At 39.9% G+C, this 69,392-nt stretch overlaps 3 protein-coding genes and 9 non-coding genes across 13 annotated transcripts in view; 6 read left to right on the top strand and 6 right to left on the bottom strand.

Annotated features, from left to right (window-relative positions):
• Positions 1 to 5,691, top strand: part of LOC143025402 (peroxisomal sarcosine oxidase-like) — a 31,010-nt gene extending 25,319 nt beyond the window's left edge. The window contains exons 7-11 of one of the 2 annotated variants that reach the window (XR_012966388.1): positions 2,460 to 2,592; positions 3,050 to 3,199; positions 4,872 to 4,947; positions 5,191 to 5,498; positions 5,557 to 5,687. Coding sequence is in view for 1 of the 2 variants with exons in the window: in XM_076185027.1 (XP_076041142.1) it covers positions 2,460 to 2,592; positions 3,050 to 3,199; positions 4,872 to 4,947; positions 5,191 to 5,315 (484 nt within the window). In the remaining variant the exon portion in view is untranslated. Of the gene's footprint in view, positions 1 to 2,459; positions 2,593 to 3,049; positions 3,200 to 4,871; positions 4,948 to 5,190 lie in introns of both variants that reach the window. The other variant, XM_076185027.1, reaches the window with a different exon arrangement.
• A 3,147-nt stretch (positions 5,692 to 8,838) lies between these two features.
• LOC143025403 (uncharacterized) lies at positions 8,839 to 44,455 on the top strand. The gene is made up of 4 exons (XM_076185028.1): positions 8,839 to 9,105; positions 39,223 to 39,375; positions 40,129 to 40,295; positions 43,448 to 44,455. Exons 1-4 carry the CDS (start codon positions 8,976 to 8,978, stop codon positions 43,667 to 43,669), a joined length of 672 nt encoding a protein of 223 aa, XP_076041143.1. The 5' UTR covers positions 8,839 to 8,975; the 3' UTR covers positions 43,670 to 44,455.
• On the top strand, positions 30,357 to 30,471 carry LOC143025877 (U5 spliceosomal RNA). Its single transcript, XR_012966437.1, has one exon. It is a non-coding gene; the product is annotated as a U5 spliceosomal RNA (small nuclear RNA).
• On the top strand, positions 32,322 to 32,510 carry LOC143025873 (small nucleolar RNA U3). Its single transcript, XR_012966433.1, has one exon. It is a non-coding gene; the product is annotated as a small nucleolar RNA U3 (small nucleolar RNA).
• LOC143025871 (U1 spliceosomal RNA) lies at positions 33,609 to 33,767 on the bottom strand. The gene has a single exon (XR_012966431.1). It is a non-coding gene; the product is annotated as a U1 spliceosomal RNA (small nuclear RNA).
• Positions 34,357 to 34,519, top strand: LOC143025868 (U1 spliceosomal RNA). The gene has a single exon (XR_012966428.1). It is a non-coding gene; the product is annotated as a U1 spliceosomal RNA (small nuclear RNA).
• LOC143025864 (U1 spliceosomal RNA) lies at positions 36,388 to 36,550 on the top strand. The gene has a single exon (XR_012966424.1). It is a non-coding gene; the product is annotated as a U1 spliceosomal RNA (small nuclear RNA).
• A 4,998-nt stretch (positions 44,456 to 49,453) lies between the features above and the next one.
• LOC143025689 (uncharacterized) lies at positions 49,454 to 52,103 on the bottom strand. Its single transcript, XM_076185689.1, has 4 exons — positions 51,935 to 52,103; positions 50,530 to 50,682; positions 49,608 to 49,776; positions 49,454 to 49,508 (listed from the first exon to the last, which is right to left on the bottom strand). Exons 1-4 carry the CDS (start codon positions 51,966 to 51,968, stop codon positions 49,454 to 49,456), a joined length of 411 nt encoding a protein of 136 aa, XP_076041804.1. The 5' UTR covers positions 51,969 to 52,103.
• A 1,217-nt stretch (positions 52,104 to 53,320) lies between these two features.
• Positions 53,321 to 53,483, bottom strand: LOC143025863 (U1 spliceosomal RNA). Its single transcript, XR_012966423.1, has one exon. It is a non-coding gene; the product is annotated as a U1 spliceosomal RNA (small nuclear RNA).
• Positions 53,484 to 55,352: 1,869 nt separating this feature from the next.
• LOC143025867 (U1 spliceosomal RNA) lies at positions 55,353 to 55,515 on the bottom strand. Its single transcript, XR_012966427.1, has one exon. It is a non-coding gene; the product is annotated as a U1 spliceosomal RNA (small nuclear RNA).
• Positions 55,516 to 57,351: 1,836 nt separating this feature from the next.
• LOC143025874 (small nucleolar RNA U3) lies at positions 57,352 to 57,540 on the bottom strand. Its single transcript, XR_012966434.1, has one exon. It is a non-coding gene; the product is annotated as a small nucleolar RNA U3 (small nucleolar RNA).
• Positions 57,541 to 59,390: 1,850 nt separating this feature from the next.
• On the bottom strand, positions 59,391 to 59,505 carry LOC143025876 (U5 spliceosomal RNA). The gene has a single exon (XR_012966436.1). It is a non-coding gene; the product is annotated as a U5 spliceosomal RNA (small nuclear RNA).
• Positions 59,506 to 69,392: the final 9,887 nt, after the last annotated feature.

Raw genomic sequence — 69,392 nt, 5'->3', positions numbered from 1 at the left:
CTGGATCTTCGCATTAATGTGAAGCAGGTTCATATGTTTGAAGTATAAAGATTGCATTTGCTAGTTCTGATACCGATGGTATTGTGTGAATTATGTGTTATGGGGTTCCATTTGGAATTATTTTCGGGTTCTACCATGTCTAATCTTTGCGATATGTACAGTCGGTGATTGAGTGTTCTACTTTTGTTTGTTTCTGAAATGTAACGGTTACCGGGGTTACCTGTCCCAGTACACGAGGGAGACCCCCTTTATATATATTTCCTATTGGTACCACTGTATCACTCTGAAGACGAACCCCGAACAGGGTTCGAAACGTCGGAATAAATGGCAAACGACAAGTCCAGCGTATACTTTCTTCCAAAAATGGTTCCTGGAATCCAGCTATTTACGAATACATACATCATACATACATATATATATATACAGTATATATATATATATATATATATATATATATATATATATATATATATATACAGTATATACATAGGAGCTTCTGAAGAACAGGGGTTCAGTTTGATTTGGGGTCCCTATTCTTCAAAAGGGCAAAACTGGGACCCCTATTGTTCAAAAGATCTACCTAACCAAACCTAACCAAACTTAGCCTAACCAAACCTAACCTAACCATTTCATTTATGTATGTGTGTGTTTATATATATACATATATTTTCTTACATGGGACCATTATTCTTCAAAAGGGCAAAACTAGGACTGTTATTGTTCAAAATGGGCAATTGGGGTCCATGCTTTTCAAAAGTTTATATATGTGTATAGTTAGTTTAGTTTTCCTAGTGGTTACTTACGCACTGGTGAACACACGTACCTAGTGTTTTTATTGCATATATATATATATATATATATATATATATATATATATATATACATATATGTATACATATGTATATATACATATATATATACATACATATCTTTATATATATATATATTTATATATATATATATATATTGCAAAAATAATCACAATAACGCGTGGCGAAAAAATATTGCAGAAACCACAGGGAAATTAAAGTCGGAATACTGAACGTTTTCGTCTATTACATCCTCAGATGTCGTAATAGACGAAAACGTTCAGTATTCCGACTTCAATTTCCTTGTGGTTTCTGCAATATATATATATATATATATATATATATATATATATATATACAGACGCTCCTCAACTTACGTTTTAGTTACGTTCCGAACGGCTGAACGTAAGTTGAAAATGAACGTAAGTTGTTACTGTACGTTCTAGTAATGTATGACCGTTCATACTGCACTATACATCCGTAAATTCTATTACCGTATCTTATAAAACACCCCTAAATCATTAATTATACACATAACATTGTAAAATACAGTAAACTTCCACTTATACGAACTCCAAGGAGGATTAGAAATGTCCGATTAACCGAAATGTTCGGTTAATCCTATTTTGTATGTTTCATTCCCGTAGAGTTTTATTATGTAATGTCCTCTGCAATATTCCTACCTGTAAACTTAACATACGCATGGAAATACTTATAACGTTTGTGCCATGTAAACAATGGACGCAGCGTCATGCGTAAGTATCGTTTGAACTACGGAGAGCGCGCTAAACTAAGAAATTTACTAAAAAAAAAAAAATTACAGTCGGTTCAAACGTAAAATCGAAAAAACGTAAAACGAATGAACGTAAGTAGAGGAGCGTCTGTATATATATATATATATATATATATATATATATATATATATATATATATATATATATATATATACATGTATATTTCAGGTGGAGGGGTGAATAGGAACTGAGGGCATTTGAATTTTCCTGAGTTTTAGTAGTTAGGTTACCATCATAGTACATAAACAAACACATATTCCGATAACTAAAAAAAAAACGCTCTCACCACTCAAATGCGGACAAATGAACCCGATTCATGATGCATAAAAATTCTCCAAACATATCTTTCGCTGTTGAAGACTTGATATGTCTACGCAAAGCATCACTCGTATAAGAAACGTAATTTCTGTAAACATAGCTGTATCGACAAGAAGAGTGGTATATTCGTATAATCTTTGCGTCAAGAATCGAGTTCGAAATGTCCGCAATGAAACCCTCGTTCGATGTTGTACTTCGCACTCCTGAAGACGCGAGGAGATGAGTGTACGGGGGCAGGGCCCCGACATAGGTAAGTGCCGCCCCCCCCCCTCTCCACACACCACCACTACCACCACCTTCCACATCTGATGGTCACTAGCACGATTCACATGTAACATTCATCCACAAAACAACGTTTATACACACATCATTCATACACACAACTCATGATAAATAAATCATGCATTAAAAGTACATTAGGAGGAATTTGTTTGACCTTCTTTCCACCAAAAGTCCCACAGCCCCGGGGCATCCTTGTCGGAGCCCTGTACGGAGGCGGTGTTTCGTTGTGGGTTTCTGACTGGGCCGGTTCTTCCAGGGCCGGGAAAACGGCTGCCCTATTCTGGAAGATCAAAGACCCGAAGTTACCTTCCTTCTCATTCGTTGACATCAGCGTCCAGAACGCTTACTACTATATGCTGCCTTCCATCGAATATCCAGGCTACCTGAAGGTGAGTGTGGGTCTGTGCTGTCTACGATGTTCTTGAAATCTTTCAATGGACTTATATTTTATTTCGTATTGTTTCATTTATTTGTTATTATTGGTGTATTTGACTTTGTCATTTATTTGTTTATCTATATCTTTATCTATTCATCTTGGTTTATCTACCTAAATATTCAAAATTTAGTTATCTGTGTACCTATTTACTTACTCTTTTATTCATTCATTCATTCATCCATCCATGCACTCATTCATTAATTTATCTATTTACCAATATATTTATTCCCTAACTTGCTCGTTCATTTTTTGGTGAATTTCTGTTTCTAAGATTTCTCAGTGGAGCCCCACATGTGTAGAAGAGCTAAGGCTGAGACCTCCCAAAGAATTTGAATTCCTACATTTCAGGTCAAACCTGAAGGTCAGAGAATATTTGTGAACGCAACTGGTCTTACCATTCTCTCTTCCAGATCGGTCTCCACGCCTCCAAGGAAGTAGATCCCGATAACAGGGAGTTCGTAGACGTGTCCTTCCTGAGGGAAAAGGTGACCAAGTATATTAAAAAGGTCTTTCCGGGAGTGGATCCCAAATGCGCCATCGAGGAATGGTGCATCTATCAGGTGGGAGGCAATTCTATGGAAAGTGTGTGTGTGTGTGTGTGTGTGTGTGTGTGTGTGTGTGTGTGTGTGTGTGTGTGTGTGTGTGTGTGTGTGTGTGTGTGTGTGTGTGTGTGTGTGTATTTACCTAGTTGTATTTTACGGGACGAGAGCTATCCTCGTAGTGACCCGTTTTCGTATCTCTCCGCATCCAGTTTATTCTTAAAATCGTGTATAGTTTTAGCATTCACTGTTTCTCCGTTCAGTTTGTTACACACATCAATCACTCTATGTGGGAAACTATTCTTTTTTAGGTCTCTTCTGTAGCTGTCTTTCTTTAGTTTCTTTTCGTGTCCTCTTGTTTGTCCTCAGTCCCACTTTAATAAGTCGTCTCTGTCGAAAATTTCCATCCCTTTCATAATTCTGAAAATGGTCAACAAATCGCTTCTTTCTCTTCTCTGTTCCAATGGTGACAGATGTAATTTTTCCAATATTTGTTCGTATGTCAGGTTTGTCAGTATAGGCACCATCTTTGTCGCTGCTCTTTGTGTGTGTGTGTGTGTGTGTGTGTATTCACCTTGGTCTTTGGATCACGTGTTGGACTCGTGATCGACAGCTATTTCCCTCTCGGAGGAGAGCTCAGAGCTCGTATGACCGATCTATGGGTAATGCTATGACCTTTCACACACACACCCCAAACTCCGCCCGCCCCGCCCCGCCCGCCCCGCCCACGAGAGTCAGAGTAACGACCCGAAGCATAGCGATACCGAAATAATTTCGGCCCTGGGCAGGATTCGAACTGGGTACTGCGAGCACGCACCGTACTTCCCAGTCCAGTGCTCTACCACCGCGCCACCGAGTGTGTGTGTGTGTGTGTGTGTGTGTGTGTGTGTGTGTGTGTGTGTGTGTGTGTGTGTGTGTGTGTGTGTGTGTATTTATTTACCTAGTTGTATTTACCTATTATACGGGAAGGGAGCTATGCTCGTGTGACCCGTCTTTGTATTTCTCAACATCAATTTTTTTCTTAAAATCTTGAAGAGTGTTTGCACACACTGTTTCTTTCTCCAATTTGTTCCAAGTATCTATCACTCTGTGTGGGAAGCTGTTTTTTTCAAATCTTTTCTGTAATTATCCCATTTCAATAAGTCATTTTTATCTAAGATTTCCATTCCTTTCATTATTCTATAGATAGTTAGTAAGTCTCCTCTTTCCCTTCTTTGTTCCAGAGTTGGTAATGAAATGGAGGGGTGCTCTGAGTAAAATGGGAGGGGCCTCTGTGCAAAGTGGGAGAGGCCTCTGTGAAAAGTGGGAGGGACCTCTGTGTAAAATGGGAGGCACCTCTGTGTCAAGTGGAAGGGGCCTCTGCCAAGCGGGAGGGTCCTCTGTGCAGAGTGGGAGGGGCTTCTGTGCAAAGTGGGAGGGGCTTTTGTGCCAAGTGGGATGGGTTTCTGTGCAAAGTGGGAGGGCCTCTATGTAAATCGGGAGGAGCTTAAGAATGCAAAGTGGAAAAATTAAAAATGTATGATGTAATGAAAGTGCAATCCAGTAAAAGACAATTGAATCCATACCTAGGCAGGAAAAAAAGGGTTTGGAACAACACTGTTTGCATGATCCCGAACGCCAATCGGTGGATATGAGGACTGTACATTGGATAAGCGTACAAACACTTTTGGTCTATGTTTTTATTTGATTTCAGAGGACACCAGACGAGGAGATGGTCGTTGATCACCTTCCCAATCATAGGAATATTGTCTATGCTTCCGGATTTTCAGGTGAATTATTTTCTTAACAGGTAATTTTACAAAACTCTCTTCAAAACTCATCAAAACTTTCATCTGCATTTGGTCTGACACGGGTCCCTGGATCGTGTCTATGATAGAAATCAACTTGTATAGCCTTGTTAGGATTAGCCTTGAAAGTAACTTTGACGGTTATTATTGGATTTTCATCAAGTTCATTACTCTGGAAACCCCATATTTTTCTTTTCTGTGGAGTAATAGACTTCTTCTTGGCAGGCATGGGTTTTAAAGTGGCACCTACTGTTGGAGAGGCACTCTACCGGATGGCACTGAACCTTCCTCCCAAGTTCGACCTCTCCTTCTTCTCGCCCAAGAGGTTTCAGGCTCGTTCCAAGATGTAGAGCCCCTGTGGACTCTACATCTACCTCCTTCCTTCTGTGAACCTTCCTGGATTCTTCTTTCTGTGGTCCTAATTTTGTCTTTCCAGAGTCCTTCCAGGAAATAAGACACTCTTAAGGTCCCCGATTAAAGATATGGTTGAGGTACAGCAGCTTTCTTAGATAATGGTCTTCCATTCTTCTGAGGTCCTTCCAGAAAACAGAATACTTCTGAGGTCCTTCCAGATAACAGAATACTTCTGAGGTCCTTCCAGATAACAGAATACTGGGTATAAAACGTGTATTTCCCCCTGAGATTTGGACTCCTTAGGCACAAAAGAAGTGGTGAGGTTGAAACCATGTCTGCCAAAAACTTAAATCTTAAGAGGCACCTTGCAGAATTGGATATGGATTACGTTAATCAATTTCATTCAGCTGACTTGCGGCACAGGACTTGAGGGTGATAAAAGAAAATGTTTACAATAAAAAGTGCACTGAACAATGGGTGTCATTCGTATCCTTTGTCAATGTTTTCCCCTTCTTGAAACTACCAAGGGTAAAAAGAGACAACCGCACAAATGGCACTTAGAAATAGAGGATGGAAGTAATGGGAGCATTCGAGTGTGCCCCCCCCTCCCCCAAACACACACTAAGACTGTGATTCTCAACCAGGGGTACATTTACTCCATTGGTATAATGGATTATATAGGAAGAGGTAAATAATTTATAATATCTGATAGTTGAAAATTCAATTAAATTTCATTTTGTAAATTGTGTGTGTATGAGAGAGAGAATGCTATGCATGTGTGTATGTATGTGCGTACACCGAGGGAGAGAGGGAGGAGAGGGAAGGAGAATTTAGTTGCAATGTAGCCAGAAACCGAATGAAAGCCATTGATGACATGAGAGTAGCATTGTCATCAACAGCTCCTCAAATAAACAGATTGACTCAATTAATCAGCAGTGTTATAACTGATAGTTTCTCGTGTTTCTCTTCACCCTAGTCACTAGCTCTGTTTGAGGTGCCAAACCATACTAATTTCATCGAAAGTACTGCTACCCGAGCTAATTCCCCCTTCTCGTGGAATCTCGCCCTGTACGATTGGCATAGCCCGTGCGGTTTTTTAAAATTGCCTTTACGACGGGAGAAGGGGAAACCCTTCATCAAGATAAGCCCGGTCTCGCGCGTCCAGGCGCACTCGGGCCTCGTATTCGATAATTGTTGCGAGATAGACAGGTTTCGTGCGTTAAGCGACATAGTGCCAACGCGCTCGTAAGCGCCCGCCCCCCTCCCCCTTAGATATTTACTTTTTTTTTCTCGCTCATAACCGTAACGAGACAGCACTTAGTGTTATCAGTACCGCCATGGCGGATACTGATACCATGACTGGCGTAACGAAAAGAAGGCGCTGCACTACCTGGCTATCTCAGGCGGCTGGGCTCCTGGACTCCTTCAGGCTCACCAGTGCTCTCCTTGAGAAGGGTAGGGACTCTCCTCACCTAGAGTTAAAGTCCCCACCACCATGGCTGTCGATACCTGCAACCTTCGTTGTCACAAAGCTTCCCAGTAAGAAGTTATGTGATCAGGAAAGAGTACGAGCGCAGGCCCTACAAGGAATCCGCGCACTGTCGGAACCTGGAATGGCGGTCTATTATATGGATGGCTCCGTAGACCCCAACAGGCCCCGTAGTGCGGGGGCTGCTATTGTGACGGATGGTTTGACCTTCGGCAGGACAGTATCTGATCATGCGTCCACTCTCCAAGCTGAGGCCATAGCGGTCCAAGGAGCGTTAGAGCATGCTCTAATATCTCGAGCTGGTCCTGTAGTGATCCACACGGATTCACAGTCTCTGCTAGGCAGCTTAAAATCGACACAGCCCAGCGACAATGCCTTCTGACCTCCATCCTAGCACTCCTGCTGAAGCTACATCAGCAAGGCAGGAGTGTTACGCTCAACTGGGTGCCGAGCCATGCGGGCGTCCTAGGTAACGAGCTAGCCGACGCCGCAGCAGAAGCGGTGCGCCAAAGACCCGATGTCGATGTTGTCGTCCCTCTCAGCAGAAATCAGTTGCGCACACGCACCAGGGCTCTTAACCAGGTACAACGGTTCCTTCAGCACAGACTGGAGGCTGAGGTATCAGAAAGGGCAAGGTGGTACAGGGCAGTCACAGACTACGAGCCCCTTGTACTTCCTCGCCCCACACCTAGAAAAGTGGAAACTCTGCTCTTCCGTCTGCGGCTGGAGGACCGTTGTTTCTGGCAAATAAACAGAAACTCCACCCCAGAAGAAAGAAGATACAAGAACTGAAGCCACCCTCAAACATTACCTCCAGCATTGCCCCGCAACTGCTTTTCTGAGGAGAGGGTCCCCGACAACATCTGAGGGTCTTGTGCGCCGCCCATGCAACCACCTTAGTAATTACAAATTGCGTCGGCTGGTGGAGTGTCAGCCCCCCCCCCTTTAATTATATATCTTATACATGTTCATGTCACATTTTAGTATTCACTGTTTATGTTAGGAAGGGTGTATTCACCGTGATGTGTATACATATAACACATATGTATTCACATCTAGTGGATGTATGAGTGGATGTGGTCAAAACCACCCACACTCATACATTGAATCACCCTACATACGGGCTCACCAGCCCGTGGGAATCTTTTTTCCCGAATTTTATTACTACTACTACCGAGACGAACAGTTCACTCCCGGGCACGACATCATTCTCTAAGCAGCATTCCTCTGTAAGCAGCACTCCTCTCTAAGTTTCAAGATGCCCTTCGCTCTCAGACTACGACCTTCCCTCTAAGAGCTTAGTGTTCATAAAACCCGATTGCCTTAGTGTTATTGTGACTTGTATTTCCCTTGCTTGTCCGAACCTAATCACTACACCTGCTCTAAGGGGTTGTGGTGACGTGATGCATCCTACGATCCGTCACACACTGATCAAAGAAATCTTCGGAACTAGCCTTTCCAAGTTCCTGTAGTTGGCAAGCGTAGTTCGCAAGGGTGTCCCTGCCAGCCAACGGTCAGCCAATCAGGAACTTGGGAAGCTCCTCACGTTCCCGCCAGCCTCCCTTAAAAGGTTGGCGTTTCGCCGAGATGGGCAGAACAGTACCGACCCGCACACACAACAACATCTCCTCGTCCAATCTTCTAGCCGTCCCATCGAGCCTCGCCGTCATCATCTGCTACCGCCTCGCTGACGTTAGGCTCCACGTCCAGCTACAACCATAAGCTCCACTAAGCTGTGGCCTTAGTCCGAGCCTCACCTATATTTCTCATGTGACACTTCTAGTGTCGCACCTTGTGGCTAATTACCAAAAGAAAGAGATTAGATATTTTGTGTTGATTTTCATTTGTCCTGCCGTTGTTCCGAACTAAAACTACTACAGGATATCCTTTAATATTATTGTTTTCATTAGTGTTATTATCATTATTATCATCATAGTCAATAGTAATCATAATTATCATTGTAATTACAATTTACATCTGTAATTAAAATGACAAATAATGTAGTAAATTCTTAGTCATTCTAATTATATAATCTAACATGGATAAATGATCAACTACTTGAAACTGCGCTTTTCACAATACACTGGCTTCAGAACTTATTTATATTTAGAAAATCTAAATTGAAAATATAATTCATGCATCTCGTTATATATCTTTATTCATTTAAATGTTAATCATGGAAACCGAACGCTCTAAACGCGTAGAGGTAGTTTACGTTCGTAGACTGTGGGTTGTGAAAAGCGTGAAGATTTTACTTATTTTCATGTTTGGAATAACTGCAACTGAAAATTGGAAATGTAAGTGTGTTTGTATACCTCCTTCTTTGATGTTTGCCCCAGATGGTATTATGACTCAAACTATGAAAATTAATTCAGGTACTGAGGTAGTTCGAATTCTGGCCAAATGGCGTAACTGCGTAGATTCATAAGATTGTATGGATACAATGATTTAACGTTCTTTAACGTCATCAGTTTCACGGATTCAGAAGTCGTACACTATAAAAATTACCGATAGATTCTAGTAGTCTATAAGTACATGGATGCGTGCAGGGCAGGAGCCAAGGATAGAAGCCAGAGCACTAGACCAACCCAGCCATGTGGATTATACTTTGGGCCACCTGCCAGGCAAATGTGGCTCCAATGAGGAGCCCAGTATGGAACAAGGCACGCCAGCCAGATGAATAAAAATTTGGTAAATAAAAACTGACAAGGAGACTGGTTCGTATGCCAAACATGCATTCTGGTATATTAGAGCTCAATGAAAATGCACCACGTAAAAGTTATAATGTTTAAAATGGAGCAATAAGGGTGATTCCAAATGGCAGGGAGTTCCCGGTAGATACAATATTCGACAATACAGAAAGGCTTTCAGGCTTTTGTTGAAGTGTGAGGTACAGCTAGTTTATACTTGCAACTCCTGGTAACATGAGATGCCAGTGTTAATAATTCAGATTGGAATATGGGAGACGGATTTTGAAATATTTTGTAGCACTAAACTCACCAGTATATTCACCAATTAGTGAGACTGATGTGCACCTTTTGGTGTTTTATTGGTTCCCTCTTGTGCTTGTCTATAGAAAATTTATTTTAAGTTATTGATTTGAAAATTTATCACAGTTGTATTTTAAATTATTGTGATCAAGTGGACTACTTGATCTGGCAAATGTTCCAGTAATCTACCACTCTGTGATTTTTTTTTAATATTTGGTCTTGAAAATGAAATATCTTATGGGTGTATCCTCTTAATTTGTTTGTGTATAATAACTAGAAAAAACTTCGAACTATTAATGTCTTTGTTTCCATTGATGATTTTGAAGATTTCAATCATATCTCCACTTCTTTCCCACAGTTACAGAGTAGATAATAATTTTATTTAAGCCTCTCCTTATGTAGTAAGTTTCTTAGTTCAGGCACCAGTTTTGTTGCTCTTCTCTGCAATTTTTTAATGTGTTCAATGTATTTTCTTGAGTATAGAGACCAGGCCTGAACAGTATACTCCAGATGTGGTCTAATATAATATAGGTCTTGTACAAGATGATAAAAGTTTCTGTACACAGATACTCAAATGAATGTTTAATCAAGCGAGCCATTTGATTTGCCTTATCTTCTACTACATCTATGTGGTGTTCAGGTTTCAAGTTGTTTGAAATGATAATACCAAGACCTTTTTATGTATGATCCACCATTTCTGTAGTACCCAGTACAAAAACATTGTGATCATGGGAGATTTTAATTATAGAAACATTGGGAAAATTTAGTAGATCAGGAAGTGGAAAATTTGTCAGATGCGATACAGGATAATTTCCTGAAACAAATAATTACTGATCTTATGAGGGGAGAGAACATTCTGGACTTACTTTTAACTAATTATGAGCACCTAGCAAGAAATGTAAAAGTAGGAGATAGTCAAGGCTCTAGTGATCATCAAGAAATAAGACTTAATATTATATGAGAGGAATTAGATAGTACAAATAACATTCTAATATCGAATTTTAGGAGACCCGATTTTGACAAGATGAGAAAGTATTTAAGACAATTGGTCACTTACGAGACTGACCCAGGGAGCTGTGATGGGGTAAGGTACATGGTCAGTATGGGTGTCATTAGCGACCTCAGATGTTGGGTCATGGAGAGTAATGGGCATACCTTGGGTCATTTACAAGTGCGAGGTCAACAGCCCAGTCAGTAATTTGGTTGAGATGTACAGTAACCTAACAGCTTTAATTCTAAATGCACCATATGAATTTATTCTCCTGAAGTCAGTATGGAAGCTTAGTAATACTCCCAAATGGATGATGGACAGGTAGAAATATGAGAGCAGAATGAAAAGAGGAATTTATGCCAGAATAAAAAAAATAGGGAAACACACCTTAGATCCAAATATAATGATATGTGGCAAGACTGGTTAAAAAGAACATGTAATTATGAAATTAAGGTTTTTAGACAAGCGAGATTTAACCCAAAGGGCTTCTTTCATCTCTACAGAACAAAAAATAAGGAAAGGATAGGCCCAATTAAAAATGACAAAGATTTCATAATAGAATTGGAGGAAAAAATGAGCAAGGTGTTTAAGAAATATTTTCTCTCAGTGTTTACTAAGGAGAAGTTAGATAAGCCATTAGGTATCTGGCTGTGCTCCGATTTTCAATGGGGATGAAGAAAGTAGACTGATATCAGCATTATTAAGGTAGAAGTAGTCAAACAGATTGAAAGACTTTAAACTACAAAATCTCCAGGTCCAGACAAAAATTTTCCGACAGTGCTTAAAGAGTGTATATTTGAAATCTGCGACCAGTTAACAGAAATATTTAATAAGTCAGTAGACACTGGTTTTGTGCCTATTGCTTGGGGGCAGGCAAATGTTGTTCCTGCTTTCAAAAAGGAAGATGAATTGTTTATATGCAACTACAGGCAAATCAGTTTGACATCAGTTGTTTGTAAAATGCTTGAATCAATAATATTTAACAGAATCAGACATCACATCAAGAGACATAATTTGATTCATGACTCACAGCATGGTATCTCCAAAGGTAAGTCATGTGTAATCTTTTATCTTTTTACACTAAAGTATATAAGGTTTCAGATAATGATATTTATGATGTTATTTACCTGGACTTTAATAAAGCATTCAACAAGGTGCCTCACCAGAGACTACTAAATAAAATCAAAGCCCATGACATAGGGGGAAAAGTGTTAGAATGGATTAAAGCTTGGATCAGTGACAAAACAGTGGGTCACCATCAATCAATCAATCACTCTTTCTATTTCGAGTAGAAGGGTCACCATAAATGGTGTAAAATCCATATAGGGGAGTGTTTCTAGTGGAGTTCCCCAGGGCTTAGTTTTGGGTCCTTTATTGTTCATTATGTACATACTCAACTTGGACATTTGGAATTAATAGTGATTTTAGTAAGTTTGCAGGTGACACTAAAATAGGATAACTTAGGTCAGGAGATGATGCTGAGCAGGATGATCTTAACAAATTGTTCACATGGTCAGTGAAATGGCAAATGGACTTAAGTGCAATGTGTTAAGCTTAGGGCTACACAACCCCAAAAGCAGATATAGCTTAAATAACATGTTTTTAGAGAAAACTGAGTGAGACTTAGGAGTTCTAGTATGTTCTGACCTTAAATCCAGGAAATTGCATTACCACCAGGAATAAAGCCAATAGAGCATTAGGTTTGATTGCTAGGATGGTTACAAATAAAAGTGCAGAGGTAATTATCAAACTTTATCTAGCATTAGACCCATCCCTGACTATGCAGTACAGATTTGGTCTCTGTCTTATAGAATGGACATCAATTCACTAGAATCAGTACAGAGGAGAATGACCAAAATGATACATGAAATTTACTTTATGAATAGAGGCTTAGGCACCTTAACTTACACTCTCTGGAAAAACGCAGAGTGCGGGGTGATCTAATAGAGGTGTTCAAGTGGATCAAAGGCATTAACAAGAATGATGCAAACAATGTCATCATATTAAGACAACATGGCAGGACTCACAGTAATGGATTTGGTAAATTTTTAGAAATGCACGCCTACACAATATAATAATAAAAACTAAATAAAATTTTGTAACTTTTAATACATAAATGAAATATACATTATTGTTGGCAGAAACCAATAATTGAAAGTGATAATTTTTTAGAAGTGTACACCTACACAATATGATAGAAATTTAATGATTAATTTTGACAATTATAGTACATCAACATGATATGCAATTTTCTTGGTGGAAATCAATAACAAAAAAGTTGCTGAAACCGATTTACAAACGAGCGAAGTCGAGGTGGTTGAATGATACGCCATGTTTGTTTTGATAGATACTGAGGTCGAAGAAATGAAAGAATGATAAATTCATCTTTTGTAACCCAACCTATGTAACCTAACCTATAGTTAGTAACTCGGTACCTCAAATTCTAAAGATCATCCAGGTCTTCGTCATCGTCTTGGATGCTGATGGCCTGATTATTATTATACCTCGGGCAATTAACAGGCGACGGCATAACCCCGTGTTCTTTCATAAAGTCCGAGGAGGCCCTATTCACCTATTGTCTTTTTAACAGTTCTTATTAACGTCACCTGGAGTTGAAGAAGATCCGGTCCACATCGTGAAAACCATCATCTAACTGACAGTCTGTACTGTATCCTAGCGGCTTCATTCGTTAGTAGTTTTGCTTGTAGCAAGGTCTTTTGTTATTTCTGCCAATAAAACAGTGTATTATGTTCATGTATTATAAGTCACAAAATTAATATTTAATTTTCGAATGCTATATCATGTAGGTGTGCACCGTTGCTAAAAGCTATTAACAAACAAATGTAGCCGCTTGGACTACTTGAGACGCCATGTTTGTTTTGGTAGAGGCGGAGGTCGAAGAAATTAAAGTATACTAAATTCGTATAGTCTAACCCAAAGTATACTAAATTCGTATAGTCTAACCCAACCTAACTTAACCTACCTAACTAACCTAACCAAACCTGTCTATGTAACCTAACCTGCATTTAGTAATGCGGTGCCTATAATTTTAGAGACCATCAGGTTGTCGTCGTCATCTCTGACCTACAAATTTATCAAAACAAAGATGACATCTAAAGGAGTCTATGGAACTTTGTTTTAGTTTATAGCTTTTAGCAACTGTTTCTATTATTGATTTCTGTCAAGAATAATGTATATTACATTAATGTAATAATTGACAAAATTAGTATTTTCTATTACTATATTGCGTAGGTGTGCAATTTTAGAGCCCCAGTATCTGAATCAAAGTTCCCATTGGCTTTTCCAGGGTTGATTACACCAACTGCTTCCTCCTCTGGTATCTCTCCATGAAATTATTTCAAAATATTTTTATGTACCTGGTGCACATCTGACCTCCGCCTTGGATTTTCTACAACATAATTATCACTGCCTCTTTTCTCAAGGACCTTGAATGGTCTTTCATATTTTGGGTGCAGTGAGGTAGGCTTAGGAGATAAAACTGAAACCTAATCTCCTATATTGAATTTTGTCCTAACAGTCTTCCTATCATAACCTTTATAAACTTCTTGTGACTTTTCTAAGTTCCTCCAAGCTAGTTCTTCAACCTAAAAAAGTTGGTACCTACAAGCTTTGAGTAAGGGGTATCACCTTCAGAACCTTTTGATAACATTTTCTCATACAAGGAGGCAAGGGGTTCTTGTGGGGCCCCACTGAACATTAAATAAAAAGGAGAAAACCTAGAACTTCATGCATTGTTTTTCTAGTGGCATGCAAAAAATCTATACCTTCATCCCACTCCTTCTCAAACTTGTAAGATAAATGCTCTGATCATGCTTTCTAGAGTTCTGTGGAACCTCTTGAGTCTCCCTTAACTTTGTGGGCGGTATACTGATGTGACCATGTTTTATGTTGAAGCCTTCCAGGACATCCTTGAATGACCAACTTTAGTACCTCTATCCCTCTGTGACATGGAACATGAGAGAGGAAGAGTTTAAATGTGTTTAAGATGAAATGCCTGAGAAGTATGGAAGGGGCTACTAGATTGGATAGAGTGAGAAACGAGGTGAGGAGAGAGTGGAGGTGGAAAAGGAGTTAGGAGATAGGGTTGATGAAAGAGTATTGGAATTGTTTGGACACATGGAAAGAATGAGTGAAGAAAGATTAGTAAAAGAGGTGTGGAAGGCAGAGGTGGATGGAGTGAACATGATGGAACAACCAAGGATGAGATGGATGGAGGGGGTAAAAGGGGTGTTGGGAGAGAGGGGGGTGTCTGTTGAGGAAGGATGGGAGAAGACAGAAGATAGGGGTGAGTGGAGAATGGTTGTGTATGGATGATGATGTGATGCATGGAAGGGAGTGGGTGGGGGATAGGGGGTTAGGGGGTACAAGTATGTTTGAATGATATCTTGATGCAGCCCAAAGGGATTTCTCCCCTTCTCTTTTTCTGCATGAAGAGACTGAGGGGGGGTTGCTGAATGAGATGGCCTTGCCATGGGTGTTCTGTGTCTTGCTGCATTGCTTCTGACCTAAGGCAGTGGGTGAGATGCAGGGGGCCTGTCATCCAGGAGGAGCCAAGAAAAGAGGGAAGGAGGAGTGGTGAGTGGGAGTGGAGTACGTGGGGATGAAATGGGTGGGAATGGATTTTTGCCTTGGACTTTGGCTACCTCCCTTGGAAATGGGGAACAAGCCCTTGGTATATGTATGTACCTGTGAAGATCCCCCGAAGTTGTATCTACTATCAACATTGTTTATATTGTCTGATTGGTACATCTTTTGTATGTATGTAAACAAAACAAATGCTATAGCAGCAAATATGACTTACTTTTTTTTTTTTTTTTTTTTTTTTTTTAAATCAATCGCAATTCTACTTCACTCAGTGTATTATTCTTTGTCCATCCTCCTTATTTTCAAAATTTGCAAACAGCAATTTATTTCACCCAGTGAAGAAAGAAAATTGCAGACACAAAAAGCCTCAATTTATGTCACAAATTTAGCATGTATATGATTTACCATAACAAACTGGCCAAGAATGAACAATCCTATCAGTTCCCACTTATTGTTTCAAATATCCCCTTCATTGGTATCAGCCGAGATAAAACAAAGGCAAAGTATGAAAATAACTTTTCTTTACTCAACAATACAAGGGTGCAAGAGATATAGCGTGCAACTCTCTTTTTATATGTGGCACTTGCTGGTGCCAATTTTCCAGATGGCATGATTTGTATAAGTAGTATACAGACGCTCCTCAACTTACGTTTTAGTTACGTTCCGAACGGCTGAACGTAAGTTGAAAATGAACGTAAGTTGTTACTGTACTATACATCCGTAAATTCTATTACCATATCTTATAAAACACCCCTAAATCATTGATTATACACATAACATTGTAAAATAATAACATTAATTTCAAATAAATTAAATTCAAGCAACATAAATTGAGATAGTGGAGGAGGAGGAGGCAAGGCACGTTCAGTCTGTCGTTTGTGCCATGTAAACAATAGACGCAGTGTCATGTGTAAGTATCGTTTGAACTATGGAGAGCGTGCTAAACTAAAACATTCACTCAAAAATTTTGTTTTTACAAATTTTTTTTACAGTCAGTTCAAACATGAAATCGAAAAAACATAAAACGAATGAATGTAAGTAGAGGAGCGTCTGTATATTCCTATTTACCTGTCATCACACATTTTGTTTATTTTGTATGAGGAAGGTGTACAATTTATCATTAGCTACTTGTCTTAATCCTTCTTGGTACACTTGTACATAATTTTTTTTTTTTTTTTTTTTTTTTTTTTTTTTTAATCAAACTTGATCATAATTTGATCAGTTCCATCAATCCAATTGCCAGCATGCTTTATGCCTTTTGTAGGGAGATTTTCTTATACTGGATATGAAATAAAGGTGAAATGCAAAATATAATTATTTTACTTACATAATACTAAATATGTACAGAGTGAACTTACAAGAAATGAAGTTGGCATAGCACGCAACCCTCTTTTTATATGTGGGGCTTATACAGATGCCAATGGCATTTGCCATTTTGCTGTATCTATAGGATTAGTCTATACAGGTAGTCGTCGACTTACGACCTATGCGACTTACGACTGATCGACTTTACGACCACGAGATAGTGCAATAATATTTAACATTTAATAGAGTAATAGAATTGCAATGTTACGCCTGGCAGCGCAGAACAATTACTCTGCACGCCGTGAGACGCTAGTACGATAGTTTTGGCAGGCTGCCGACAGCGTTGGCATCCCAGCCAGCTAAATATTCTTTCAATTTTTTTGTTTGAAGTAAAATGTTTCCTAATTTTGCATTGCATTTTGTATTTTTTGCATTTTTATATGTTTTGCAATCAATAGAATTAACAATAAAACTTTATTTTATGCCTAGGCTAATTTATCGATAACAATATGTTCCGCACAGTACGTAAACGGAAAGAATGTGTTTTGAAATAAAAAAAGAATCTAATTTTGCCTTGCATTTTGTATTTTTATATGTTATGCAATTAATAAAATGTAACAGTAAAACTTTTTTATGCCTAGTATGTTGTCGATAACAATATGTTCAGTACAGCATTTTGTATTTTTATGTTTTGCGATTACTTAAATGTAATAGTAAACTTTGTTTATGCCTAGTCTGTTGTCGATAACAATATTTTCGCTATAGTACGTAAACGAAAAGAATGTGTCTTGAAATAAAAAAATTCCTAATTTTGCCTTGCAATGATTTTAATGTAACCAACAAAAAATATTTGTAGGTCAAAGATGACAGGACTATTCAGTATGCGTAGGCCTAGGCTACATTTCCTAATGAAAATTATAAAAAAGTTAATGAATATTAAACAACGTAGCTCAAAGATAATAAGATTTTATTCAGTATGCATAGGTTTCCCAAAGAAAGTCTGATGGTAAAATAATAAAAAGGTTAGAAAATACTCGTACAGTATTAGATATCATAGGTTAAAGATGATAGGATTTTATTCAGTATGCTTAGGCCTAGGCTACGTTTCCCAAAGAAAATCAGATAAAATTATAAAAAGGTTAAAAAATAATATACAGCATTGTTCAAAGACGCTAAGATTATTTCAGTATGCTAAATATAATATACAATATATATATACATTAACAAAAATATTTAAAGGGTAATATATACTGTATATATATAGAGAGAGAGACCGACTTGCGTCCAGATCGACTTACGACCTGTCTGTCGGAACCGAACTCGGTCGTAAGTCGACGACTACCTGTACTCCTATTTACCTGGTTTCACACAATCTTTCCACTTCTTTATTTTTGAGTGAAGAAAGTTTACAATTTGTCATTTGCTATCTATCTGAATCTTGGTCAGAACCAAGCATGATATGTGATGACACTACTTCCCTATGCCATTGTTGTTGTATTGACCCATGACCTATCACTGCCAATCGATCAATATGTGTACTCCTCTGCTGTACTCGGCAGCAATTTTCCTGTAACTGATCATTTATCATAATTTACTTAATATTATATTCCTATATCTCATTATCCAGCTTAAGATAGCCTAGTAGTGGCCAAATTCAACATCAATTCGTGTATTGGCACTATAAGATAAGCTAGTAAGGGCATTTACAATGTTATATAACTCTCGTAGGGATACATGGACTAACATTACTTAACACAACTTACTTAAGGGGATCGTCAATCAGAAAATCCCGAGAAAAAAAAACGAAATTCTGAAAATATTTCCTCTAAATGTGTTGTTCATAAGCTATCTCGTGGCTGAGTATGGAAGCTGTATCTTGATTTTTACTATCTGTGGCTGGGTCATGTGCACTGCGTACTGTATATTACATTTTCTGTTGTTACATATATTTACTAACAAAAGAAGGTGTGTATTTTGGTAAATAATAGCATACGAGCTAATATGTTGACAGATGCTGTCATTGGAAAGTTGACACAGTATATGGGAAGGCAATACGTGATTGTGTGAATACTGACGTTCAGACAATGCATAAAGCTATCATGGCCTCCTACCTGCATTCTGTCAGCACAGATGAGAAGCCATTGCATTCTTACTGTCCTAAGGGAGAAGACTTGTGGTGTTTTTTCCAGAGAGCACTAGCCAGGCAAGAGGAACCCGAGTCTCACAGAGTCAAGAAGCTGTTCCTGGCAAAGATTCCCACTAAGAAGTGGAAATCCATCCTGGCAATATATCAAGACCTCACCTCTACAGAGCTTTTAGAGAAATGCCTCAAGGGAAGGACACAAAAACCAAAATGAAAGCTTCCATGCAAAGATTTGGGCTTTGAGTTCAAAGAGGAAGTTTGCATCAGCAGCTAGAGTTCAATTCTGTGCTCAAGTTGCAGTTCTGAACCACATCTTTGGTTATGAACTTGCATATATGCCATCAGCAAGAGGGACAACAACTAGTGATGCCATAAAACCGCTTAGGATGGCAGATAAAGATCGTCTGTCGCCAAAGATGCATCGCGCCAAGAAAAGGAAAAGTGCATGCTTGGAACCTGAGCAATATAACCCTGGTGGATACTAAGTGGATTCATCATAGAAACTATTGTAATTAAGTGACTTCAAATTGAGAACGTTAGAGAACTTACCTGGTTGAGTTCTCTAACTATCGTTGGAACTGAAAGTGTATTCTTGAGGCTTCGATCTAATTATAGAATTCCCTTGCCGAGGTTTATTTGTTGCTTCTGGTACCAGAGTTGAAGCTTGTCTGACGTTCAGTTAACTAAACGTAGTCTCGTTCGGCTGGAATTCTTACGAGCTCGTAAAACGGCTTCGAAACCACGGGACAACCAATAGTTTAAGTAAGTTCTCAAAGTTCCTGATTTGTGAATCAAAATTACAACATAGGCTTAAAAAATAATAAAGAGGGAGGGGAGTTTAATAATATATTAATTAAAATTACGATAGTGTGGTACGAAGTTACAGGAAAGGTTCCCGATTCGAAATTAAATAAGCTTTCGGGAAATTGCCGTAGTTCAAGGTAAACAATGCAATTCCCGTAACAACAATTACGACAAAACCTGTAATTAATCAAAAGTTGGCAACAAAGAGCAGGGTGGTGCCTATGATACCCTTTCAACACCATAACATCCTAAATAATGAAAGGGGACCAGTAACCATGAACAAAAAACTATGACGCTCATTCCTGAAAAACTTGATTTTTGCACATTTAACTTGATTCATATCCAAAATGCCTTCACTGATTTTCAACTGCAAATCTTTTTTCGGATTCAGCATAATTGGGAGAACATTTGGAGGCAGATTTATGTCCTGTCAAGGACTAGTAGGATATTTTCATAAATACTTTTTTTTTTTTTTTTTCATCAACTTTGGATTTTTTTCTCATAACAGACTGATCAGAACATCATAATTCTGCCTCCGTTTCTTCATATATCTTAGCCCATTATAAAGACAAAAAATAATCAATATCCAGTCAAAGGTCTATCCTCTGAATCAGTTTAAAAAAAAAAAAAAAAAAATTACCCCTCGAAAATAAAAATGAAAATCACAATAAAAAAGTATAAGCATAAATGACTTGAAAACTTGGTGGTATCTTCTCTGAGACAAGACAGTTACTAGGAAAAAATCTCAGCCACTTTCACCCCAAACTAAAAAAGTTTGATTTTCTAATGGACGATCCCCTTAAGTTACTACATTACACTTGCATATCTTTGTTTCTTATCGTGACACATCATGACATCATAGGACATCATGACACACTGCCCTTACCCAGATAAAAAAAATTTAAGCCTGTGAAGTAAGGCTTGAATATTTTGTGTCAGGATGCGACAAGGCATCAGCTAGCACATTTTGTTGTCCTGGGATGTGTTGAATACTTAAATCATATCTGGGTGCTAATGCCCATTGGGCTAATCTTTCACATTTTGTTTCCCAATTATGATCTATTTTGGGGTTATGGTCATTAAGAATGACTACCTTTTTATCAAGAAAAACTTGAAATTTCTTCAAGGTTGATATGAGACAGGGCCTCCTATTCAGTGGTGGAATACTTCCTTTGATGCTCTTTCATTATGTGAGACAAGAGATGGGCCTCATGACACCATCCTTTTCCCGAGCAAGCATAGCACCTATCTGGAGATATTAAGTAAGGACAGTCCTAGAGAAGTCTTTTACATTCTTCAATGGCTGCATCTGCACCTTCATCCCACCTGAAATGAGAGCATGCAGGTTAAAGGAGCAGATACCTCTGTAACAGTGGGACTGTACTTTCGATAGAATCCAAGCATGCCCATGAATCTTCTGATACCTTGTTTTGTCTTTGGGACCTTGTATTCCACGATATCCTTCACCCTGGCTTCTAATGGTGTGATGCAATTCTGGCTGACTTGATGCCCTAGATATTCAATGGTGCTCTTCCCAATGGCACTCTTCTTCAGGTTTACAAAGTTGGGTTTGTTTCAGTCTGTCAAATAAACCTTTCAACCTATTCATGTGAACCTTCCATGTATCAGCGAACACAACTATGTCATCTGAGTATGCTCTAACACTTGGCAGTCCCTTGACTAGCCAATTTACAAGGTGCTGAAAAGATGCTCCACTATTTTTTATTCCAAAGGGGGTCACTTTGTATATAAAGTACCCTTGTGGGGCAACAAAAGCAGGTATCTCGGCGACTGCGGGTAAGAGGGATCTGATGATATCCCTTCATCAAGTCTACCTTTGACAAAATTTTTGCTGCAGCAACTTCCTCAATGAGATCATGTATTCTGGGGAGAGGGTAAGGGTCTGTTTTTGTAATTGCATTCACCTTTCTGTAATCAATACATAGTCTCCACCCACCTCCAGGTTTTGGTACTAACACAGCTGGTGAAGCCCAAGGACTAGTACTAAGTTACACTAATCCTTGATCCATAAGCTGCTTCACTTCTTTCTCCATAATCCTCTTCAGGGGTGACAATCTGTAAGGGGTCTACCTCACCGGTCTGGCTCCATCTTCCCATCTTCTAAGACAATGAGGAAGGGGAGGTGAGTCATGTAGAGAAGAGAAGGTAAAAGGTGCAGATGGACAGATTTTAACAGAAGAGGAGGCGGTAAGGGAAAGGTGAGCAGAGTATATTAGCAGTAGATTATGGAGGAGGATAGGGTGGGATTGGTGGTAGCAGTGGGAGGCACTAAGAAAATGACTGATGGGAGAAGAAAAGAGAGGAGAAATAAGAAAAGATGAGATGCAAGTAACTTAGAAAATGATGAGAGCATGTAAGGCACTTAGATTGATGGGTATCATGTGGAGTGTTTGAAGAAGGGAGGTACAGTAATAGTGGACTGGCTAGTGTGGTTGTTTAATGTGTGTATAAAGGACTGATGGGAGAAGAAAAGAGAGGAGAAATAAGAAAAGATGAGATGCAAGTAACTTAGAAAATGATGAGAGCATGTAAGGCACTTAGATTGATGGGTATCATGTGGAGTGTTTGAAGAAGGGAGGTACAGTAATAGTGGACTGGCTAGTGTGGTTGTTTAATGTGTGTATAAAGGAGGATAGAATGCCAGATCAGTGCCTATATAGTTCCGCTTTACAAAGGAAAACAGGACAAATGTGAGTGTGGTAGTTTCAGAGTGATCAGTTTGTTAAGTGTAACTGGGAAGGCTTATTGGAGGGTTTTTATCAATAGAGTTAGGAAAGGAACAGAGGAAGTAATTTACTTGGTTTATTTGGTGTAGTTCAATAGATTACTTCAATGTACTGGGCCAGCATGGCATGTCCACTGTGCCTCCTCTACTTTGATTAGGGAGCTCTCCCCCATGGGAGTCCTGGGTTGTTATATTCCAACTGGGCCAAAAACTCATCCAGCTTCATTTTAAAGGTTTCTATGTTACAGTTTGTCATATCTCTGATGTATCTTGGAACACAGTTGAATAGTCTCACTACTCTCCACCTGTAGCTATTATATAGAAGGGTGTCAGCTCTACATCTGGGCACTGATTGTACTAAACAGTTACACCCTCTTCTATTTTAAACTGATGCAACTATTTCATTAGACAAATTAGGTACTTGCTTTAGCCTCATTTAATTTGAGCCACTCTGCTTTAGCAAAGTTCAGCCTTTCAAGACCTCTCTTGTCACCTACTACATATTGACTTTTTTGTTTTATAAAAGTCCATTCAGTTTCCACCTGTAATATGTTGTGGCCCAATATATTATTAGGTATAGATTAAATTTCTTTAACATTGTTACATTACACCAAATTAGGGTCTAGGATATTTCCAAGAGTAGGAATTTTCATTAACTGTTCCAAGGCATTCATAGATTGGCTACAAATTAGGATGAGGGAGTATGAGAGGTACAAAATAAAGAGAAGGAAAGTTAAGCATAAGATAAAGGAAGCAAAGAGGAGAGCAGATGTGAAATGGGGTAAGAGTATGACAGAAAATTTTGAAAGGAATAAAAAGATTTTTGGAAGGAAATTAAAAGAGAAAGAGGAGGTGAATCAAGTAAAGAAGAAAAGGTAAAAGGTGCAGATGGAGAGATGATAATGGAAGATAAGGCAATGAGAGGAAGGTGGGCAGAGTATTTTAGGGAGTTGCTAAATGTGAAGAAGAATAGGGAGGGAAAGGTAGTTGAAGTGGGAAGCGCTAAGAAAATGAGAGTGAGGAGTGAGGAAAATGGAGGAGAAATAGGGAAGGATGAATTGAAAGCAGCTGTTAAGATGATGACAGCAGGTAAGGGACCTGGGTTGGATGGATGCCATGCAGAATGTCTGAAGAAAGGAGGTACAGTAATGGTGGATTGGCTGGTGAGGCTATTTAATGTTTGTTTAAGAGAGGGTAGAGTGCCGGAGGACTGGAGGAGTGCCTGTATAGTTCCACTTTACAAGGGAAAGGGGGACAAGTGTGAGTGTAGTAGTTTCAGAGGGATCAGCTTGTTGAGTGGTTGGGAAGGCTTATGGGAGGGTCTTGATTGAGGTGGAACAGAGGGAGTAATTGGTGAGGAACAGTGTGGGTTTAGGACAGGTAGGGGTTGTGTAGATAAGATTTTTGTGGTAAGATAGATATGAGAGAAAGCTATATGAAAAGGTAAGGATGTTTTTTGGGCTTTTATGGATCTGAAAAAGGCTTATGACAGGTTAGACAGGAAGGCACTGTGTGAGGCACTACAGATATATGGAATAGGAGGAAAGCTGTTAAGAGCAGTCAAGAGTTTTTACGAGAGTAGTAGAGCTTGTGTTAAAATTAGAAATGGAGAGAGTGAATGGTTTGAGGTACAGGTGGGACTTGGTCAGGGATGTGTTATGTCGCCCCGGCTGTTCAATCTTTACATGGATGGGGTGGTGCAAGAGGTGAATGCAAGGGTAGTGGGTCAGGGGTTAGTGATGATTAAAGAAAATGGAGAAAAGTGGGAGGTGAGCCAGTTGTTGTTTGCTGATGACACTGCACTTGTAGCAGGATCAGAGGAGGGATTGAGGAAGTTAGTGACAGTTTGAGAAGGTGTGTGAAAGAAGGAAGCTGAAGATAAATTTGGGCAAAAATAAGGTGATGAGATGTTCAAGGAGAGAGAATGACAGCAGGTTGGAAGTGAGCATTAAGGGTGAAAGACTGGAGGAAATGGATAGTTTTAGATACTTGCATGCGAATGTGGCAGGAAAGGGAGGAGTGGGAGTGGAGGTAGAATGTAGATTGAGAGAAGCGAGTAAATGCCTTGGTGGATTAAAAAGTTTAATGAGAAATAGACATCTGGGAATGGATGCTAAGAGGTTATAATTATGAAGGAGTGATTGTGCCAACAGCACTGTATGGGGCAGAAACATGTAACATGAGAGAGGAAGAGAGAAGGAGTTTGAATGTGTTTGAGATGAAATGTCTGAGAAGTATGATAGGGGTTACTAGGCTAGATAGAGTGAGAAATGAGGAGGTGAGGAGGAGAACAGGGGTGGAAAGGGAGCTCGGAGATAGGGTTGATGAAAGAGTATTAGGATGGTTTGGACACATGGAAAGAATGAGTGAAGAAAGATTAGTAAAAGAAGTGTTGAAGGCAGAGGTGGAAGGAGTGAATATGAGGGGGCTACCTAGGATGAGATGGATGGATGGGGTGAAAGGGGCATTACAAAAGAGAGAAACGTCTGTTGAGGAAGGACGGAAGAGGACAGAAAATAGGGGTGAATGGAGAGGGGTTGTATATAGATGATGCTGTGATCCATGAGGGGGAATGGGTGGGGGATGAGGGGTGAGGAAGTATATATGAGAAAAAATCTGACGCAGCCCGAAGGAATTTCTCCCCATTTTCTCCTTTTCTGCATGGGGGGGGGTCACCGAATTCATGAAGTGGCCTTGCTGTGGGTGTACTGTGTCTTGTGACACTGCCTCTGACCCAGGGCAGTGGACAGGATGCAGGGATGACCTGCCATCCAGGAGGTGCCAAGATAAGAGGGAGGGAGGAGTGGAATATATAGGAAATGGAATGGGTGGGAGTGGTTTGTATGCCTTTTTCTTTTTGGCTACCCCCTGTATAGGGGGGAAAAAGCCTTTGGTATATTTATGTATGTATGTTCCAAGTAGAAAGAACATGCAAATTCACACCATGTCTTCACTTGATTATTAGTATTACCTCATGTTGAAAGCACATTAGGATCCTTTAATCCCCATTACACATTAGGCAAGCTAAAACTCCCTAATATTATCAGTTCTGGTAAGGCTCAGGTTGAGTATTGAGTTTTTTGTGCAGCAAATCAGTTATTTCAAGAGACTCGTGTGCCCTTGTATCAAGTGGCTGTTATGTTACAGTTATGATAATATTTACTTTTGGTATTTGCACTGATAATATTTCACACAACTAGGTAAATACACACACCGTTAGAGAAATTTAAAACAACATTATGATCTATGTTTTTTCTGATCAGAACACACACACCTCCATGAGACCGCTTGAGTCTATGTAATCTTACATATTTAAAATCTTTAACTGATTTCTTCATCAGTGATCTGTTCATTCAGATGAGTTTCTGTTAAAGCAATAAGCACATTTTGTTCATTTGCAAGATCAAGCTATGTCATTTTGCTTTTATCAACACTTTTCATGAAAGTGGCAGTTGCCGACAAGATTGACGAGTTAAACACCATATGAGAACGGAGCCTTTATTTGTACGACATTTCGCTTATTACAGCTTTTTCAAGTACAAGTTGAGATACAAATGCTTGAGATTAAATAAGGGGAAAGGAGGGAACGGGGAGAGAAAAGAAGAAGGGGGGGAAGGAAGAGGAGGAGGAGAAGGGGGGGGGATTGAACACTGGGAAAGGACGAGAATGCTGGCCCAAACGTCCGAAGGCGAAATGTCCACAAAGGGTGATTTAAATAAACATGCCCCTGTTTTGTTCAATAGTTCGTTCCTTGAATGATTGCTACTTCTAAACACTTCCCACGGATTTTGTCTGGTTCTTGTATCAGCAGCTCTGCATTCTTCCAGTCCATAAGATGGTTTTCCTTGTTTCTTGAAAAAGCTGTAATAAGCGAAACATTGTACAAGTAAAGGCTCCGTCCTCATATGGTGTTTAACTCGTCAATTTTATTCACACCATTATTCCTTAATATCCCATGGACATTAAGACATATAAAGTTCTTGTTAGTCTTATCATCAGTTAACTCACTGGAACTGAATTCTGGTAGTAGTTTGTATTCATGTTGGGTTCTAGGTGTATTCGGCTTGCCACGTGATTCCTCATGAAAGGAGGCATTTGCTGTATGCCTATTCCTTGGCCCATATGTCATGCTGGATAGAGGGCTAGTTTGTGCAGAGTCCGACTTTGTATTGACATCTGCTGTTGAAGTTGACTTACTGTATTCTTTAGGTCTTTTATAACCCCTAAAAAAGGCCTCTGGATCATATACTTCATCATGCTTTGATCTTTCTTTTAGCTGACTATTATTAATCTGTTCAGGCTTCACATTGTGACTTTGCAGTCTACCTTGATTGTCACAGCTTCTTAGATTATTTCTGGTGAAGTGGAGTTCATCTTTTTCCTTTGTCTCTGAATTTCCATATTGATTAGATCTAATCCCTTTTGGATGATAGAACTTTGGTGTTCTTCTTGTACAACACTTATTTTCCATAGGTTGTCTGCAGAGTTTTGAGTGATAGTACTCACAGTCAGTTTTTCCATCAGGCTCCTTTTATGTAGTTGAAGCACAGTTTAGGGTGTCCATATTTACACTATTCCAGCTCAGCCATGTCTGCATTGTTTTTGTAAGTAAATTTGACATACTCTTGTCTTCTGAGGTTGTGTATCTTCAACCAGTTTGGCATTTAACTGTGTACAGTACTTGTATTTTCTTGATCCGGATCAGAGTTAGCATCAGAGTTTGTTTCCAGGGTCTCAGAACTAACTTATAGGGGTTGTTGAGTTTACATGTCTCCAAGTCCAGCTGTACAATGTTCATTTATCTGATTTTCAATTACTTTTTCTGACTCATCAGACAATTTGGCATAATCATTGTATTTCATTGTCACACAAAGTTCACAAGTATATTTTCTTGTACTCTTGGCAAATAGTATAATTTAATATACTGGTAAATTGGTACAAGAATAATGAAACCATTGATAACATCCATCACATTTAAATGCACTTTCTGTCACTGAAATATCACACTGAGCACATCTAGATTCAGGACACGTGATTGTGGTCTATACAAACTCGCCAATTCAATCAAGCTGCCCTCCCCTAAGTAGAACTATTCACTGAGGAACAGTGTGGGTTTTGGAAAGATAAGGGTTGCATGGACCAGATTTTTGTAGTAAGACAGATATGTGAGAAAGCTTTAGGAAAAAGTAAGGATGTTTTTTAGGCCTTTATGAATTTGGAAAAGGCTTATGACTGGGTAGACAGGAAGGCACTGTGGGAGGTTTTGCAGATATATGGGATTTGGGGATGGTTATTGAGGGTCACGAGTTTTTACGAGAGTAGTAGAGCTTGTATTAGAATTTGAAATTAGGAGAGGAGTGGTTTGAGGTAAAGATGGGACTGCACCAGGGATATGTCATGTCCCCATGGCTGTTCAGTGTGTACATGGATTGGGTGATGCAGGAGGCAAAGGCAAGGGTAAAAGTAAGGGGGACTGGAGATGGTTAAAGAAAATGGAGAGAAGTGAGAGGTGAGACAGTTGTTTGCTGATGACACTGCGCTTGTGGCAGGGTCAGACAGGAGATCAAGGGAGTTAGTGATGGAGTTTGGGAAGGTATGCGAAAGGAGAAAGCTGAAGGTAAGTGTGGGTAAAAGCAAAGTGATGAGATGTACAAGGGGAGAGAATGGCAGTGAGTTGGAGCCAAGTCTTAAAGGAGAGAGGCTGAAGGAAGTGGATAGTTTCATGTTATTGGGGTCGAATGTGGCAGGAAAGGGAGTAGAGATGAAAGTAAGTTATAGATTGAGAGAAGCAAATAAATGCCATAGGGAATTGAAAAGTGTCATGAGAAATAGGTATCTGGTAATGGATGGAGATTATATGGAGGGGTGATTTTGCCAAAGGTGTATGGGACAGAGACCTGGAACTTAAGAAAGGCAGAGAGGAAAAGGTTGAATGTGTTTGAGATGAAATGTCTGAGAAGTATGGTAGGGGTTACTAGGTTGGATAGAGTGAGAAACAAGAAGGTGAGCAGGCGTGGAAAAGGAGATGACAGATATGGCTAATGAAATGAGGTGTTCAGCAAGAGGGGAATCTCATTTGAGCAAGGGAGAAAGCAGGGCATAGGGATGAGTGGAAAGTGACTGCATATGGATGATATTGATATGCAATAGAGGGGCATGGGATTGGGGAGTGCTCATGTGTGAATGATAGTTTGATGCAACCTGAAGGAATTTCTCCCTGTCTCTCATGTTCTTTCTCTTTTTTTTTATGCATGAGGGAATATAGAGGAGAGGGGTTGCCAGTTAAGTAAAGCAGCCTTGCTGTGGATATACTGTCTTGCTACATTGCTTCTGACCCAGGGCAGTGGGTTGGATATAGGGGTTACCTGTCATCCATGATTAGCTAAGATGAGAATAAGGGAAGGGGTGGTGCATGGGAGTGAAATGGGTAGTAGGTATGTGCCTTTGACTTGGCTACCTTCCTCATAAGGGGGAAACCGCTCTTGGTATATATATATATATATATATATATATATATATGGATAGGATGGGATGAATAGTTTTATATTTTTGGTATACAATATTGATAAAGGTATGAAATAGATTACAGGATTATGAAGCAGTGATTTAATGTAAGTGGTCAGACTCTAATCTATTAAGTTGGGGAAAATTGATGGGCCCATTAATACAGAAATGTTAGTTAACACATATACAAATAAATTCCATCTGTAACATGTAAAATGAAAGCTGAAATATTGGTAATATGTTATACCCCGAAAAAAATAAACTCAACGTATTCTCTGTATGGTTGAAGTGGCCTTGTTAAAGTTGGTGTTAAAAACATAAGGATGAAGGAGATTGCAAAAGACCATAAAGTCTACATTAGGCAGTTCCATGTCTATTACTACCTATCATCCCTGCCCACAAAGTTGTATAATTCTTAAACAAACCAATAATTTCAGTGGTCACTACATGGTTACCAAGTCTATTCCATTCATCAGCCACTGTGTTGGTAATCTCTTTCCTGTTTCCTTGAACCAAAATTTGTTCAGTTTGAATACATTAATACGAGCCCTGCCATGTTGTCTTAGTAAGGTGACCTTGCCTGCATCACCCTTGTTGAAGTCCTTGACCTATTTGAATGATTACTAGATTACTATTCTTTCCAGAGTTAAGGTAACCGTCTTTCTTCATAAGGTAAATTACTAAGCCCTTGTGTATTTCTAGTCATTCTCCAGTGTACTGAATTTATATCCATTTTATAGGATGGAAACAAAAACTTAACCATAAAGTCAAGCATGGGTCTAACTATTGCCAGATAGTTCCAAAGATTTCCTCTGTCCTATTGTTTGCAACCATCCTAACAATAAATCCTAATGCCCTGTTAAAATCCTGACACTAATGCACGGCTAAGACCAGGACCATATTTACCGTGCCATTTATTCCTGATTTTTTTTTTTTTCCTTATATTCCTTCTCAGCATACTTTCTCTCTTCATATATATATATATATATATATATATATATATATATATATATATATGGGCCAGTTAACTTAGTTACTTCCAATGAATGCACAAGGGGTGTTGTCTTCCTCTTTTAATAACACACACTATTTCCTTCTGTTTTCTTAATATCTTAATTTATTTTCCTGCCCATATATTTTTGTTCTAATATAATTTCAAAAAAATTCCGGCCAACCTATATCTAAATATGTTCATGACTGGTTATGTAATGGTATGTGTCGGGGGTGGTGTAGCATTGTTAATGGAATTTTGGCTAATGCTAGAAAAATATTGCGTAGCAATTTGTGTGCCATGGAGTTAGAAATATTCTCGCATTAAAATACCAAATATCACATGTAATAACTAGATAATTTTAGAATAATACCTTCATAAGCATTATTTACATTCACGAATTCAGCAGTCTGTCACCGTAGCGTCAGCAGTACATCGGAACTACACATCTACAAGAGTTTACGGATAGATCTCAGGTTTCCCTTCAAAACGCATAAATCTTTCGCCTTTTACTAAAGATTTCCGTGGAGGGGAACAAATTAATGAGTCTTTACAATTTGTATTTAAGCCCACTTTGTGGGCTGTTATAAATAACTGATGTTGAAGGATAAATAGGTATGGTATTAGATCGGGCAAAGACATTACCAGCCATCATACCTATCCACATTTTTGTCTGATATTTTCTGAAAACAACCAATAGAGTCAATGCTAACACGAGGTGGGTGTCAGGCATTGTCCAGGCTGCATACGTGCTAAAAATTACGGACTGTATGACCACTACGCTAAGAATTGATGAAGTTAAGAAGGAAATGTGGTAGCAAAATAAATGAAAAATAAAGACGTACAGATATAACATTCAGTTATGTCCACTCATCAAGTGATATCAGTTTATGATAGATGTGGTTTGTAAGTAATTGGATTATTCGGGTTTCTGGCTGCTACTAATCCCAGTAGAAGAATGGGTTTTCTGGTGTCCGTTGAAGACCTACTACTGTGTTATTTTAATATCCCACGGACATCCAGATCTATAAAGTTCTTGTTAGTTTTATTATCAGTTAGCTCACTGGAACTGGATTCTGGTAGTTTGTATTCGTGTTGGTAATCTCTCCCATTTCCTTAAACCAAAATTTGTCCAGTTTGAATCCATTAGTACGAATCCTGCCATGGTGTGTTAGTAAGGTGACTTTGCCTGCAACCCCGTTGTTGAAGTCCTTGACCTATTGGAATAATTATTAAATTGCCCCACGCTCTTCTTTCCAAAGAGTTAAGGTGCCAAAATCTTTCTGCATAAGGTAAATTGAAGCCTTTGAATAATTCTAGTCATTCTCCTATGTACTGAATTGATATCCATTTTCTAGGACGGAAACAAAAACTGAACCACATAGTCAAGGATGGGTCTAACTAGCCAGATAGTTCAAAAGATTTCCTCTGTCCTGTTGTTTGCAACCATCCTAACAATAAATTCTAATGCCCTGTTAACTCTAATCGTGACACTAATGCACGGCTTTCAGGGTCTAAGGTCAGGGCTCACACTCCCAATAATAATAGTAATTCAATATAGTAATGTCGAAGCTATACCTATTTGCTGGGTTGTATAATCCAACGTTTAACACACTGTACTTTGACATATTACCGACCATGCAAATAATTAAGATCCTCCTGAAGTATTCCAGGATTTCCCCCCAACCATTATGGCGTCCTATTTTAGTGTCATCCTCAAACTACGTCACTAATCCCTGTACATGTAGTCTATATACCTAATGAATAATAAGGGATCTAAAACTGAGCCCTTGGGAACTCCACTAGTAATACTACCCCATTTATATTTTACTGACCAGCCTTTTTCTGTCATTAATCCATTGAATAAATTTTCATTTTTTTATATAAGTCAAACAAGGATGCATCTAGATTTTTTCTTTTTCGTTAGTCTCGCTACCAAAGTTATGTTCATGTGTATCTCCTTGCGTGTAACCCTGACTACAGTTGTTGAAGTAAACAATACACATAACTTCCAAAAGTGTTGTGTGGGTGAATGGGATCTGCCACTATGTAGTGTGTATGTGTTGCAGGGAGGAGATTAAGGACAGTCTGCATATACCATACTGTGTTGATAAAAAGTAAAGGTAGGGGTTTATTGTTTAGGGACAGTACCGTGGAGTTTCCGATGACGCAATAAGGAAGTGAGGTAAGATGGAGCGAGGACCTAAATAATTGTTAATGAAACAATGTTGATAGAAATATGCCATTACGTAACAACTGTTATTTTTAACTTGATGATTTTTAAAATGTAAATATTTCATTGTTATCCTAAAGTAAAACAAATTTATAAATAATTATGTAAAGGAGAAGTATTTGTATACAACTTTATAACGAGCGGTCACCGTTAAGTCCTCGCCATGAGCAAAACAGTGTGCCGAGAAACCCTTATTTAAACTAATTAATAATTCAAATTATAAATTCTATAGAGTGGCTGTCGAGTTCCTCGTCTTTAACTCTGTTGACGTAGCTAAGTGTAGTCTTCTGAGCGGGAAGCTGCACATATTCTCTGAGGAAATGTGCATCCAGGACCGTTCCAGCTTGTTATTTAATAAGAATTGGAAGGGGATTACACGAGCCGAGTGGCGGGAAATTATCCACTAGGATCTTTGTTTCTTATAGGTCATATGATTTATTTAACCACAGGCAAAGAAAAATATATTTGGATACTTGTTATACAGACGTCGTATGGCCTAAATCCACAATCAGAGAAATAATACTATCGAACATGATGGGAAATGAGTTGAAAAGGATGAAGTGGAATGGGTAAGCGTGTCTACGGATTTCGCAGCTAATCCATATTTGCTAGCAAGGACAAAACTAGAAATGCTGACGATGATCTAGTTCAAGTTTCCACATTGAAGATTAATAGAAAAGCTGCATTATGACTAAAGGCCCGTATACACTGTCAGTCATGACTGCACAGTCATCGAGATTGTGCAAACTGTTTGGGACACACTGTCAGAAGATTGAGCAATCATTACTTACCTCTTGGAGTATGTGGAGTGAAGATGAGTAAAGCGGCTGCATGCATAGCTATTCTTGGCTACAAAGGAAAGACGAGCTGTTGGCGCAATCATCACTCATGATGGTGTAACTACTATGCTTGAGCTTACAAAATCAAACCGTGTTGGAAATTCCTCAATCATCTGCGCAAACACTCAATCACACAGGATATGCTTGCGCAACAATTAATATTGTGCAATCATGACTGACAGTGTGTAGAGGCCTTAACAGTTTAAGGTAATGAGTAGAGGTTTAGGGGGAGAACATATTGAAAGGAGAGGGCAGACAGGAACTACACCCGTTGTTGTAATATATGTTAAATAAGAATAATGAATTTTCTCACTGGAGAAAAGGGGTGACTAAGAACAATGTCTTGAACGAACAAATAAATGGAGAACCTGAAGTATGAAAAAAAAAAAACTTCCTGGAATGACTTAACTCCACTGCGATTTACAGGCTGGACAATTATATACATACTATTCGGAGTGAAATGTCCGTGTTTATGTGTGATATACCGTTTTGCTTCAGTTCCCGGAGCTTTGATCCAGGAAGTTAACGCAAAGCGTTAAAAGGGTCAAATCGTAATCCCATCTGTGCAGAGAAACCGTTGTATCAAGAACATATGCAACTTATATCTACTACAACAATGTAATTACAATACCATTGATGTCGGTTAATTAAGGTGATAGCGCGAACGCAATCCCCTACTCTCAGGAATTGCGCGTTCGAGCTGCCCACATTTGTGGCAATCGTGAGGGTCAGCATCCCCGAAGTGCAATGGAGAGTCTAGCCCTAGGATCTCTTCGTAATTACAGTATCTTTGTCGCTGAGTTTGCATTTTTTTTTTTTTTTTCCAGCGGCCCTTGCCGATTTTGGGACTGGCTTTTAATTTACCATGTAATGTGTGTTTGCCATGTAATATGTGTAATGTGTGCTTATCATGTGTGTTGTCTTTTTTTATTTTATAATTCTTGTCTTTTTTATAGTCATTATTATTTTATGCACACATATATATGTATATACATCTATATATACATACATACACACACACATATATACATACTATGTATGTACATGTACTGTATATATGTAAGTGGAGGATTGGCGGGTAGGGTGGAGGGGTTTAGGGTTTGGGGATTTATCCATTTTACAGTAGAGATACTACTGGGGAAGAGCAGATGAGGTGGGCCGTGAAGACCAGCTGTCTTCGTCCGGCGTCTGTGAGGCTGTTTTCCAGCAGGCGTTCAAGGGCTGTGGCAGGGTCACCAAGGAGGTTTCGGATGAGGCTAAAATGTTGCTCTAGGTCGGGGCAGAGGTTAAATCCTGATGAAACTTGTGTAAGATTTACATAGGACATTGCGAAGGAATGATCTCCCTTTGAGTCAGCAGCGCCGTCCGATTTGACGGCTAGTATGCAGCCATTAATCATACTTACCTGGCGCAGGAGATACCATGATCACGAAGGTGATTCTCCCAAGGCGAGGCTCTCCATTGCACTCCGGAAATGCTGACCCTTGCGATTGCCCCAAATGTGGGTAACTCGAGCACGCAATTTTTGGTAGTAGGGGACTGCGTTCGCGCTATCCCCTTCACAATATCATCAGTGTAGAAGCAGTAGCAGTTCACTAGAAAACAGATTACCGTAGAGTACAAACCAAATGAAACTATGCTTTCGTGTTCACCATGAAGAAATTATGCATTACCTCTCGCATCTGTTCTTATCAACTCTATATTTAATATGGTCTCGATGTGCGTCCTACGATATTCACGTCATTTAAATGTGTAGGCGAAGTGTTCGGGGTTACAATCAAAGGTAGAACAAGCCCCGGGCTTGTTCTACCTTTGCTGAAGATTGGCTCGGTATTGCAGTATGTCCGGGATCGGTCCACTCCCCACGGGGAGAATAAATATCTCATATGAAATTAAGTCTATCTAAATCATTGTCCATTGATGACCTGTTGTCAGCACGCCAGAGTTGGCATGCATCTGAAACACTACATGGATTATGACAATCACAGATGTGGAACCCAACAAACAGGTTTTGTATGAAAGGGACAGTAATTTGCACACCGTCGCAGGCACTGTTAACTGACACGTCTGATGACGGACGGTGAAAATCCGCGGCGTGGGCCATTGGTTACCCTGTAGATAATAGATAGGGCTACATTGAATATACTGAACAAGATGACACCAAACTAATATCTCGCCAGAGATTGGCGTACCATTTGAGTAACAAAAAAAGAACCTATATCCAGGGACATCAGTGTTTAATTTGACCAAGTACCAAACCTAATATATTATTTTTTTCTCAATTGTAAAACTACTCCAAATACGACATATGCAATATATTTTCCATTCTTTCGTATTTCTTCCACGTAGAAGTTTCCACATTGGATCATACTCCTGTTTTGTTTACTTTTCATTATAATAATAACAGCTAGTCTGTAAGGCTTGAATATTTTGCTTGTTTATAAGAAAAAAATAAATCCAATACAACTATGAAAACCAGTTGGATATACAAAAGCGTCCTAAATTGCTTAATAGGCAAGAGCGTCACTCGACCGTCTGAACTGAATTCATTCTTCACTACCCGGAGACAGTAGAAAATGTCAAAACCTATGCTCACTAATGTATTATAAACGCACTACCATTACACAATATTTGAAACATCCATGTTAAACGGGTAATTCGTAAGAATATCCAGAATCGCTGTATTTATTTTCATATCTCAAACTGACAAATATGGAAGTAAAACTAACCATCTTATCTCAAATATTCAAAGCAGACTAAAATACAGAACTGATTCAGATCAGAATACAGAAAATAGTGTTTTATTAATCATGGAATAGCTAATCACATTATCATGAAGTCGCAGGACGGAAGTCCCAAGGTGTTTGTAGTCCGTTGTAGATACAAAAGGTAACAGAATGGTTTTAGTTGTTCCTAAGAATTAGCCCGTTGACAGGCAGACATCAATTATTTTCATAAGACCTAGGGGAACATAGACTTTGATATTTTCTGCTGTCTTCGGGCAGTGAAGAATGAATTCAGGAGTAGAGGCGGTCGAGAACGCGGTTGCCTATTAGCAATTAAGGACGTTTTCTATTTGAACGATGTATCCAACTGTCTTTCATTGTTTTATTTTATTTTGTTTTTATATAAACAAAAGCAAAATACGCAATCCTTAAATTAGACAAACTGCTGTTATTAGAATGGCAACTGAAGACGTACAAGGCACACGAAAGAATGGAAAAATTGCATATATATATTAATCTTGTATTTGAAGTAGCTTTTACAATTGATGGAAAAACAATATAAATTATTAGGATTGGTACTTAGTGCAGACGTTCAATCCTGATGTTAAGTGTGGAATATTTACATAGGACATTGTGAAGGGATGATCTCCCTTTGAGTCAGCAGCACCATCCGATTGGATAGCTTAGAATATATATACCAGCATACTTACCTGGCGTAGGAGATACCATGATCATGAAGGTGGTTCTCCCAAGGCGAGGCTCCTCATTGCACTCCGGAGATGCTGACCCTTGCGATTGCCCCAAATGTGGGTAACTCGAACGCGCAATTTTTGATAGTAGGGGACTGCGTTCGCGCTATCCCCTTATCAAAATAATAGTGGTGAACTGTAACCTTTACATAACCTCCGGTACGCGCAGGGAAACTGGTGAATCAACGTTAATGTCCTAGCTTTACCCTAGCTAGGAAATGTGGATTAGCTGCGAAATTCGTAATACACATCTTAAACTACTACAATCCAGTTACGACGTGCCATTTTCGCATCATAGATCTCATGAAAACGATAAAGCGGAATGGATATGAGTAAGCGTAATTACGAATTTCGCAGCTAATCCACATTTGTTAGCTAGGGTAAAACTAGAAATGTTGACGATCTATCTACTACGACCCAACGTTATCAGAATTATATTTTTTCAATGAAGTGATGCATGAAAGTTGCCAGCTTCGCTTAAGTTTCCAAGGGAATTTGGAAATAGTTGATTCACCAATTTCCCTGCGCGGGCCTATCACCACTTCGTATTTGCAGTGACGAATTTCTAGCGGATGAAATTGAAATGATTAAAACAACTTTTGAAGAGCTCAAATACCCCAAAGGGTTACTTTGCACCCTGGAGGAGAAGGCTCGTAGTATACTACGCAACAAAAGAGAAAAGTCCAACGCTAAATATTGGGTGGTCCCAAATTCCAATCTAACGAGAGACCTAGACAAAATCTTATCGTCCTCCAACATTCGTCTTGCGACTTCCACAGGTACGAAAGTAAAGGACCTTTTAATCAAGAAAAAAGACCCAACCACAAATACAAACAGCGTAGTTTACGAAATCCTGTGTGGTGTATGTGACAGAAAATACATCGGTGAAACCGGCAGAGGCTTAGACACCAGATTGAAAGAACACCGAGCAGATGTAAGGCACCACAGGGTTAGTAGTGCATTAGTTAACCATATAGATGTATATACATATATGTGTGCATAAAATAATAATGACAATATAAAGAAAATACAAGAATTATACAAAAAAAAGACAACACACATGATAAACACATATTACATGGCAAACACACATTACATGATAAATTAAAAGCCAGTCCCAAAATCGGCAAGGGCCGCTGGGACAAAAAAAAAAAAAAAAAAAAAAAAAAAAAAAAAAAAAAAAAAAAAAAAATCAAACTATGTTCCTCTGAAGAAGCCACTCAGGCGAAACTAGTCAGGAATAAAAGTATTTCCCTCAGCCCGTGTTCCCTTACCTCCTATCCACATTCGTCACAATGTATACACATTATTATTATTATTGTTATTACTATTATTATTATTATTATTATAACTATTATGGAAGATAAGTCAGTTGTTGTTTGTTGACGACACTGCACTTGTTGCAGGATCAGAGGAGGGATTAAGGAAGTTAGTGACGGAGTTTGGGAAGGTGTACGAAAGAAGGAAGTTGAAGATAAATGTGGGCAAAAGTATGGTGGTGAGATGTACAAGGGGAGAATGTGGCAGCAATTTGGAAGTGAGCATTAAGGGAGAGAGACTGGAGGAAGTGGATAGCTTCAGGTACTTCGGTGCGAATGTGGCAGGAAAGGGAGGAGTGGAGGCGGAGGTAGAATGTAGATTGAGAGAAGCGAGTAAATGCTTTGGAGGATTAAAAAGTGTAATGATAAATAGACATTTGGGAATGGATGCTAGGAGATTGTATGAAGGAGTTATTGTGTTGACAGCACTGTATTGGGCAGAAACATGGAACATAAGAGAGGAGGAGTCTGAATGTGTGTGAGATGAAATGCCTGAGAAGTATGACAGGGGTTATTAGCCTGGATAGAATGAAAAACGAGGTGAGGAGGAGAGTGGGGGTGGAAAGGGAGTTGGGAGATAGGGTTGAAGGAGTATTGGGATGGTTTGGACACATGGAAAGAATGAGTGAAGAAAAATGAGTAAAAGAGGCGTGGAAAGCAGAGGTGGAAGGGGTTAACATGGGTGGGGGGCAACCAAGGATGAGATGGATGGATGAGGCAAAAGGGGCATTGGGAAAGAGGGGAATGTCTGTTGAGGAAGGATGGGAGAAGACAAAAGATAGGGGTGAGTGGAGAATGGTTGTGTATGGATGATGCTGTGATGTATGGAAGGGAGTGGGTGGGGGATGGAGGGTGAGGGGGTATGTGTGAATAATATTTTGACGCAGCCCGAAGGGATTTCTCCCCATCTTCTGTTTTTCTACATGAGGGGACAGAGAGGGGAGGCCGCCGATTAAATGAAGCAGCCTTGCTGTGGATGTGCCGTGTCTTACTACATTGCCTCTGACCTAGGGCAGTGGGAGAGATGCAGGGAGGGAGGGGGGTGAATGGGAGTGGGGTATGTGGGGATGGAACGGGTGGGAGCAGATTTTATGCCTTTGTTTTTGGCTACCTCCCTTGTAAGGAGGAAAAAGCCGTTGGTATATGTATGCATTATGATCACTATTATCATAATAATTTTTATTATTATTGTGCTTATCATTACTATTATCATTATTAATGCAGTGATCCTTCCCATATCCGAATTAATTGGGCCACAGGATTTTCATATGAGGGGAATATTCGAATAGGTGAGGTAACCCCCCCCCCTGCCGCTCCAGTGCTAAATTTGCAATTCTGAAAAAAATAAAGATTATATAAAATGAACACAAATCCTATTTGGATAATGGTAATTTATGCATAGTAGTTCAGACTTGGGAGGAGTTTCTGTATTTAACTGTTCCCAGCTGTAACCATGTCTTTCCTTACAGTACTCTGCCTGCTGACCTTCGTGACCTTCCTCCTTCCTCCTGCATCCAGGGAGAAGATCCTTGTGGCGTCATTATCGCTTCTCGCCAACATCTGCTTCCTGGATTACGCCACACAAACGATTAGTCATGCTCCTACTCATACACCAATCCTGAGTAAGTGATGTGATCATATCCATCAAGAATCCCTTCCATGAATCCCTCCCTCTATCTTCACCCCTTTGTGCTCATTTCCTTGAACTGTTCTGGGTTTGTTTAACTGAGTAAGCCCCGGTAGAAGACGTTTTGCATCAATGAACAGTTTGAGTGGGAGGGAGGCGTGGTAACAGTTTTGTTCTATTGTTGAAATTGTTCATGAAAACATTAAAGTGAATATCCCAATTCGTGTATCATACCTCTCCTTTCTACTAATAATGGGAGCCTGTATGTAATTTGGAAGTGAGTATTAAGGGAGAGAGACTGGAGGAAAGAGCATTTCCTTCAGATGAGAGGGTAGGACGCAACTCTCTCATCAGCTGGCATTAGTCAAAACAGAATCCTTAGGGTAAAGAAAAAAGTCTTCAAGACTTGGATAATTCCCACATAGCATTGAAAAAAATCTTCTGAGCTGTGAACGATTGTCTGGTACTTTTCAAAACAAAAATGTTAAGTTAGACTAAACTATTTCCAGTTTTCACGTTCATATGACGCTAGAGTATTATCATTATTAGAATTGATAAAGTAGCCCCTCCCATATCTGAATTAATTGGAAGGATATTCAGATTTGGGGAAGATTCGGATACACGAGGCTTTGAACCTGAGTGGTATTACCAAACTCCCTGTAGTAGTGACTTAAGCAAATGCATACACCTATCATCCCAGCATGGACTCCATAAACAACCCCATTGATGTTAACTCTTTGTCTTTCAGTTAAGTTGGTATGCCTGCAACTGGTCCTGCTGGTACTGGCAGTACTATTGAATGCTGTAGTGCTAAATATTAGCCGTGGGCCACACACCCTGGCCCTTCCCTCTTCACTCAAATTACCTCTCCTTCGTCTCTCTTCAGTCCTCGGTCTCGCCTACTACGCCCACAAGGTGAGTATTGCCTTAACCCAATATAAAGTGATAGTGAGTGTTGCCTCAAGCTTAACTGAGCCAAAACCAGTCGCTAATGGTCCTTAGTCACTCCCATAGATCTCTCCAGGAAGAAACTTTGGAAAGTTATCTGTGTTGTGTAAGTGAGACATGATAAAGAGATCCCGACCAAAAGTCAACCCTCTCCAGGTTGAGGTGAGTGTATTAGAAGACGTCTGTCTCGGGATGATCATTTCATACAGGCTCCCATTATTGGTTCTATCCTGTATTTATGCATGTATAATCAACTATCTAATCTATAGCCTCTGGAAACGCCATGGAAAATGTGCTGGACTGGATTTTAGAAGGGTTCAAGGGGCTGATGTAAACCCAATGAACAAAACTTGTCTACTGTACATTTGTACAGAAACCCTGGTGTGGTGGACACACAAGCCCCCCCCCCCCCAGTCCTGCCGAAGGATTTCGAAGGTTATATTACATAGATAATAGCGTTCAACTCTACTGACTTTCGACACTCCGTATTGCAACACTTTATGGTCAGCAAAGCACTTAGGTGATGTTTAGGCGGTGAAGTACTTTTGGCATTGGGGTGTCCTGAGTGTAACAAGGTAGCCATGAATCCCATAACGTAAATAAAATGCAAAATGAAAGGATACAGTAGTTAACCAGTTACAACCATCAGGCGAAACCATCGATTTCTTTGATAAGATATTGGACTCAGTCCGGATATCATCATTATCACAGTATTATTATTATCATAATTTTTATTATTACTACGTGGATGGGTTGGTACAAGAGGTAAACGCAAGGGTAATGGGCCGGGGATTGGAAATTGTGAAAGAAAATTGAGAAAAATGGAAGATAAGCCAGTTGTTGTTTGCTGATGCCACTGTGCTTGAAGCATAGTCAGAGGAAGGATTAAGAAAGTTAGTGACGGAGTTTGGGAAGGTGTTCAAAAGAAGGAATTTGAATATAAATACGGGTAAAAGTAAAGTGATAAGATGTACAAGGGGAGAGGATGGCAGTGAGTAGTTAGGGAGAGAGACTGGAGGAAGTGGATATCCTTAGATACTTGGGTGCGAATGTGGCGGAAAAGGGGGGAGTGGAGGTGGAGGTAGAATGTAGATTGAGAGAAGCGAGTAAATGCTTTGGGGGGTTAAAAAGTGTAATGAGAAATAGACATTTGGAAATGGATGCTAAGAGGAAATAGTATGAAGGAGTGATTGTGTTGAGAGCACTGTATGGGCCAGAAACATGAAACATAAGAGAGAAAGATAGGAAGAGTTTAAATGTGTATGACATGAAATGCCTGTGAAGTATGGTAGGGGTTACTAGGCTGGATAGAAAAAGAAATGAGGAGGTGAGGAGGAGAGTGGGGGAGGAAAGGGAGTTGGGAGATAGGGTTGATGAAAGAGTATTGGGATGTTTTGGACACATGGAAAGAATGAGTGAAGAAAGATTAGTAAGAGAGGTGAGGAAGGCAGAGGTGGATGGAGTGAACATGAGGGGGCGACCAAGGATGAGATGGATGGATGGGGTAAAAGGGGCATTGGAAAAGAAGGGAATGTCTGTTGAGGAAGGATGGGAGAAGACAGAAGATAGGGGAGAGTGGAGAATGGTTGTGTATGGATGATGATGAGTTCATAGAAGGGTGGTGAGGGAGTATATGTGAATGATATTTTGACGCAGCCCGAAGGGTTTTCTCCCCGTCTTCTCTTTTTTCTGCATGGACGGAAAGGGGGGGTCGCCGATTAAATGAAGCGGTCTTGCTGTGGAAGTGCTGCGTCTTGCTGCACTGCTTCTGACCCAGGGCAGTGGGGGAAATGCAGGGATGACCCTTCATCCAGGAGGAGCCAAGAAAATAGAGAGGGAGAGGTGGTGAATGGAAATGGGGTATGCGGGGATGAAATGGATGGGAGTGGATTTATGCCTTTGACTTTGGCTGCTTCCCTTGTGAGGGGGGAAAATCCTTTGGTATATGTGTTATATATATTAATACGATAGCGTGTGTGTTATTTTGTGTGTCACGCTTCTCGAATGGTTGAAATAAGGCACGTTTGTTCCGTAGACTTTATTATTATTATTATTGTTATTATTACTACTACTATTATTATTATTATTATTATCATTATTATTATTATTATTATTATTGTTGTTGTTGTTGTTATTACTATTATTATTATCATCATCATCATCATCATCGTCCTCGTCGTCGTCGTCGTCATTATTATTATTATTATTGTTGTTGTTGTTGTTATTATTATTAATTATTATTGTTGTTGTTGTTGTCGTTGTTGTCGTTGTTGTTGTTGTTGTTGTTATCATCATCATCATTATTATCATTATTATTATTATTATTTATTATTATTATTATTATACGATAGCGTGTGTATTATTTTGTGTGTCACGCTTACATCAAAAGCAAAGACCTTCCATGGTGTCGAAGTTCTCGAAGCTGCCGAAGTTCTCGAAGGCGCCATAGTTCTCGAAGGTGCCGAAATTGTCGAAGGTGCCGAAGTTCTCGAAGGTGCCAAAATTCTCGAAGGTGCCAAAGTTCTCGAAGGGGCCGAAGTTCGCGAAGGCGCCGAAGTTCTCGAAGGCGCCGAAGTTCTCGAAGTCGCCGAAGTTGTCGAAGGTGCCGAAGTTCTCGAAGGTGCCGAAGTTCTCAAAGGTGCCGAAGTTCTCGAAGGTGCCGAAGTTCTTGAAGGTGCCGAAGCTCTCGAAGGTGCCGAAGTTCTCGAAAGTATGTCACGCTTACATCAAAAGCAACGACCTTCCATGGTGTCGAAGTTCTCGAAGCTGCCGAAGTTCTCGATAATAATCCAACAAATGATGAAATTGCAGCAATATTTGTCGGTGATGATGGAGCACCTCCTGTCCAGCGTGACATTATAGTGTACCCTGAAGGACAACAGAGGGAGAGGATATCCTACCTCTCTTGCCATCTTGATGCAATGATTTACTCTCTTCTCTTTCGTGTAATTTACACGGGTTCCGCTAGTTATCATTATTGTTATTATTATCATTATCGTTATAATTATTGATATTATTAACACTATTATTATTAGTAGTAGTAGTAATATTACTATATTATTGTTATCAATGATATCATCATTATTGTTATTAATATTGTTATTATTCATTTCTGATAGGTCTCCCGGAGCGATGGAGCAGACTTGGAAAAGAGTGACCGCCTGGAACTTGGTGAAGAGAGCAAACTCTGTTCCGTTGAGTCGCGCCCGAGATGCAACTGTGACACTGAGGACAACCTCTGGAATTGGCTCCTCCTTGGCGCAGTGATCGATCGCCTTTGCCTCATTATTTACCTCATCATCTTCGTTCTCAGCATCTGCATTTTCAGCACCGTTGTGTAGCCAGGTCAAAAAAAGGAAGTCTTTATGGACTTTCTAATATTCTGAGCAATGTTTCCTAAAGGTTGGAATTGTGTAGTCGTGTCATTGAGAGTTATTCTCTACTTCCAAAATACTTCGTTAGTGTAATTCGATAACTGTTGCTTTTAGCTGAAGCTTTTTGAAAATAGCAATTAGATTTAGTGTAGCAAATTTCTGTCAAAAGAAAATTCCTATGAGGAAGGAGCATTTATTAGCAAGACGTTACAAAGGATTACAAAGGCGGAGCATGCCGACAGGAGACCTTTTGGTCCATATCTAGGTCGGATGCAAAAAAATTATAATAATGATAAAAAGATAGATAAATTAATTAATTAATTGATTAATTAATAAAAAATATGATAATGTTACAGCTTTATCAAGTGTACTTGATGTACTTGAAGCTCAAACAAAAGCAACGTCATACTAATGAGGGTTCCGTCCTCACATTTGTTGTTTCTTTTGACAGACGTGCCAGCAACCGCCAATTACATACATAACGATTTACCCAAACTAGCTTTTTTCCATTAGGTCCACTGGCAATATAGCTTGGATAAAAATCTGTTCCAGATAGAGCTGTTAGTGTCCTCTTGTGTGTTGATTTATATATATATATATGTATATATATAAATATATATATATATATATATATATATATATATATATATATATGACGTAAGTGAAGTAGGAAACACGGAAATCTTACTTAGTCTGAGTTGTGACTAAGACTCCTGTGTTTCCTACTCCATTTACGTCAACCTGTCAGAATGTCTCAACAATATATACGCAGATGGCACCGATCCCCAAGGAGGAGCTACGCCTACCTGGGGGAGTACCACGAACCAAAGAAGTAAAGAAAGTAGGATCCGAAAAAGATTTGGGAGTAATTATCACGAACGACTTGTCCTATGATATACAGATTAACAAAATTGTCGGGGAGACTTACAACTTGCTAAGATCAATAAAAGTGGCGTTTACATACTTGGACGAAGACATGATGAAAAAAATATTGGTTACATTGATAAGGCCTAGATTAGAGTATGCAGCGACATTGTGGTCCCCCAGTACCAAAAAGAATATAAAGAAAATAGAAAGAATCCAAAGAGCAGCTACAAAAATGGCACCTGCACTTGCAAACCTATCATACGAAGAGAGATTGGCTAAACTGGAGTTACCGACAGTGGAGCAAAGAAGAGAGAGAGGTGACCTATTGACCATCTACAGAATCATGAAAGGCACAGAGGTACTCGATAGTGAGAACTTACTTAACTGGGACAAAAGAAACACAAGAGGACATGGAAAGAAAATAAAAAAACATAGCTATAGAAGAGAACTGAAGAAAAACAGTTTTCCTCATAGAGTTTTGGACACTTGGAACAAACTGGACAATGGAATAGTATGCGCAAAAACCATTCATGAGTTTAAAAACAAACTAGACACTGCAAGATACAAAGGCGGGACATCACGAGCATAGCTCCCCTTCCCGCAAAATACAACTAGGTAAATACAACTAGGTAAATACAGAATGAATCACAATGGCAAAAGCCGACAAGACTGTGAGAATAAACACCTTGTGAGATCGAAACCTTTATTAGTACTACGTTTCGCTTGTTACAGCTTTTTCAAGTACAGACATGACACACACTCTGAGCACATATAAGCCAACAGGGAAGGAACTGGGAGAGGTTATCAGGGAGGGGTGGGTGGTAGGTGGAGGGGGAGGAGGGGGGCGGGTGGGACTTGGTGGAGACAAAGGAGGACATTTCGGACAGTTTGTTGAAGTGGACTAAGGGGGACATTTCATACATTTATTTAATGCGGGTAACAGATGGATTATAGGAGGGGCGATGTTAAACATGCCTCTGTTCTGCTCAATGGTTTTGAAGCTTTGAATGGCGGCCGCTTCGAGGCATTTTCTCCTCATCCTATCTGGTTCACTAAACAGAAGTTCTGCGTTATCCCAATCCATCAGGTGGTCGTTGGTGTTCCGGTGGATAACACAGGCGTTGGTGGTGATGTTGTTCCGGGAATCGTAGCGATGCTCCCGGATCCGGGTCTTCAGGTCACGGGAAGTCTCGCCGATGTATACTTTATCACATCCAGCACAGGGTATGCGGTAGACACCAGCGTTTTTTCCCCACATCTCGTCCTGGCTGTCATTCCTTCTTGAAAGCTCTTTGATAGTTCTGCTGGACTGGCCCACTACCTGAATGTTGCAACGCCCAAGTGTCCGGGTGAGGGTGGCGGTGACGCTGCTGGCTGGAAGGATAAGCCTCCTAGCTGGATCTTTTGTTGGTTCCCGCCCTTCCATTATTTTGAGTGCCTTTTTCTTACACTGGTGGATGATGCACTCTGGATATTTTAATTTATGAAAAACCTCCTTTATGTGCCTAAACTCGTCCTCTAAGAATTCAGGGCTACAAATTCTGAGAGCTCTGAGGTAGAAACCTATGACTACACCTTTTTTGATACTGAGGTCATGGTGGGATAGGAAGTGAGTCAAATCGTCCTTATTGGTTGGTTTCCTGTAGACTGTAAATTTTAAAAAATTATCATGTTTGATAATAAGGGTATCCAAAAATGGAAGGGAATCGTTAATTTCTTCCTCCAAGGTGAACTGGATGGATGACTCAACCTCGTTCAGAGCCGCTTGGAGTTTGGGGATGTCAAACCGTCTGGGGGAAATTAATAGTATGTCATCCACATAGCGAAGCCATACTACGTTGCCAGGAACGATATCTGAGAAAGGCCCTGCTTCTAAAAATTACATGAACAGGTACTTTCGAGCGTTGGAGGCACTCGCCAAGGACCCCGCCGTCAGGATCACCACCGCGGACAAAGGTGGAGGAGTGGTGGTGATGGACGCATCGTCCTACCTACATAAGATGACTGACCTCCTCAGCGATGAAAATACTTACACCAAAGTCACCCAGGCGAAAGTGGACGTCGAGACAAGTAACTTCCTTAAGGCAGCCAGGAGGATTCTTAGGAAATCAGAAACTGGTAAGTGTTTACTTCACCTCCTGCCAAACCTCCCACGTCCAGCCACCCTGTATGGGCTCCCAAAAACCCACAAGCCCAATATACCCATGAGACCAATTACATCAGGGATCGGGAGTGCGCCACACAAACTGGCAGGTGCGCTGGCCAAACATTTGTCTCGCCTTTTGGGTACCATCAGCGGTGCTCATCTGAAACACTCAGGGGACCTATTGAATAGAATTAAGGACGTTCCTGTTCGCAACAAAAAGCTGGCCAGCCTGGATGTGACCTCGTTATTCACCCGTGTCCCGACCCTTAAAGCGATTGACCTCCTTAGGGCTAAAATCACTAGTTCCCACACTGACCTCCCTATTCCCCCCAATGACTTTGTGGATTTAGTACAGCTTTGTGTCCAATTTAATTACTTCAAATTCCAGGACCAGTATTTTCACCAAAGTTTTGGCATGGCCATGGGCTCTCCTTTGAGCGCTGTCCTTGCCAACCTGTTCATGGAATTTTTAGAAGCAGGGCCTTTCTCAGATATCGTTCCTGGCAACGTAGTATGGCTTCGCTATGTGGATGACATACTATTAATTTCCCCCAGACGGTTTGATATCCCCAAACTCCAAGCGGCTCTGAACGAGGTTGAGCCGTCCATCCAGTTCACCTTGGAGGAAGAAATGAACGATTCCCTTCCATTTTTGGATACCCTTATTATCAAACATGATAATTTTTTAAAATTTACAGTCTACAGGAAACCAACCAATAAGGACGATTTGACTCACTTCCTATCCCACCATGACCTCAGTATCAAAAAAGGTGTAGTCATAGGTTTCTACCTCAGAGCTCTCAGAATTTGTAGCCCTGAATTCTTAGAGGACGAGTTTAGGCACATAAAGGAGGTTTTTCATAAATTAAAATATCCAGAGTGCATCATCCACCAGTGTAAGAAAAAGGCACTCAAAATAATGGAAGGGCGGGAACCAACAAAAGATCCAGCTAGGAGGCTTATCCTTCCAGCCAGCAGCGTCACCGCCACCCTCACCCGGACACTTGGGCGTTGCAACATTCAGGTAGTGGGCCAGTCCAGCAGAACTATCAAAGAGCTTTCAAGAAGGAATGACAGCCAGGACGAGATGTGGGGAAAAAAACGCTGGTGTCTACCGCATACCCTGTGCTGGATGTGATAAAGTATACATCGGCGAGACTTCCCGTGACCTGAAGACCCGGATCCGGGAGCATCGCTACGATTCCCAGAACAACATCACCACCAACGCCTGTGTTATCCACCGGAACACCAACGACCACCTGATGGATTGGGATAACGCAGAACTTCTGTTTAGTGAACCAGATAGGATGAGGAGAAAATGCCTCGAAGCGGCCGCCATTCAAAGCTTCAAAACCATTGAGCAGAACAGAGGCATGTTTAACATCGCCCCTCCTATAATCCATCTGTTACCCGCATTAAATAAATGTATGAAATGTCCCCCTTAGTCCACTTCAACAAACTGTCCGAAATGTCCTCCTTTGTCTCCACCAAGTCCCACCCGCCCCCCTCCTCCCCCTCCACCTACCACCCACCCCTCCCTGATAACCTCTCCCAGTTCCTTCCCTGTTGGCTTATATGTGCTCAGAGTGTGTGTCATGTCTGTACTTGAAAAAGCTGTAACAAGCGAAACGTAGTACTAATAAAGGTTTCGATCTCACAAGGTGTTTATTCTCATAGGTAAATACTATTTCCTCTTAGCATCCATTTCCAAATGTCTATTTCTCATTACACTTTTTAACCCCCCAAAGCATTTACTCGCTTCTCTCAATCTACATTCTACCTCCACCTCCACTCCCCCCTTTTCCGCCACATTCGCACCCAAGTATCTAAGGATATCCACTTCCTCCAGTCTCTCTCCCTAACTACTCACTGCCATCCTCTCCCCTTGTACATCTTATCACTTTACTTTTACCCGTATTTATATTCAAATTCCTTCTTTTGAACACCTTCCCAAACTCCGTCACTAACTTTCTTAATCCTTCCTCTGACTATGCTTCAAGCACAGTGGCATCAGCAAACAACAACTGGCTTATCTTCCATTTTTCTCAATTTTCTTTCACAATTTCCAATCCCCGGCCCATTACCCTTGCGTTTACCTCTTGTACCAACCCATCCACGTAGTAATAATAAAAATTATGATAATAATAATACTGTGATAATGATGATATCCGGACTGAGTCCAATATCTTATCAAAGAAATCGATGGTTTCGCCTGATGGTTGTAACTGGTTAACTACTGTATCCTTTCATTTTGCATTTTATTTACGTTATGGGATTCATGGCTACCTTGTTACACTCAGGACACCCCAATGCCAAAAGTACTTCACCGCCTAAACATCACCTAAGTGCTTTGCTGACCATAAAGTGTTGCAATACGGAGTGTCGAAAGTCAGTAGAGTTGAACGCTATTATCTATGTAATATAACCTTCGAAATCCTTCGGCAGGACTGGGGGGGGGGGCTTGTGTGTCCACCACACCAGGGTTTCTGTACAAATGTACAGTAGACAAGTTTTGTTCATTGGGTTTACATCAGCCCCTTGAACCCTTCTAAAATCCAGTCCAGCACATTTTCCATGGCGTTTCCAGAGGCTATAGATTAGATAGTTGATTATACATGCATAAATACAGGATAGAACCAATAATGGGAGCCTGTATGAAATGATCATCCCGAGACAGACGTCTTCTAATACACTCACCTCAACCTGGAGAGGGTTGACTTTTGGTCGGGATCTCTTTATCATGTCTCACTTACACAACACAGATAACTTTCCAAAGTTTCTTCCTGGAGAGATCTATGGGAGTGACTAAGGACCATTAGCGACTGGTTTTGGCTCAGTTAAGCTTGAGGCAACACTCACTATCACTTTATATTGGGTTAAGGCAATACTCACCTTGTGGGCGTAGTAGGCGAGACCGAGGACTGAAGAGAGACGAAGGAGAGGTAATTTGAGTGAAGAGGGAAGGGCCAGGGTGTGTGTGGCCCACGGCTAATATTTAGCACTACAGCATTCAATAGTACTGCCAGTACCAGCAGGACCAGTTGCAGGCATACCAACTTAACTGAAAGACAAAGAGTTAACATCAATGGGGTTGTTTATGGAGTCCATGCTGGGATGATAGGTGTATGCATTTGCTTAAGTCACTACTACAGGGAGTTTGGTAATACCACTCAGGTTCAAAGCCTCGTGTATCCGAATCTTCCCCAAATCTGAATATCCTTCCAATTAATTCAGATATGGGAGGGGCTACTTTATCAATTCTAATAATGATAATACTCTAGCGTCATATGAACGTGAAAACTGGAAATAGTTTAGTCTAACTTAACATTTTTGTTTTGAAAAGTACCAGACAATCGTTCACAGCTCAGAAGATTTTTTTCAATGCTATGTGGGAATTATCCAAGTCTTGAAGACTTTTTTCTTTACCCTAAGGATTCTGTTTTGACTAATGCCAGCTGATGAGAGAGTTGCGTCCTACCCTCTCATCTGAAGGAAATGCTCTTTCCTCCAGTCTCTCTCCCTTAATACTCACTTCCAAATTACATACAGGCTCCCATTATTAGTAGAAAGGAGAGGTATGATACACGAATTGGGATATTCACTTTAATGTTTTCATGAACAATTTCAACAATAGAACAAAACTGTTACCACGCCTCCCTCCCACTCAAACTGTTCATTGATGCAAAACGTCTTCTACCGGGGCTTACTCAGTTAAACAAACCCAGAACAGTTCAAGGAAATGAGCACAAAGGGGTGAAGATAGAGGGAGGGATTCATGGAAGGGATTCTTGATGGATATGATCACATCACTTACTCAGGATTGGTGTATGAGTAGGAGCATGACTAATCGTTTGTGTGGCGTAATCCAGGAAGCAGATGTTGGCGAGAAGCGATAATGACGCCACAAGGATCTTCTCCCCGGATGCAGGAGGAAGGAGGAAGGTCACGAAGGTCAGCAGGCAGAGTACTGTAAGGAAAGACATGGTTACAGCTGGGAACAGTTAAATACAGAAACTCCTCCCAAGTCTGAACTACTATGCATAAATTACCATTATCCAAATAGGATTTGTGTTCATTTTATATAATCTTTATTTTTTTCAGAATTGCAAATTTAGCACTGGAGCGGCAGGGGGGGGGGGTTACCTCACCTATTCGAATATTCCCCTCATATGAAAATCCTGTGGCCCAATTAATTCGGATATGGGAAGGATCACTGCATTAATAATGATAATAGTAATGATAAGCACAATAATAATAAAAATTATTATGATAATAGTGATCATAATGCATACATATACCAACGGCTTTTTCCTCCTTACAAGGGAGGTAGCCAAAAACAAAGGCATAAAATCTGCTCCCACCCGTTCCATCCCCACATACCCCACTCCCATTCACCCCCCTCCCTCCCTGCATCTCTCCCACTGCCCTAGGTCAGAGGCAATGTAGTAAGACACGGCACATCCACAGCAAGGCTGCTTCATTTAATCGGCGGCCTCCCCTCTCTGTCCCCTCATGTAGAAAAACAGAAGATGGGGAGAAATCCCTTCGGGCTGCGTCAAAATATTATTCACACATACCCCCTCACCCTCCATCCCCCACCCACTCCCTTCCATACATCACAGCATCATCCATACACAACCATTCTCCACTCACCCCTATCTTTTGTCTTCTCCCATCCTTCCTCAACAGACATTCCCCTCTTTCCCAATGCCCCTTTTGCCTCATCCATCCATCTCATCCTTGGTTGCCCCCCACCCATGTTAACCCCTTCCACCTCTGCTTTCCACGCCTCTTTTACTCATTTTTCTTCACTCATTCTTTCCATGTGTCCAAACCATCCCAATACTCCTTCAACCCTATCTCCCAACTCCCTTTCCACCCCCACTCTCCTCCTCACCTCGTTTTTCATTCTATCCAGGCTAATAACCCCTGTCATACTTCTCAGGCATTTCATCTCACACACATTCAGACTCCTCCTCTCTTATGTTCCATGTTTCTGCCCAATACAGTGCTGTCAACACAATAACTCCTTCATACAATCTCCTAGCATCCATTCCCAAATGTCTATTTATCATTACACTTTTTAATCCTCCAAAGCATTTACTCGCTTCTCTCAATCTACATTCTACCTCCGCCTCCACTCCTCCCTTTCCTGCCACATTCGCACCGAAGTACCTGAAGCTATCCACTTCCTCCAGTCTCTCTCCCTTAATGCTCACTTCCAAATTGCTGCCACATTCTCCCCTTGTACATCTCACCACCATACTTTTGCCCACATTTATCTTCAACTTCCTTCTTTCGTACACCTTCCCAAACTCCGTCACTAACTTCCTTAATCCCTCCTCTGATCCTGCAACAAGTGCAGTGTCGTCAACAAACAACAACTGACTTATCTTCCATAATAGTTATAATAATAATAATAATAATAATAGTAATAACAATAATAATAATAATGTGTATACATTGTGACGAATGTGGATAGGAGGTAAGGGAACACGGGCTGAGGGAAATACTTTTATTCCTGACTAGTTTCGCCTGAGTGGCTTCTTCAGAGGAACATAGTTTGATTTTTTTTTTTTTTTTTTTTTTTTTTTGTCCCAGCGGCCCTTGCCGATTTTGGGACTGGCTTTTAATTTATCATGTAATGTGTGTTTGCCATGTAATATGTGTTTATCATGTGTGTTGTCTTTTTTTTGTATAATTCTTGTATTTTCTTTATATTGTCATTATTATTTTATGCACACATATATGTATATACATCTATATGGTTAACTAATGCACTACTAACCCTGTGGTGCCTTACATCTGCTCGGTGTTCTTTCAATCTGGTGTCTAAGCCTCTGCCGGTTTCACCGATGTATTTTCTGTCACATCCACCACACAGGATTTCGTAAACTACGCTGTTTGTATTTGTGGTTGGGTCTTTTTTCTTGATTAAAAGGTCCTTTACTTTCGTACCTGTGGAAGTCGCAAGACGAATGTTGGAGGACGATAAGATTTTGTCTAGGTCTCTCGTTAGATTGGAATTTGGGACCACCCAATATTTAGCGTTGGACTTTTCTCTTTTGTTGCGTAGTATACTACGAGCCTTCTCCTCCAGGGTGCAAAGTAACCCTTTGGGGTATTTGAGCTCTTCAAAAGTTGTTTTAATCATTTCAATTTCATCCGCTAGAAATTCGTCACTGCAAATACGAAGTGGTGATAGGCCCGCGCAGGGAAATTGGTGAATCAACTATTTCCAAATTCCCTTGGAAACTTAAGCGAAGCTGGCAACTTTCATGCATCACTTCATTGAAAAAATATAATTCTGATAACGTTGGGTCGTAGTAGATAGATCGTCAACATTTCTAGTTTTACCCTAGCTAACAAATGTGGATTAGCTGCGAAATTCGTAATTACGCTTACTCATATCCATTCCGCTTTATCGTTTTCATGAGATCTATGATGCGAAAATGGCACGTCGTAACTGGATTGTAGTAGTTTAAGATGTGTATTACTAATTTCGCAGCTAATCCACATTTCCTAGCTAGGGTAAAGCTAGGACCAGTTTCCCTACGCGTACCGGAGGTTATGTAATGGTTACAGTTCACCAATATTCTTTTGATAAGGGGATAGCGCGAACGCAGTCCCCTACTATCAAAAATTGCGCGTTCGAGTTACCCACATTTGGGGCAATCGCAAGGGTCAGCATCTCCGGAGTGCAATGAGGAGCCTCGCCTTGGGAGAACCACCTTCATGATCATGGTATCTCCTACGCCAGGTAAGTATGCTGGTATATGTATTCTAAGCTATCCAATCGGATGGTGCTGCTGACTCAAAGGGAGATCATCCCTTCACAATGTCCTATGTAAATATTCCACACTTAACATCAGGATTGAACGTCTGCACTAAGTACCAATCCTAATAATTTATATTGTTTTTCCATCAATTGTAAAAGCTACTTCAAATACAAGATTAATATATATATGCAATTTTTCCATTCTTTCGTGTGCCTTGTACGTCTTCAGTTGCCATTCTAATAACAGCAGTTTGTCTAATTTAAGGATTGCGTATTTTGCTTTTGTTTATATAAAAACAAAATAAAATAAAACCATGAAAGACAGTTGGATACATCGTTCAAATAGAAAACGTCCTTAATTGCTAATAGGCAACCGCTTCTCTCGACCGCCTCTACTCCTGAATTCATTCTTCACTGCCCGAAGACAGCAGAAAATATCAAAGTCTATGTTCCCCTAGGTCTTATGAAAATAATTGATGTCTGCCTGTCAACGGGCTAATTCTTAGGAACAACTAAAACCATTCTGTTACCTTTTGTATCTACAACGGACTACAAACACCTTGGGACTTCCGTCCTGCGACTTCATGATAATGTGATTAGCTATTCCATGATTAATAAAACACTATTTTCTGTATTCTGATCTGAATCAGTTCTGTATTTTAGTCTGCTTTGAATATTTGAGATAAGATGGTTAGTTTTACTTCCATATTTGTCAGTTTGAGATATGAAAATAAATACAGCGATTCTGGATATTCTTACGAATTACCCGTTTAACATGGATGTTTCAAATATTGTGTAATGGTAGTGCGTTTATAATACATTAGTGAGCATAGGTTTTGACATTTTCTACTGTCTCCGGGTAGTGAAGAATGAATTCAGTTCAGACGGTCGAGTGACGCTCTTGCCTATTAAGCAATTTAGGACGCTTTTGTATATCCAACTGGTTTTCATAGTTGTATTGGATTTATTTTTTTCTTATAAACAAGCAAAATATTCAAGCCTTACAGACTAGCTGTTATTATTATAATGAAAAGTAAACAAAACAGGAGTATGATCCAATGTGGAAACTTCTACGTGGAAGAAATACGAAAGAATGGAAAATATATTGCATATGTCGTATTTGGAGTAGTTTTACAATTGAGAAAAAAATAATATATTAGGTTTGGTACTTGGTCAAATTAAACACTGATGTCCCTGGATATAGGTTCTTTTTTTGTTACTCAAATGGTACGCCAATCTCTGGCGAGATATTAGTTTGGTGTCATCTTGTTCAGTATATTCAATGTAGCCCTATCTATTATCTACAGGGTAACCAATGGCCCACGCCGCGGATTTTCACCGTCCGTCATCAGACGTGTCAGTTAACAGTGCCTGCGACGGTGTGCAAATTACTGTCCCTTTCATACAAAACCTGTTTGTTGGGTTCCACATCTGTGATTGTCATAATCCATGTAGTGTTTCAGATGCATGCCAACTCTGGCGTGCTGACAACAGGTCATCAATGGACAATGATTTAGATAGACTTAATTTCATATGAGATATTTATTCTCCCCGTGGGGAGTGGACCGATCCCGGACATACTGCAATACCGAGCCAATCTTCAGCAAAGGTAGAACAAGCCCGGGGCTTGTTCTACCTTTGATTGTAACCCCGAACACTTCGCCTACACATTTAAATGACGTGAATATCGTAGGACGCACATCGAGACCATATTAAATATAGAGTTGATAAGAACAGATGCGAGAGGACATACATAATTTCTTCATGGTGAACACGAAAGCATAGTTTCATTTGGTTTGTACTCTACGGTAATCTGTTTTCTAGTGAACTGGTACTGCTTCTACTCTAATGATATTGTGAAGGGGATAGCGCGAACGCAGTCCCCTACTACCAAAAATTGCGTGCTCGAGTTACCCACATTTGGGGCAATCGCAAGGGTCAGCATTTCCGGAGTGCAATGGAGAGCCTCGCCTTGGGAGAATCACCTTCGTGATCATGGTATCTCCTGCGCCAGGTAAGTATGATTAATAGCTGTATACTAGCCCTCAAATCGGACGGCGCTGCTGACTCAAAGGGAGATCATTCCTTCGCAATGTCCTATGTAAATCTTACACAAGTTTCATCAGGATTTAACCTCTGCCCCGACCTAGGGCAACATTTTAGCCTCATCCGAAACCTCCTTGGTGACCCTGCCACAGCCCTTGAACGCCTGCTGGAAAACAGCCTCACAGACGCCGGACGAAGACAGCTGGTCTTCATGGCCCACCTCATCTGCTCCTCCCCAGTAGTATCTCTACTGTAAAACTGATAAATCCCCAAACCCTAAACCCCTCCACCCTACCCGCCAATCCTCCACTTACATATATACAGTACATGTACATACATAGTATGTATATATGTGTGTGTGTATGTATGTATATACATATATATGTGCATAAAATAATAATGACTATAAAAAAGACAAGAATTATAAAAAAAGACAACACACATGATAAGCACACATTACACATATTACATGGCAAACACACATTACATGGTAAATTAAAAGCCAGTCCCAAAATCGGCAAGGGCCGCTGGGAAAAAAAAAAAAAATGCAAACTCAGCGACAAAGATACTATAATTACGAAGAGATCCTAGGGCTAGACTCTCCATTGCACTACGGGGATGCTGACCCTCACGTTTGCCACAAATGTGGGCAGCTCGAACGCGCAATTCCTGAGAGTAGGGGATTGCGTTCGCGCTATCACCTTAATTAACCGACATCAATGGTATTGTAATTACATTGTTGTAGTAGATATAAGTTGCATATGTTCTTGATACAACGGTTTCTCTGCACAGATGGGATTACGATTTGACCCTTTTAACGCTTTGCGTTAACTTCCTGGATCAAAGCTCCGGGAACTGAAGCAAAACGGTATATCACACATAAACACGGACATTTCACTCCGAATAGTATGTATATAATTGTCCAGCCTGTAAATCGCAGTGGAGTTAAGTCATTCCAGGAAGTTTTTTTTTTTTCATACTTCAGGTTCTCCATTTATTTGTTCGTTCAAGACATTGTTCTTAGTCACCCCTTTTCTCCAGTGAGAAAATTCATTATTCTTATTTAACATATATTACAACAACGGGTGTAGTTCCTGTCTGCCCTCTCCTTTCAATATGTTCTCCCCCTAAACCTCTACTCATTACCTTAAACTGTTAAGGCCTCTACACACTGTCAGTCATGATTGCACAATATTAATTGTTGCGCAAGCATATCCTGTGTGAGTGGGTGTGATTGAGTGTTTGCGCAGATGATTGAGGAATTTCCAACACGGTTTGATTTTGTAAGCTCAAGCATAGTAGTTACACCATCATGAGTGATGATTGCGCCAACAGCTCGTCTTTCCTTTGTAGCCAAGAATAGCTATGCATGCAGCCGCTTTACTCATCTTCACTCCACATACTCCAAGAGGTAAGTAATGATTGCTCAATCTTCTGACAGTGTGTCCCAAACAGTTTGCACAATCTCGATGACTGTGCAGTCATGACTGACAGTGTATACGGGCCTTTAGTCATAATGCAGCTTTTCTATTAATCTTCAATGTGGAAACTTGAACTAGATCATCGTCAGCATTTCTAGTTTTGTCCTTGCTAGCAAATATGGATTAGCTGCGAAATCCGTAGACACGCTTACCTATTCCACTTCATCCTTTTCAACTCATTTCCCATCATGTTCGATAGTATTATTTCTCTGATTGTGGATTTAGGCCATACGACGTCTGTATAACAAGTATCCAAATATATTTTTCTTTGCCTGTGGTTAAATAAATCATATGATCTATAAGAAACAAAGATCCTAGTGGATAATTTCCCGCCACTCGGCTCGTGTAATCCCCTTCCAATTCTTATTAAATAACAAGCTGGAACGGTCCTGGATGCACATTTCCTCAGAGAATATGTGCAGCTTCCCGCTCAGAAGACTACACTTAGCTACGTCAACCGAGTTAAAGACGAGGAACTCGACAGCCACTCTATAGAATTTATACTTTGAATTATTAATTAGGTTAAATAAGGGTTTCTCGGCACACTGTTTTGCTCATGGCGAGGACTTAACGGTGACCGCTCGTTATAAAGTTGTATACAAATACTTCTCCTTTACATAATTATTTATAAATTTGTTTTACTTTAGGATAACAATGAAATATTTACATTTTAAAAATCATCAAGTTAAAAATAACAGTTGTTACGTAATGGCATATTTCTATCAACATTGTTTCATTAACAATTATTTAGGTCCTCGCTCCATCTTACCTCACTTCCTTATTGCGTCATCGGAAACTCCACGGTACTGTCCCTAAACAATAAACCCCTACCTTTACTTTTTATCAACACAGTATGGTATATGCAGACTGTCCTTAATCTCCTCCCTGCAACACATACACACTACATAGTGGCAGATCCCATTCACCCACACAACACTTTTGGAAGTTATGTGTATTGTTTACTTCAACAACTGTAGTCAGGGTTACACGCAAGGAGATACACATGAACATAACTTTGGTAGCGAGACTAACGAAAAAGAAAAAATCTAGATGCATCCTTGTTTGACTTATATAAAAAAATGAAAATTTATTCAATGGATTAATGACAGAAAAAGGCTGGTCAGTAAAATATAAATGGGGTAGTATTACTAGTGGAGTTCCCAAGGGCTCAGTTTTAGATCCCTTATTATTCATTATGTATATAGACTACATGTACAGGGATTAGTGACGTAGTTTGAGGATGACACTAAAATAGGACGCCATAATGGTTGGGGGGAAATCCTGGAATACTTCAGGAGGATCTTAATTATTTGCATGGTCGGTAATATGTCAAAGTACAGTGTGTTAAACGTTGGATTATACAACCCAGCAAATAGGTATAGCTTCGACATTACTATATTGAATTACTATTATTATTGGGAGTGTGAGCCCTGACCTTAGACCCTGAAAGCCGTGCATTAGTGTCACGATTAGAGTTAACAGGGCATTAGAATTTATTGTTAGGATGGTTGCAAACAACAGGACAGAGGAAATCTTTTGAACTATCTGGCTAGTTAGACCCATCCTTGACTATGTGGTTCAGTTTTTGTTTCCGTCCTAGAAAATGGATATCAATTCAGTACATAGGAGAATGACTAGAATTATTCAAAGGCTTCAATTTACCTTATGCAGAAAGATTTTGGCACCTTAACTCTTTGGAAAGAAGAGCGTGGGGCAATTTAATAATTATTCCAATAGGTCAAGGACTTCAACAACGGGGTTGCAGGCAAAGTCACCTTACTAACACACCATGGCAGGATTCGTACTAATGGATTCAAACTGGACAAATTTTGGTTTAAGGAAATGGGAGAGATTACCAACACGAATACAAACTACCAGAATCCAGTTCCAGTGAGCTAACTGATAATAAAACTAACAAGAACTTTATAGATCTGGATGTCCGTGGGATATTAAAATAACACAGTAGTAGGTCTTCAACGGACACCAGAAAACCCATTCTTCTACTGGGATTAGTAGCAGCCAGAAACCCGAATAATCCAATTACTTACAAACCACATCTATCATAAACTGATATCACTTGATGAGTGGACATAACTGAATGTTATATCTGTACGTCTTTATTTTTCATTTATTTTGCTACCACATTTCCTTCTTAACTTCATCAATTCTTAGCGTAGTGGTCATACAGTCCGTAATTTTTAGCACGTATGCAGCCTGGACAATGCCTGACACCCACCTCGTGTTAGCATTGACTCTATTGGTTGTTTTCAGAAAATATCAGACAAAAATGTGGATAGGTATGATGGCTGGTAATGTCTTTGCCCGATCTAATACCATACCTATTTATCCTTCAACATCAGTTATTTATAACAGCCCACAAAGTGGGCTTAAATACAAATTGTAAAGACTCATTAATTTGTTCCCCTCCACGGAAATCTTTAGTAAAAGGCGAAAGATTTATGCGTTTTGAAGGGAAACCTGAGATCTATCCGTAAACTCTTGTAGATGTGTAGTTCCGATGTACTGCTGACGCTACGGTGACAGACTGCTGAATTCGTGAATGTAAATAATGCTTATGAAGGTATTATTCTAAAATTATCTAGTTATTACATGTGATATTTGGTATTTTAATGCGAGAATATTTCTAACTCCATGGCACACAAATTGCTACGCAATATTTTTCTAGCATTAGCCAAAATTCCATTAACAATGCTACACCACCCCCGACACATACCATTACATAACCAGTCATGAACATATTTAGATATAGGTTGGCCGGAATTTTTTTGAAATTATATTAGAACAAAAATATATGGGCAGGAAAATAAATTAAGATATTAAGAAAACAGAAGGAAATAGTGTGTGTTATTAAAAGAGGAAGACAACACCCCTTGTGCATTCATTGGAAGTAACTAAGTTAACTGGCCCATATATATATATATATATATATATATATATATATATATCTATATATATATGAAGAGAGAAAGTATGCTGAGAAGGAATATAAGGAAAACAAAAATCAGGAATAAATGGCACGGTAAATATGGTCCTGGTCTTAGCCGTGCATTAGTGTCAGGATTTTAACAGGGCATTAGGATTTATTGTTAGGATGGTTGCAAACAATAGGACAGAGGAAATCTTTGGAACTATCTGGCAATAGTTAGACCCATGCTTGACTTTATGGTTAAGTTTTTGTTTCCATCCTATAAAATGGATATAAATTCAGTACACTGGAGAATGACTAGAAATACACAAGGGCTTAGTAATTTACCTTATGAAGAAAGACGGTTACCTTAACTCTGGAAAGAATAGTAATCTAGTAATCATTCAAATAGGTCAAGGACTTCAACAAGGGTGATGCAGGCAAGGTCACCTTACTAAGACAACATGGCAGGGCTCGTATTAATGTATTCAAACTGAACAAATTTTGGTTCAAGGAAACAGGAAAGAGATTACCAACACAGTGGCTGATGAATGGAATAGACTTGGTAACCATGTAGTGACCACTGAAATTATTGGTTTGTTTAAGAATTATACAACTTTGTGGGCAGGGATGATAGGTAGTAATAGACATGGAACTGCCTAATGTAGACTTTATGGTCTTTTGCAATCTCCTTCATCCTTATGTTTTTAACACCAACTTTAACAAGGCCACTTCAACCATACAGAGAATACGTTGAGTTTATTTTTTTCGGGGTATAACATATTACCAATATTTCAGCTTTCATTTTACATGTTACAGATGGAATTTATTTGTATATGTGTTAACTAACATTTCTGTATTAATGGGCCCATCAATTTTCCCCAACTTAATAGATTAGAGTCTGACCACTTACATTAAATCACTGCTTCCTACCACCCATAATCCTGTAATCTATTTCATACCTTTATCAATATTGTATACCAAAAATATAAAACTATTCATCCCATCCTATCCATATATATATATATATATATATATATATATACCAAGAGCGGTTTCCCCCTTATGAGGAAGGTAGCCAAGTCAAAGGCACATACCTACTACCCATTTCACTCCCATGCACCACCCCTTCCCTTATTCTCATCTTAGCTAATCATGGATGACAGGTAACCCCTATATCCAACCCACTGCCCTGGGTCAGAAGCAATGTAGCAAGACAGTATATCCACAGCAAGGCTGCTTTACTTAACTGGCAACCCCTCTCCTCTATATTCCCTCATGCATAAAAAAAAAGAGAAAGAACATGAGAGACAGGGAGAAATTCCTTCAGGTTGCATCAAACTATCATTCACACATGAGCACTCCCCAATCCCATGCCCCTCTATTGCATATCAATATCATCCATATGCAGTCACTTTCCACTCATCCCTATGCCCTGCTTTCTCCCTTGCTCAAATGAGATTCCCCTCTTGCTGAACACCTCATTTCATTAGCCATATCTGTCATCTCCTTTTCCAGGCCTGCTCACCTTCTTGTTTCTCACTCTATCCAACCTAGTAACCCCTACCATACTTCTCAGACATTTCATCTCAAACACATTCAACCTTTTCCTCTCTGCCTTTCTTAAGTTCCAGGTCTCTGTCCCATACACCTTTGGCAAAATCACCCCTCCATATAATCTCCATCCATTACCAGATACCTATTTCTCATGACACTTTTCAATTCCCTATGGCATTTATTTGCTTCTCTCAATCTATAACTTACTTTCATCTCTACTCCCTTTCCTGCCACATTCGACCCCAATAACATGAAACTATCCACTTCCTTCAGCCTCTCTCCTTTAAGACTTGGCTCCAACTCACTGCCATTCTCTCCCCTTGTACATCTCATCACTTTGCTTTTACCCACACTTACCTTCAGCTTTCTCCTTTCGCATACCTTCCCAAACTCCATCACTAACTCCCTTGATCTCCTGTCTGACCCTGCCACAAGCGCAGTGTCATCAGCAAACAACTGTCTCACCTCTCACTTCTCTCCATTTTCTTTAACCATCTCCAGTCCCCCTTACTTTTACCCTTGCCTTTGCCTCCTGCATCACCCAATCCATGTACACACTGAACAGCCATGGGGACATGACATATCCCTGGTGCAGTCCCATCTTTACCTCAAACCACTCCTCTCCTAATTTCAAATTCTAATACAAGCTCTACTACTCTCGTAAAAACTCGTGACCCTCAATAACCATCCCCAAATCCCATATATCTGCAAAACCTCCCACAGTGCCTTCCTGTCTACCCTGTCATAAGCCTTTTCCAAATTCATAAAGGCCCAAAAATCATCCTTACCTTTTCCTAAAGCTTTCTCACATATCTGTCTTACCACAAAAATCTGGTCCATGCAACCCTTATCTTTCCAAAACCCACACTGTTCCTCAGTGAATAGTTCTACTTAGGGGAGGGCAGCTTGATTGAATTGGCGAGTTTGTATAGACCACAATCACGTGTCCTGAATCTAGATGTGCTCAGTGTGATATTTCAGTGACAGAAAGTGCATTTAAATGTGATGGATGTTATCAATGGTTTCATTATTCTTGTACCAATTTACCAGTATATTAAATTATACTATTTGCCAAGAGTACAAGAAAATATACTTGTGAACTTTGTGTGACAATGAAATACAATGATTATGCCAAATTGTCTGATGAGTCAGAAAAAGTAATTGAAAATCAGATAAATGAACATTGTACAGCTGGACTTGGAGACATGTAAACTCAACAACCCCTATAAGTTAGTTATGAGACCCTGGAAACAAACTCTGATGCTAACTCTGAAACGGATCAAGAAAATACAAGTACTGTACACAATTAAAGGCAAAAATGGTTGAAGATACACAACCTCAGAAGACAAGAGTATGTCAAATTTACTTACAAAAACAATGCAGACATGGCTGAGCTGGAATAGTGTAAATATGGACACCCTAAACTGTGCTTCAACTACATAAAAGGAGCCTGATGGAAAAACTGACTGTGAGTACTATCACTCAAAACTCTGCAGACAAGCTATGGAAAATAAGTGTTGTACAAGAAGAACACCAAAGTTCTATCATCCAAAAGGGATTAGGTCTAATCAATATGGAAATTCAGAGACAAAGGAAAAAGATGAACTCCACTTCACCAGAAATAATCTAAGAAGCAGTGACAATCAAGGTAGACTGCAAAGTCACAATGTGAAGCCTGAACAGATTAATAATAGTCAGCTAAAAGAAAAATCAAAGCATGATGAAGTATATGATCCAGAGGCCTTTTTTAGGGGTTATAAAAGACCTAAAGAATACAGTAAGTCAACTTCAACAGCAGATGTCAATACAAAGTCGGACTCTGCACAAACTAACCCTCTATCCAGCATGACATATGGGCCAAGGAATAGGCATACAGCAAATGCCTCCTTTCATGAGGAATCACGTGGCAAGCCGAATACACCTAGAACCCAACATGAATACAAACTACTAGAATTCAGTTCCAGTGAGTTAACTGATGATAAGACTAACAAGAACTTTATATGTCTTAATGTCCATGGGATATTAAGGAATAATGGTGTTAATAAAATTGACGAGTTAAACACCATATGAGGACGGAGCCTTTACTTGTACAACATTTCGCTTATTACAGCTTTTTCAAGAAACAAGGAAAACCATCTTATGGACTGGAAGAATGCAGAGCTGCTGATACAAGAACCAGACAAAATCCGTGGGAAGTGTTTAGAAGCAGCAATCATTCAAGGAACAAACTATTGAACAAAACAGGGGCATGTTTATTTAAATCACCCTTTGTGGATATTTTGCCTACGGACGTTTGGGCCAGCATTCTCGTCCTTTCCCAGTGTTCAATCCCCCCCCCCTTCTCCTCCTCCTCTTCCTTCCCCCCCCCTTCTTCTTTTCTCTCCCCGTTCCCTCCTTTCCCCTTATTTAATCTCAAGCATTTGTATCTCAACTTGTACTTGAAAAAGCTGTAATAAGCGAAATGTCATACAAATAAAGGCTCCGTTCTCATATGGTGTTTAACTCGTCAATCTTGTCGGCAACTGCCACTTTCATGAAAAGTGTTGATAAAAGCAAAATGACATAGCTTGATCTGGCAAATGAACAAAATGTGCTTATTGCTTTAACAGAAACTCATCTGAATGAACAGATCACTGATGAAGAAATCAGTTAAAGATTTTAAATATGTAAGATTACATAGACTCAAGCGGTCTCATGGAGGTGTGTGTGTTCTGATCAGAGAAAACATAGATCATAATGTTGTTTTAAATTTCTCTAACGGTGTGTGTATTTACCTAGTTGTGTGAAATATTATCAGTGCAAATACCAAAAGGAAATATTATCATAACTGTAACATAACAGCCACTTGATACAAGGGCACACGAGTCTCTTGAAATAACTGATTTGCTGCACGAAAAACTCAATACTCAACCTGAGCCTTACCAGAACTGATAATATTAGGGAGTTTTAGCTTGCCTAATGTGTAATGGGGATTAAAGGATCCTAATGTGCTTTCAACATGAGGTAATACTAATAATCAAGTGAAGACATGGTGTGAATTTACATGTTCTTTCTACTTGGAACATACATACATAAATATACCAAAGGCTTTTTCCCCCCTATACAGGGGGTAGCCAAAAAGAAAAAGGCATAGAAACCACTCCCACCCATTCCATTTCCTATATATTCCACTCCTCCCTCCCTCTTATCTTGGCACCTCCTGGATGGCAGGTCATCCCTGCATCCTGTCCTGTATTTACCTAGTTGTGTGAAATATTATCAGTGCAAATACCAAAAGGAAATATTATCATAACTGTAACATAACAGCCACTTGATACAAGGGCACACGAGTCTCTTGAAATAACTGATTTGCTGCACGAAAAACTCAATACTCAACCTGAGCCTTACCAGAACTGATAATATTAGGGAGTTTTAGCTTGCCTAATGTGTAATGGGGATTAAAGGATCCTAATGTGCTTTCAACATGAGGTAATACTAATAATCAAGTGAAGACATGGTGTGAATTTACATGTTCTTTCTACTTGGAACATACATAAATATACCAAAGGCTTTTCCCCCCCTATACAGGGGGTAGCCAAAAAGAAAACGGCATAGAAACCACTCCCACCCATTCCATTTCCTATATATTCCACTCCTCCCTCCCTCTTATCTTGGCACCTCCTGGATGGCAGGTCATCCCTGCATCCTGTCCACTGCCCTGGGTGAGAGGCAGTGTCACAAGACACAGCACACCCACAGCAAGGCCACTTCATGAATTCGGTGACCCCCCCTCTCCATCCCCCCCATGCAGAAAAGGAGAAAATGGGGAGAAATTCCTTCGGGCTGCGTCAGATTTTTTCTCATATATACTTCCTCACCCCTCATCCCCCACCCATTCCCCCTCATGGATCACAGCATCATTTATATACAACCCCTCTCCATTCACCCCTATTTTCTGTCCTCTTCCGTCCTTCCTCAACAGACGTTTCTCTCTTTTGTAATGCCCCTTTCACCCCATCCATCCATCTCATCCTAGGTAGCCCCCTCATATTCACTCCTTCCACCTCTACCTTCAACACTTCTTTTACTAATCTTTCTTCACTCATTCTTTCCATGTGTCCAAACCATCCTAATACTCTTTCATCAACCCTATCTCCGAGCTCCCTTTCCACCCCTGTTCTCCTCCTCACCTCCTCATTTCTCACTCTATCTAGCCTAGTAACCCCTATCATACTTCTCAGACATTTCATCTCAAACACATTCAAACTCCTTCTCTCTTCCTCTCTCTCATGTTACATGTTTCTGCCCCATACAGTGCTGTTGGCACAATCACTCCTTCATAATTATAACCTCTTAGCATCCATTCCCAGATGTCTATTTCTCATTAAACTTTTTAATCCACCAAGGCATTTACTCGCTTCTCTCAATCTACATTCTACCTCCACTCCCACTCCTCCCTTTCCTGCCACATTCGCATGCAAGTATCTAAAACTATCCATTTCCTCCAGTCTTTCACCCTTAATGCTCACTTCCAACCTGCTGTCATTCTCTCTCCTTGAACATCTCATCACCTTATTTTTGCCCAAATTTATCTTCAGCTTCCTTCTTTCACACACCTTCTCAAACTGTCACTAACTTCCTCAATCCCTCCTCTGATCCTGCTACAAGTGCAGTGTCATCAGCAAACAACAACTGGCTCACCTCCCACTTTTCTCCATTTTCTTTAATCATCACTAACCCCTGACCCACTACCCTTGCATTCACCTCTTGCACCACCCCATCCATGTAAAGATTGAACAGCCGGGGCGACATAACACATCCCTGACCAAGTCCCACCTGTACCTCAAACCATTCACTCTCTCCATTTCTAATCTTAACACAAGCTCTACTACTCTCGTAAAAACTCTTGACTGCTCTTAACAGCTTTCCTCCTATTCCATATATCTGCAGTGCCTCACACAGTGCCTTCCTGTCTAATCTGTCATAAGCCTTTTTCAAATCCATAAAAGCCCAAAAGACATCCTTACCTTTTCATATAGCTTTCTCTCATATCTGTCTTACCACAAAAATCTTATCTACACAACCCCTACCTGTCCTAAACCCACACTGTTCCTCACCAATTACTCCCTCTGTTCCACCTCAATCAAGACCCTCCCATAAGCCTTCCCAACCACTCAACAACCTGATCCCTCTGAAACTACTACACTCACACTTGTCCCCCTTTCCCTTGTAAAGTGGAACTATACAGGCACTCCTCCAGTCCTCCGGCACTCTACCCTCTCTTAAACAAACATTAAATAACCTGTTACGGGCGGGCTGGTATGTGAAGAGACGTTACGTATAACGGATAAGTGCTTAAGAACCAGCTCACTTCTAGAAGCCACTGTAGGACTGAACTATCTGGTCAGGGCCTAGATAATTCGTAAGACTAGAAGTAAAGGTAACAAAGAAGATTCCAGGAAAGGAATATTAAACTAGCGATAAAACTAGTAAACGAAATTATTAATATGGAAAATATTTACAGGCAATCAACACAAAAGAGAATGGGCAGTAGGGTCAATGGGACCGTTACACGATTATAAGAATATGGAAATTATCGTTCAAATAAGAAACACAAGATAAGTATACAATATGGTACTATCTAAGTACAAAGAGATCAGGAACATGCATCAGAATAAGTAATAAGTACAAATATAAGTAAAGTAATGCAATGTATATCAGACACGTAATGTAGGCAAAAATGGTGATCACTTCACACCAATCGTCTCACGAGTCTAAACTTCCAGTTTTTATCAAGAGATAAGATATGCGAAAAAAAATGACGAGGAGTGAGCGATTTCCACCGCTTATATACCATTGGACCGGAAGCGGGATACTTCCGGGTGAGTGTGCGGGAGAGTGAAAGAGGGGGAGGAGGGTAAGTTAACACACGTCAACATGGGTAGTTTTAAGACCCTCGACTCGCTTGAACAATCTACTTATTTAGTAACTGTCAAATCTGTGCGCTCCGAACTATTCAGGATTTCGCTTGTCTGTTTGTTCTACAAGAGTGCGCACCTCTCTCCGCACGTAGGCAAGATTACATATAGTGGACGGGCGTTACTGCTTAACATTGTTACAATACATACATAGACAAGAAATATGAACATAGTTATGTAATACAAAGGAACACAATTCTATAACATAATTACACATATGACGTAATATCTAATATTACGTTACAAACCTCACCAGCCAATCCACCATTACTGTACCTCCTTTCTTCAGACATTCTGCATGGCATCCATCCAACCCAGGTCCCTTACCTGCTGTCATCTTAACAGCTGCTTTCAATTCATCCTTCCCTATTTCTCCTCCATTTTCCTCACTCATCACTCTCATTTTCTTAGTGCTTCCCACTGCAACTACCTTTCCCTCCCTATTCTTCTTCACATTTAGCAACTCCCTAAAATACTCTGCCCACCTTCCTCTCATTGCCTCATCTTCCATTATCATCTCTCCATCTGCACCTTTTACCTTTCTTCTCTACTTGATTCACCTCCTCTTTCTCTTTTAATTTCCTTCCAAAAATCTTTTTATTCCTTTCAAAATTTTCTGTCATACTCTTACCCCATTTCACATCTGCTCTCCTCTTTGCTTCCTTTATCTTATGCTTAACTTCCCTTCTCTTTATTTTGTACCTCTCATACTCCCTCGTCCTAATTTGTAGCCAATCTATGAATGCCTTGGAACAGTTAATGAAAATTCCTACTCTTGGAAATATCCTAGACCCTAATTTGGTGTAATGTAACAATGTTAAAGAAATTTAATCTATACCTAATAATATATTGGGCCACAACATATTACAGGTGGAAACTGAATGGACTTTTATAAAACAAAAAAAGTCAATATGTAGTAGGTGACAAGAGAGGTCTTGAAAGGCTGAACTTGGCTAAAGCAGAGTGGCTCAAATTAAATGAGGCTAAAGCAAGTACCTAATTTGTCTAATGAAATAGTTGCATCAGTTTAAAATAGAAGAGGGTGTAACTGTTTAGTACAATCAGTGCCCAGAGGTAGAGCTGACACCCTTCTATATAATAGCTACAGGTGGAGAGTAGTGAGACTATTCAACTGTGTTCCAAGATACATCAGAGATATGACAAACTGTAACATAGAAACCTTTAAAATGAAGCTGGATGAGTTTTTGGCCCAGTTGGAATATAACAACCCAGGACTCCCATGGGGGAGAGCTCCCTAATCAAAGTAGAGGAGGCACAGTGGACAAGCCATGCCGGCCCAGTACATTGAAGTAATCTATTGAACTACACCAAATAAACCAGTATATTACTTCCTCTGTTCCTTTCCTAACACTATTGATAAAAACCCTCCCATAAGCCTTCCCAGTTACACTTAACAAACTGATCACTCTGAAACTACCACTCACATTTGTCCTGTTTTCCTTTGTAAAGCGGAACTATATGGGCACTGCTCTGGCATTCTATCCTCCTTTATACACACATTAAACAACCACACTAGCCAGTCCACTATTACTGTACCTCCTTTCTTCAAACACTCCACATGATACCCATCAATCTAAGTGCCTTACATGCTCTCATCATTTTCTAAGTTACTTGCATCTCATCTTTTCTTATTTCTCCTCTCTTTTCTTCTCCCATCAGTCATTTTCTTAGTGCCTCCCACTGCTACCACCAATCCCACCCTATCCTCCTCCATAATCTACTGCTAATATACTCTGCCCACCTTTCCCTTACCGCCTCCTCTTCTGTTAAAATCTGTCCATCTGCACCTTTTACCTTCTCTTCTCTACATGACTCACCTCCCCTTCCTCATTGTCTTAGAAGATGGGAAGATGGAGCCAAGCCGGTGAGGTAGACCCCTTACAGATTGTCACCCCTGAAGAGGATTATGGA

Source organism: Oratosquilla oratoria, chromosome 5 (genome assembly GCF_046742065.1).
Source record: "Oratosquilla oratoria isolate Oo_2021 chromosome 5, ASM4674206v1, whole genome shotgun sequence".
In the NCBI taxonomy this organism is placed as follows: domain Eukaryota; kingdom Metazoa; phylum Arthropoda; class Malacostraca; order Stomatopoda; family Squillidae; genus Oratosquilla; species Oratosquilla oratoria.
This window is presented reverse-complemented; position numbering and strand designations above follow the sequence as displayed.

Excerpts from the sequence above, each read along its gene's own strand:
- LOC143025403 (XM_076185028.1), top strand. The coding sequence starts at position 8,976 with ATGTTAATCATGGAAACCGAACGCTCTAAACGCGTAGAGGTAGTTTAC. Across the intron at positions 9,106-39,222 it reads TGCAACTGAAAATTGGAAAT|TACTCTGCCTGCTGACCTTC; the intron begins GTAAGTGTGTTT and ends CTTTCCTTACAG. Across the intron at positions 40,296-43,447 it reads TCGCCTACTACGCCCACAAG|GTCTCCCGGAGCGATGGAGC; the intron begins GTGAGTATTGCC and ends CATTTCTGATAG.
- LOC143025689 (XM_076185689.1), bottom strand. The coding sequence starts at position 51,968 with ATGTACAAGGGGAGAATGTGGCAGCAATTTGGAA. Across the intron at positions 49,777-50,529 it reads TACTCATACACCAATCCTGA|TTAAGTTGGTATGCCTGCAA; the intron begins GTAAGTGATGTG and ends TTTGTCTTTCAG. Across the intron at positions 49,509-49,607 it reads TCGCCTACTACGCCCACAAG|ATCTCTCCAGGAAGAAACTT; the intron begins GTGAGTATTGCC and ends TCACTCCCATAG.